At 37.7% G+C, this 59,022-nt stretch overlaps 1 protein-coding gene across 1 annotated transcript; it reads left to right on the top strand.

Moving 5' to 3' along the window:
- The first annotated feature begins 3,961 nt into the window (after positions 1 to 3,961).
- VWA3B (von Willebrand factor A domain containing 3B) lies at positions 3,962 to 58,745 on the top strand. The gene is made up of 27 exons (XM_079316986.1): positions 3,962 to 4,100; positions 7,442 to 7,527; positions 9,159 to 9,377; positions 10,938 to 11,032; positions 13,359 to 13,609; positions 15,817 to 15,976; positions 21,457 to 21,626; positions 23,467 to 23,591; positions 30,098 to 30,214; positions 31,682 to 31,878; positions 32,487 to 32,641; positions 34,374 to 34,512; positions 35,210 to 35,341; positions 38,361 to 38,459; positions 39,443 to 39,625; positions 41,016 to 41,143; positions 42,229 to 42,335; positions 43,002 to 43,139; positions 43,957 to 43,993; positions 44,115 to 44,271; positions 48,461 to 48,579; positions 51,359 to 51,409; positions 52,586 to 52,805; positions 55,803 to 55,923; positions 56,637 to 56,761; positions 57,906 to 58,043; positions 58,592 to 58,745. The coding sequence occupies exons 2-27, from the start codon at positions 7,488 to 7,490 to the stop codon at positions 58,691 to 58,693; spliced, it is 3,525 nt and encodes a 1,174-aa protein (XP_079173112.1). The 5' UTR covers positions 3,962 to 4,100; positions 7,442 to 7,487; the 3' UTR covers positions 58,694 to 58,745.
- Positions 58,746 to 59,022: the final 277 nt, after the last annotated feature.

The raw sequence follows: 59,022 nt of genomic DNA, 5'->3' as shown, positions 1-59,022 counted from the left end.
AAACACAACTCTCTTTCCTCAAGGCCTGAAACTAGATTTTTAAACATAGGCAGTAGGCATTCACAAGTGGTGCCCAGCTTTTCATGATCACTCTATGGCTAACAGTTTAGTCCTATAGCCATTATAGTTTGTTAGATCTTTGTGAAGTGATATTAGCTTTCTACTTCTGTGCTTTCCTTCTCCAGTTCAGTGCTCCTGCAGTATGGGACTGTTTATTTGGTGCATCCCATTTTCTATGGAGATGGTGGGGCAAGAGGTAAAAAGCCTCTCTATACACATCACTTCTACCACGACAGTCCAGCCCTCCTCTATTTTCCTATCAAGTGTCTTTAATGTGGATCCCACTTTTACAGCTGGAATTCTTTATTCTCCCTGCTGCTGCACATCAGTCACATTATTCTTAGCTCCCTTCCTGTCTCTCACTTTCCTACCTAAAATTTTAGTGCATCCCCATTTGCCTCCCTTCATCCCCAGGACATAGTGTGTATTTCTTTCATTTCACGCTACTTTCCCAAAATGTCCTCACCCAAAACAGTGATTACTTCTAAGTTCACAACAGATAAACTAAGGTACCCATGGACTACAAGCCAGTCCCAAGCTGTAGGCTCCACAGTTCTGATATGCAAAACTCAAGGACTTACCTTAAAAGGTGAAAGAATAATTTTAAGGAATGTTTGGAAACTTAAAGTGCTTTTCTTCAGGTAAATGCACAGTGCTATGTATAGGTGGGATTGAGTTTGCTTTGTCCAGCTCTTCTACCCAATGCTCTGCCCTGCCTTGACTGCTTGACTTTTAGGCAGGAAGAGGTGAAATCCCACACTGTTGCCAGTATGCTGTTGCTGATAGCAGGGGCAGCTCTTCTATGGCTAACTCATTTACCTCTGGCTTTTAGATTCTCTGAAATTTTTTTTTTTTTAGAAAGTTTTTAGGAGGCACTTGATGGGTGAGAACAACATACACTTCAATGGAGTACTCTACTTATTTAATGATACTTTTATGATATGTTCTGTACTGATCGACTGTTTTAAGGTATATGCAGGTTTTAAGACAATCACAGTAGAGAGTGTGTAAGAACAGCATTAACCCAGGTCCAGATCAGCTTGTTTTTGTCTTTTTCCTTACCCCTTGCAACTGATTCCTGTTTCTCTTTGAAAGGGAGTCAACAGGAAGCATGACACTCTAGGGAAGGATGTGTGACAGCATTAAACTTCCTGGTGAAGCTTCATTCTTTGTACTATCATAGCCATAAGCATCAGTATCCTTACCTACTGATCCTGCCTACCATGAGAGAAAGTCTCCTTTTTAATACATGAGCAGTTAGATTAGAAGCATCATGTACACTGCTTTGTAAGTTTGTAAGTAAGTTTATTTTGTAAGTTTATGTTAAATGTGGCTTTAGTTATCTAAAAGAAATAAGATACTATGTTAATGACTATGTTAAGGTTTTTTTAAAATGAAAGACAGAAGAAGAGTGGATTATGTCTTTAATTTGGTTAAAAAAGAATCATCATAAAACACAAGCCAACAGTTTCCTATTCTAAGCACCACTACAAAGAAAATGCTGAGAATGCTGTTTTTATCCATAAGAAAAACTGATCAAATATATTTACTGATAGGTAAAGTACTCGAGTCAGAATGACGTCATGCTTGCTTATGCAATCTCAGGATGCATGTTACAATGACATAATAGCATGTTTCCACCCATCAAAATCACTTTGTCATTCAGCCTAAAGGTCAGATGACAGAATGGCTCCAGATTTAATTTTATTATCCCAATTGACAAGGAGTCAATTCCCACTTCCAAGTTACTTGGATCCCCTACCTCTATTATTCAGCCTTGTCTCATTCAGCAGGCAGCATCTGGAGAATACATTCCTTATTTCACAAGTTGCAGAGCTGGAAATGGCCAAGGCAGTGCTTCCACATGAACAGTGTTTATGAGATGTGCAGAGGGCATTTTATTTTCCTAAGAATTTTACCTAAGACACAACAGCCAGTTGATTACAAAGCCCGTGGGAGCCAGGAGTACTTTTGCATTTGTCAGCCTTTGCCCCTGGGCTTGTCAGGCAGTTCTATAGGCCCTGAAGTTCAAAGCATTTTAAGGAATGTTTTCTTGCAACATATTTTGTTTAATGCAGCCAAGCCTTAAGTGAAGGTTTCTGGCACTACTCTAAGCAGAGAAAGTTTCAGCACATATAATCACTTTAAAAAAAAACTTGTAACTACTACATTTACAGACATTTATGCATAACAATGGATGGAGCTTTTCTGTATAGTGCATAAAAATTACCTGAGTGAGGAATATTGAGTGTTGGTTAAAAAATTTCACTGGAAGCAGCATAACAAATCAAGAGATTGACTAGTTTGATTTTTGGGCTCCCACTTATAAATCCATTATGCGTAAACTTCCAAAAGAGATTTTTTAAGCCTTCCCCCCAAAAATATGGGTCTCTACAGAAGCTTGTGCTATGGCAGTCAGGGTGTCTGAAAGGATCCTGAGAACATTCAGCACCTACAATTTTTAATGATATGATGGGAAACTGTTTCATGCCTGAGAAATAAATGCCTTTTCTATACCTCGGGGGCAGAGTTGTGCAAGCCCGAATCATTTGCCATGCCTAGGCTAGTCTTTAAACACTTGGTTCCAACTGTATGAGAAACTGGAGCTGCACAGAGTCATGTTCCCATCCCATCCACATGCCTTATAAGGAGCTTCTCTTGCCTGTCACTGTTTACCAAGCCCGGAGAGTTGAAGCCAATGCTTTGGCATCCTGCAGGATGGCCTGTGGGTGCATGTTTCCATCTGAACATCAATATGTAGATAAGGCTGATCCATTGATCCTATAAAGTGGTAGATCTTTTATTGCACTGTGATTGCATAGTAATTCAGAGCAAAACAGGTAAAGTGCAAATCTCAGCCCTATCTGTCTCTCAGCTCACAGACATTTACAAAGCATTTACCAAATGCTGCAAATAAAGAACTGGGGTTCTGGTTATCTTACATCATCAGGAGCTTTTTAATACCAAGCTCAGGTTTATGATGCAAGTATTTTTGCATATTTTACAAATAGTTTTCTTTTTGGCTTCTCCAGGAGAAGAGAGAAGGAGCTGGGCCTGTTCAGCCTGGAAAAGACATGACTAAAGAGGGACCTCATTAGTGCATATCTAAAAGGAGGATGCCAAGAGGAGGGAGCCAGGCTCTTCTCAGTGATGCCAATCACCAGGACACGAGGCAAGGGGCAGAAACTGATGCACAGGAAGTTATACCTGAATATGAAGAAGACCTTCTTTACTGTGGGGGTGACTGAGCATCGGAACAGCTTGTCCAGAAAGGTTGTGGAGTCTGCCCCACTGGAGATACTCCAGAACCGTCTGGACACAATCCTGTGCAATGTGCTGACCCTGCTTGAGGAGGTTGGACCAGATGACCCACTGTGATCCTTCCAACCTGACTGATTCTGTGACTGTGTGAGCACAGCAACTCCCCAGCCAGTGTACACTGTTCCTCTCACTTAAATAAAGGACACGCGTGGCTGCTCTTGTTATAAATATTGTCAACGGCTTATCCTAAATTAAGAATTAACGAGACCAGAAGGCTCGAATCCTCTATATATAGATTTCTGTAACTCTCCAAGTTGGCCCGTGTATTTCTGGCTCCCCAGGGAATCAATGTACAGCGTTGTGCCGGCGCCTGCTGAGGATGAATTTATTGCGCACTGGTCTGCCCGCGGCAGCAATGGCAGGGGCAGGGGCAGTAGCAGGGGCTAGGACAGCGGCAGGGGCAGTGCCAGGGTCAGGGGCAGTGCCAGGGTCAGGGACAGTGCCAGGGTCAGGGACAGGGGCAGTGCCAGGGTCAGGGGCAGTGCCAGGGTCAGGGACAGCGGCCCCAGAGCCGCCTGTGCCATGCCCGTCCCGTCGGGCCTCGGGCAGCCCGGCCCTCGCTCCGTCCCTCGCTCCGTCCCTCGCTCCGTCCCTCCTGCCGCTCGCTGCGCGGGGTGAGGCCGGGCCGGGCCGTAGCAACCGGGCGGTCTCGGTCTCCAGGCTCCCAGCGGCAGCGAGGGCGGCCGGGCGGGCGGCGGTGAGGCCGCGGCTGCCGGCAGGTGAGGGCGGAGGGCGGCCGGGCGGGCGGCGGTGAGGCCGCGGCTGCAGGCAGGTGAGGGCGGAGGGCGGCCGGGCGGGCGGCGGTGAGGCCGCGGCTGCAGGCAGGTGAGGGCGGAGGGCGGCCGGGCGGGCGGCGGTGAGGCCGCGGCTGCAGGCAGGTGAGGGCGGCCGGGCGGGCGCCACCGCGCTGGGGGAGGAGAGGGGGCGGCGCAGGCGGCGGCCCCGGTCCCGCCGCAGGGCAGCGGCGGGCGAGCCCCGGCGCTGGCGCAGGGATATACCATCGCCGAGCCGCGGTCCTTCACCCCGGAGCCCCGGCTTCCCTTCCCGCCCGTTGCCATGCAGTGTATATGGGGACGCGGCCTCAGGTGGCCGCTGCCAGGGCGCAGCGCCGGTGCTGTCGTGGCCGGGGCTTGCCCTGGCCCTAGTCCCCCACTTCCCCTTTTCCTCAGGCTCCGCTGTGGTTTTGCTTTGTGGTTTCGCCTGTTTGAGAAGGGTCCCCCATCAGTGTATGAATATCTAAAGGAGGTTGGGCAAGGGGGGATGTGTGCCAGGAGGAGGGAGCCAAGCTCTTCTCAGTGTTGCCAATCACCAGGACGCGAGGCAAGGGACAGAAACTGATGTTTCACCTGAAGTTCCACCTGAATAATGGAATGATTTCTTTACTGTGAGGGTGACCGAGCACTGAAACAGATTGTCCAGAAAGACTGTGGAGTCTCCCTCCCTGGAGATATTAAAGAACATCCTGGGCACAATCCTGTGCCTGGGGTGACCTCGCTTGAGCGGAGATTGGACCACATGACCCACTGTGCTCTCTTCTAACCTGACTGTTATAAATAAAAACGAGATTAAGCCGAATTAAGTATAATAAAAAAATAAACGATAATTTATTTCGTGACCGGGATACCGTCCACGACAGCCACAATCGTAAGGGACAACGCCGAGCCTGGGGTCGGCATCGGGTGAACACACAGTGATCCGAACCGTACCGCTTCGAATCCCCAAATGTTCACGAACCCGCTTTGGTTAGCCCAGTTTTTTATACAGTCTTTCCTTGCCCGGAACGGAGGTCTTTGTCTTCTTTCGTCGTTCCGCATATTCATATGGTTTTTTTTCACCGCGTTGGGCTGGACAAAACCATACTCCGGGAGACGATGAATTCTGATGAAGGCATGTCCTGGCTTTCGGGAAAGTGACATTGAGATGTAACTTGCTGATCTTAGTTTACGGGAAACAGGGCATTCAGATGTATTTTTCCCCATGGCTCTGATTATCTTAATCGAGGGTGCTTATCAGGTTCTCATCGTTTGGGTGTCTCCCTGGACAGAGCCATTAAGCTGTTAATCTGGGCTGCCTTGCTTTTGTTGGATGTTACGATGATGCGATGAAGCAATCTGTGTCCTTATTGTCTGCGGTCCGTTTTTTTGGTTTCTGAACTTTCTTATTTTGTTCCTACAAACATTGTTTATTCTACATTGTTGTATAATTTTACACGAATTACATTATATCATATATCACATGACCCATTCTGTGATTCAGTTTCCTCAGTGGACAGCCACCAACCTCAGCACTCTGCACTCCCTTTATCTGGGGTTTGGCACTTCAGGTGCTGTGGGGCAGCTTCTTGTGCTGTAAGGAGCGTGGGCTTTCCCAAGGCATTCCTACCTGTCGAGGCCAGCCTCCACAAAACTTGTTTTCAACACTAGTATTTAGGACTGTTTTTCAACCTCCACTAAAGCTTGCTGATCTGTGAGAAACTCAGAAAGGCCTCTGTTTTCAGACTCCAACAGAGCGGCCTCAGCAAACATTGCCACCTGCACGTTACACACTCCAAGCCAGTGGTGGGTTATGGCTTTAGGTTTTTTGCACTGGCCAGAGCGGAAAGGGTAGAGGTGCCCAGATGAACTCTGGTTCACCTTTTGAAAATAACCTGCTTGGATTCAGATCTTGGGCTGAAGGTTATCCCAGCTATTGTTTTTGAGCTCGCTGTTTCCAAGACTTGATGTAGAACTCACTGTTTCCATTGTAAGATGCTTTATCTGCTCTCAAATGCTCCTTTTCATACAGAGCTAGCATTTCATGTCCTGGTGTTGTTCAAGCAACTGAGAGGCTAAGGCAAGGGAAAATCTTAATGTTGCCATACCTCTGGGCATCTGGAAAATGAGACAGCACCTGGGATTCATTCTCTGATGGACACTGCTGACTGAAATGTGTCCTAGCTATTACCATAAGAGTACTGTGGTGCTTTTTCTGCGTTCTGAGAGAAAAATGGCACAAGCCTTGTGGCTTGCTGTGGTCTTCCACTATAGGCATTGTTTGCCACAGTTCCCCCGTGGCAAGGGCTTTCCATTTAATGTCCTGATGCCAAGGCTAGTCAGGGGTTGTGCTGCAGAGCACCTGGGGTGGGTGTTAGGGTGCAGAACAGAGTCCTGCTTTTTTTAAGTCCTCCCTGCCCTTCACACTATTCACCTCTTTCTTTGTGAGCAGGACAAAGACTGGAATGGTCTATATGTTTCTATATGGCTATTTAAACCAATATAGGAGGAATAAATAGCATGTTCCATTCTGCTGTGAGAAAGAGGGAGAAGGCTAAGTCTTTGGGTTAAATATTTTGTCCTGTTTTTGCTTTTACAGTGGGAAAACCTGCTTGATGACACTGGCTAACAGCTGGGACTGCTAGTGATTCGTAAATATCCCTCATTCATTCATCTTACTTATTATTAAAAGAAAAACCAAAGCATCAGTGTCTCGAAGCAATACACTTAGTCACTGTATGCTACCTTGCTTTGTCTAACATTTTGTCTTCTCTTTGTCTGCTGTGTCTTAGTCACACTTGGGCCTTATACTATATTCACACACATAATTCCTTTTCTTTGTGACTCATCTTGTAGTCTTATAGGCAAAGTTATGAATCTCTGCACAAAGTCACATCTCCAGATACTCCCAGGTTTAGTCACAGATTGGATTATAGCAAAGATAAGGTATACTACAAAGCAATAATAGAATATGATACAGCTGGCTGACAGCATGCCAAAGCACCATGCTCATTTTTCTAGCATATTGGCTCTTTTTAATGATAATTTGGGGTAAAGAAAGGGAAACAACATTACCAATTTCCTGATTTCCCTTTTTTGAGCTTGTGGATCCCTGTCAGATCTAACTTCAGCCTTTCTTGAGATAGGGAGTAGCTATAATTTTTACTTTATAATATTTTGTTGCTTGCAGAAAATCCTGATCTCACCCTTCTGCAGTTTATTAATGACTGGGCATGTGGAGCTTGTCTCCAGTTCATATTGACCTGTGCATGGCAATATTTTGATTTTTTTAAACAATGATTCCTCAGGGTTTCAGAATAAAGTGAAGAGGAGCTGCCAGTCCAGAGATCTATCATGACTGCTAATCCATCTAAGAGACTTGCCTGGAGTGACTGTGAGTATTTCATCAATATTTTTGCATAGATTCCGTGTTCTCCTAGATAGCTTCCAGTTTCCTTTGGAGCACTGTGGTGTGCATGCTGGCTGTGTACAAGCCATTCTGAAGCTGTGCCACTCTCACCTGGACTGTATATGGGGTGCTATGCTGGCCTTTATGTATTTTTGAGGAAGGAAGCTGAGAATGATTGTTCAAGTGACTATAAACAACGCCTGACTGTATTCAAAGCTTGAGCAGCTGCAAACGTTCACTTGCCTTTCTTTAGAGTTAACATCTGTCACTGCTGCTTCTGCACAGAGCAAAGGAGGGCTGGTAAAATGCCAGCCTGTACAGGCATGCCAGCCCAGCATCCTGCTTGTAGGACTGATGACTGTGAAAGAACCCAGGCCAGTCTACACTTTACAGAAGCCCTCTGTCACTGAAAGATGGTTTCTGAAGATAAGAGTCTCATTTCCTGTATGTAGCGTTAACTGCGGAAGTGTCTATCTAATGAACCTTTGGAACCAGGCAGGTTGTTATAATACTTGAATTTATTGGGGAGTTCTGATCATATTCCATACTAGACTGAGGCATCAAAGACAGAAGTACCTTCCTTTGTATTTTGGACCAGTCTGATACATGCAGTACTGCATTTATGAGCAGTTTACAGTATATGGGCAATGGAGCACTGGGACACAGCAGATGATGTTGGTTCTGGGGAAAATGTATAGAAATTTCCAAAGTCCACAGAAAGTAAACTTGGATACAGCAAGGGTATTTAATCAACTAGAGCCAGCTTAGCTCACGCAGAGTGTTTTGGGAATGAATAGGAAATACCAAAGTCCTCCTAGAACCTCTGTGCTCAGGAACAGAGGCATTATTGTTGTCATTGCTTCCATTTCTGCCTCAGCACTCTGGACTCTGAGCTGCTGCCAAATGCAAGTGGAAGCTAGCCTAGCAAACCATGCTGCCATTCTAAGGCGTATTCCATGTTGTGTAGAACTTAAAAGGAACCTGGATATTCATGTCCATGATTACTTGTGCAGGATTTCTGTGTGCATGATCCATCACAGCCCAGAACAGAAACTTGAGGCAAGTGATGTGACAAGAGGGAATTTCACTTGCCTTGCAATAAAGTCAGGTTCTTTTGGGGACAGTACTATTGATTATGATAGGAGTTCAACATACAATTTTTAGGAAATACTTGTTTATTGCATAATGCTTCTAATATGTATGTAGTGATGGTCTGACAATCTTTGAATGCCTATTATGTGTTCTGATTTCCTAGACTTAGGAGAGATGTCTTAGGAGTTGGAAGAAGTGCCATTTGGCAAACTGGACTTATATTTCAGGGCTTGAATTTCAGCATACAAGAGACATTTTCTATCATGAATTGAAGGTGAATGTATATGGATGAACAAAAAGATGTAACAGCAAGTGGATGTATAGGACTGAGAGTAGCTTTCCAGATTAAGGACATTATTCAGTATAAAATAAAGAAAACAAGAGGTGAGCTATACATATATACAAGACCGTGGTGAAGAAAGGAGGGAATGCAGGTAAAGAAAGAATAAATTAATCTCATTTGGTTTTGAAATTGTTTAGTTAAAATGTAAATGTAGTGTTTCCCTCATTTCTCTTTACAGCAGATGCCTTTGATTCAAAGCACAGACAAGATACTGAAGATTCCCACAGGGTCCACAAGAAGAAATTGAAGGAGAAGACAAGGGGAGTGGTGGTTGGTCAGTGGAGAACAGATGTACAGTCCCTTGTTTCATCTTCTAAATGGCTTCAGCGTTATGGTCTCAAAAGAAACAAATTATCCCTGTCCCAGATTTTGTCCCAAATTGGATTCCAGCTCAGGAAAGGTATAAGACATATCAATAATAGGATAATAAATCCCCTACCTTTGAATAGTCTGGAGAGTCACACTCATGCTGCACCCCAATGTACACAGTAGAGATTCCCACATTGTCTCTTATAATAATGGCAGAAATGGAAGCTGTATCCACAGTTGCTGACATTGCCAGTTCAGAGAACTGAGAATCTCCTTCTCTCTCTGATGTAAGAAGGACTAGGGGTCTGAGAATGGCTTTCCTTACTCAGCTGTACTGTTTCTTTACCTTAGGTGCAGTTCACATCCTCACCAGTATAGCTGTAGCTGGGAAATAGCTGGTGCTGCTGAGACTATTACAAATAACACACGATAAGATCTCTGTCTCCTTTCAGATGGCAAACATAATGCATGCCATGCCATAATCTGTGACCTACTATTGATAATGAGAGTCAGTAAACGTGATTTGGAATAGTATATTATTTCCAGGTATCCAGCTTTAAGGAAAAAGTTAAATTTAATTAGAATTCAGTCTGCTTTTCATGCAAAGTTGGACTATAGAAAAATGTTCCTTTGCAGTTATCTGACAGCTGGAGGGGAAGAGTTTGCTAATAATTATTAACCACTGCCATAATGGTGCTTTTCTGAGCATGGTAATATATTCTTTTCTTTGAACAGCTTGCTGCCTGAGAAGTAGGAATTGTGATGTACTGCAATAGTTCTAAGTTGCATAATTTAAGGTTTTGGCTGGCTTGTGTCCATGGGGCATTCAAAAATCACCAGTGCAATTCCTGATATTTTGTATGCTGCAGATGAAGAAGAAGCTGTTAAGCAGGGTTAAAGTTGTTACAGTGTTAGGAGCAGAATGTACTAGCTTGGAAGGGCAGCATGGTGTACAGATAGCTGCTTTATGACGTTAACTCTTCCCACCCCTAATGTTTTCCTATCAGTGGAGATCCTGGAGAAGATTTCTAGCTACTGAAATTGCAGAGTGCAGCCTTTTCCTTAGATGCACTCACTTCTGCACCCACTGAGTTGTGTAAGAGAACAGCATTATCTGTACCAGATTTTGTATTTGGTTAGACAGACAAATATTTGCAAGTCCTGTTGTGAAGTTGCCCAAACCTCACAATAATTAAAGTCCCATGTAGCTTTTTAGCCTAAAAGTAATTAGATGTGGGATTTTTCCTCACTTCTGACTAAACTGGGAAGAAGCAGCAAAGCAGAGTGACTCTATGGGAGGAAAATGAACCAGGAGCCAAAAGGGACTGCAGCCCAGGCAGTGCCCTCACTGAACAGCACACAGTCCTGCAGCAGGGCGAGGTAATTAACCATGTCTAGGATCCAGCCAGGGAATGCAGCCAAGGACAACAGGAGATGCAGCCAGAGGTTGAGAGCTTCAGGGCCCCATCATAGATATAACCAGAAAATAAAACAAAAACAGAATTAGAATTTCTCTCAAGTTTATTGATGTCAAGAACTCAATACTGATGCATGTGCCTTGCACATGAATGACATATACATCAGCCTGAAAAATACCTGTTTGAAGTAGTCCCAAAGATTAGCAACTTGATCTTTTGTAAATTTTATGTAGATTATGTGACCACGTTGGGGAAACCTGTGGCTTCTCGATATGCAGATGGTCTGTTTCCTCAATACAAGAGAGCACAAGATGGCAGCGTGTATAATGTAAGTGTGGCTGACATGCCAACTTCCCTGTCTGCTTAGAAGTTACCACTGAAACAGAATGATGAGACTAAAATGTCTTCTATGGCATAAAATACTTACATTCTTTGTGAGAACTTTATCTTTTGATATTTTTTTCTTCTGTTTTGTCAAACTGTTAATGCTAACTGTCAGTGGTAGAAAAGCTAGATACCTTCTTTCCTTTCTAAGTCTTAGTCTCTTGCCTTGGTGCAGCATTACAGTAAATCTTTTCCAGACGACATTGCAGTTTCTAAGCAACATCTACCCTGTCTTGAAAAAGGGAACCCTTAAAGAGAAGATGTTCAGAACCAGTTAAAAAAAAAATTGTAATCAATAAAACAAATGGGGATGCTGAAATAAGAAGACATAATGCGCTGTCATTGCCAATGCAAAGCAGTGCTTTGCTTAGTGCCAGCAGGTCACAAAAGGCTCAGCCTATTCTATAGAGACAGCTAGCTGGATCTCTGCCCAGGCTCATGTTCTAAGGAATGTCTTAGCAGCAGCTGCTGGCAGCCCCATTGTTAAGAGGATGGATTCGGATTGAAGAGATGTGCATGTGAGTGTGGAAGGGAGAGAGTTAATTTATAAAGGATTTTACAAAAACAAATGGCTTGTCATTTTTTCTGATGACTAGAGTCACTTCTGATGGCACAAAGCTTAAAAATGGGTAAAGAACCATTTCAGGGAGGCTTTCCCCCTCATTTTATTCCCATTGATTCAATATGAAATATCTACTTAATGTCTTTTAATCTTAGGACATGGGAGCAGCAGGAAAGGCATTTTTGCTACTATACAAAATCTGGTCATATGTCCTTTAGGATATTGAACACCATATTGTATACAGTTACTACAGGCTTAGAAGAAGCCATTCAAACCAGAGCAGGTACTGAGAAGAGCTGGTAGGATGAGCTGCAGTGGAGTGATGATCTTGTAAGAGGGCTTGGTTGATGCTGAAATGTAAGCCTGAAAGAAGACAGAAGAAGAGTAGTATTATTGCCCTTGAATGCTCCATAAAGGCAAATTACAGGGATAGGGAGAAGCTGTAGTTTTCTCTGCTAAAAGGCATTCTAGTTCAAAAATAAATGGGTATGAGCTGAATGAGTAAAATTAGGCTGGACAGTCAGAAGTTTTCTGGCCCTCAGAGAAATGGGAATCTGCACTTGCTTACTACACGTGAGGGAGTATTCTAAGAAAAGTGCTTTATTTTAAGATGGAGTTCGGTCAGTGTAGTGCAATAAACTTCTCTGTATGAATCTGACTGTCATAGGAGGAAACTGAATTTCTAAGTGCTCCTTCCCAGGCTGACGTTCCTTTGGCAGACTGCCTGAGACTCTGTATGTGGGAGGCACGTTACAGGGCCTGAGCTGATATTAAAGAACACAGAAAAATACAAATGAGAAGGAGAAGTGTGCAGACTGACACACAAAATATCTTATCCCTGAGGAATGTTCTTGTTTAAAAACATATCTATTTCCAAGGTTTTGTACTTAGTGCTGGAAAGGACATTAGAGGTAGAAGGCAACCAGTAAATCAGCTTACATAGGCCAGAGATATTGGGAGAATCTGTGGTGCATTTTTAGATCCACAGGTCATAGTGAATGTGTACACACTTATTCATAGGGAGGATGTGCTGGTTTTAATTTTAATACTGCATCTAGATTTTACTTTACTGAAAAGATATGGGAAGTTTTAGTTATTGATTGCAGTTATCTGAACTAAATTTGTCTAAGCACCTACCCACAAATAGTTAATCTGCAATGCTGGGCATTGTTAGTGAAATAATAATACAAACAAGAAACATTTTATGTTTTCCTTTCAAATGCTAAAGACAAGGTGGAGATTGAAGTGCTGTAGAACCAAACCGTATGCTGCCCTGTATTGCTGTAAATTCTTTTTTTACAGCCAGTCATAGTTCTAGTCTGAGAAGGTACAAAGTTTCTGTGTCCTTGTTTGTTCACCCATCTGCTCTGCAGCCCTTTCTACATCCTAGCTTGTGTTCAGCTCATTCTAATTGCTCCAGTTTTGAGATAGACAAGTCAGACAACCCACTGGCACTGTCCCATGCTCACATAAAAAAGATTATGAAAAGCAATTAGGACAAAATGCAGTGCCTTTTCTTTATAGCTTGGATGCATTTGTCAAGTATTTGCTCTTGAAACAGTGGAGGGAAAATTGGTTGTTTTCACTGCTACCTTAGCTGGCATATCTGACACTTACAAACTAGCTATGCAGCTGTGCTAAGCTTGGGGCTGCATTTGTATTATTTGTTTTGATATTCAATTTCCTTCTCTCCCTTATTTGAATAAAGCTGACAGCCAAAAAAGAACTGATTCTTCATTTTGTGGATTGTCTAATTGGAGCTATTGAGCTATATGAGCAGCGAATGGAATGGTTAACCAGTGAGAGCCGGCAGATATTTGGAGTGATTCAAGAACAGTGCATTGTCATTGTGTTGGATTTTGGCACTGCAGCTCCAACTGAATTTGATCTATGTCGGGATGCACTTTCTATGGTACTTGTGGAACAGGTGATACAAATTTCCAGATTCAACCTCATTTGGTAAGCAGAAAGAATCAGAATCGTCAAATGGTTTGGGTTGGAAGGCACTTTTAAAGGTGGTCTGGTTCAACATGCCTGCAAATGGGCAGAGACATCTTCCACTACACCAAATTGCTCAAAGCCACATCCAGCCTGACCTTGAATGTTTCCAAGGGTGATGCATCTCCTACCTGCCTGGGAAATCTGCTGATGTGTGCTCAGGGTGTTTCAGCATCCTGGTGGTAAAAAAAATTTCTTCCTTTTGTCTAGTCTGAGTATAGGTTCTTTTAGTTTAAAACCATTACCTCTTGTTGTATTGCTACAGGCCCGACTAAAAAGACTCTCCATTTTTCTTCTAAGTCTCTTAGTCTGAAAGGCCACAGTCAGGTCTCTCCAGGCTGGACAAAGAAGTCCATGTCAGCCCATTGCTTGGGAATAAAAAGGAATTCCATCTTATACGTGTTTGGATAAGGTGCTTTCTGTACTGCAAATTGTCATGGTTCATGTCATGCTGATATCTGTAGATTTCCCACCAATTTTCACCCATAGACTTGCTGAACAGGCCACTTCCATTTAACAGAAGGCCACTGTTACCCTGAAGAGCAGATAAAGGGTAACAGAACCCAAATACCAACAGATGTCTTCTACAAAATCAGAAGGATTTACAACAGCATTAATGCCCTTCAGATGTTGCAATATTAGTGAAACAGTGAGATTCTATCTGACCACCTATTCCATTCTTGTATCTTTAGACATTAGAGGTTTCTGCCTTGCAGCTAAATGTGCACGCCCCCAAGTAGCATAGGCACAGGCATAGCCATTTGTATTTCTATAGATTTCCGTGGTCACAGAACTCAGTAGCAGCACTAGGAAACAATAGTTGATTTCCATAACAAAAGATTTCCAAGCGCTTGTTCCCTAAGAGGAATAAATTAATTTGCTTTTAGTTAGAAGAATAGAAGCAGCTATTCAAATTTTACTTATCTGCAAAAATTCTCATGCATGAGAATTTGAATGCGTAAGCTTGGGTTGGGATAGATGAGTGGGAAAAAAACAATGCACAAATTAAGTTATATAATTTTAAAATGGGTTCCACAATGTTAACTTGCAATGTTATTTTACCCAGGCGTTGTCTTACAGATTTGATTCAGGTACCCTATCTTAGTTCTCTAGCTTGTGGTACTGGTGCTACTGAGATTTGGAAGGGAGAGTAATAAAGTCACAGAATGGTTTGGGTTGGAAGGGACATTATAGACCATCTATTTTCTGCCATGGGTAGGAACAACTTCCACTAGACGAGGTTGTTCAAAGCCCCATCCATCCTGGCCTTGAACACTTCCAGGGATGGGGAATCCACAGCTTCTCTCTGTTGCAATGGTAGATATTTTCAAAAGTATGCATTTTCCAAAGCAGATAACTTCCATAGATTTTGAGAACAGAGAACTTTTTCTTTAAAAACGAGCTGCAAAGCCAAGTCAAAATTAAAACAATAATTATGTTCATCAATTTGTTTGCTTTTGAAGGAGAGGAAACAAAAGACACTATAGCATATAAATTAATACTCTAAAAGAATCTTGGGAAATAAATTTTAGATTTGCAGGAAACTCTTCAAAATAGTTCTTGATGGAAATGTCACAAATACTAGAACCAGTTGTTTTTATACTTCCTTTCTATGTACAAGTGCACAGTCAAAAGTGGTCATTGGCTTTGTACTTCTGTTCTTCCATTAAGACTATGGTCTTTTGTCAATGAAAATACCAAAAAGCCTAGCATGACTTATTTTTGATGGCTAGCTAAAGATCAGCTGTACTACCAAAAAAAAAGTGACAGTTAAACTGTTCTGACACAAAGGTCATGGAGAAAGTTGTGGAACAAGACCTATGGAAGACACTTTTCTTTTTAATGCACGTATTTTAAAAACCTGATTGAGTTTTTATGATAAGGAGAGTTACGAATCAGGAACTCTTTTTAAAGATATTTTGTCTCTCCTGACCCTACTTTGGAAACAGTTGTCCCAAAAAAAACCCGACCTTATAAAATTACAGTATTTTTTTAATGATTTCATTTTTTCTCTGTTTCGTTTATTGCAAGTCTAAATTTAGTAACTGTGGTGAATTGTAATTCTTGTTTAATAATATAAAAGAACTGTAACAATAGCAGAGCTCCACTCTCTTGTTCTGCCAGCATGATTCTCACTGCTTCTGATTTATAGTTGATCTCATTTTCAGGGCTGCTGAGGATCTTATGAAGTGGCAGCAGAAATGTACTGCTGTGTGTGAGCGTACTGTGAAGTCTGCAGTTACATGGCTCTGGAAGCTGGACCATATGACAGCTGTCAGCCATACCAGCTCTGCTGAAGCACTGCTGGAAGCCATGGGTGATGAAGCGGTAAGCTCATGCATCTTTTCAGAAGCCCAAGTAAATCCAAGAGTATTCAGTGCTAGGCTGGCTGCTGCGATTTGCCCTGTTCAGTGTTGCAAAGATAAATATTAATGACAGCATTTGGAAGGGATTTTTTTTCCCCTCAAGTGTAGCTGCATACTGTGCTTAATGATTGTCATTTTATGTAAATGCACTGTATTTTGAATGCAGAAACTTGTTTATTTTCTCTCTTAGAGTACCCAGAATAAATAACATTCAGTCATTAACGGAAAAAGAAAACATATTCCCCTCCACTTTCTTTGCCACAAAAGTTTCTCAGGGCTTCAGGTTTAAGATGAAGTTTCTAGTACTGAAATTATTGAAGGCAGGGAAACCATTTTTATTTTGTTACGTAGAAACTTGCTCATGAGAAGTTATATTTAAAATTTGACGTAATACAGAGATTTATGGAAGTATTGGCTTATGGTAGGGCTACACAAATCCTTTTTCATCAGCCAGGTGATAGCTAGACTTTCTTCCAGGACAGAGACAAAGCATGCACAGTTATTCCTACAATTAAGTGCTGTTCATTTTTAAAAGTACCCTATTACTTTATTCATTAGAGTCACAAGAAATGAAACATATATGCCATCATTTGAGCTAGTCACTTAAAACTTGTGTTATTAAAGAGAAATTTTATGACATTTACTTATGATGTATATTCTTTCAGTTCTCTAACACCTGAATTTAAAAGAAAATTTGACCTACTGTCTGTGGAGTAGAATCGTTGCTTTTTACTGCTATTAACATCCATCCCTGTGCACAGATCCAATCCTAACTCCTTTGTAAATCTCTTTCTGGGACTTTGTGTGAAAGAGAAGGTAAATTTTGCTTGAGTTACTTTCTGGTTCCTTATGCTGCTGGACTCTCATCCAGATGAGCCTTGATGTTTGGAAACTAATATTGAAAAGGAGCTGAATAAGGAAAAACTTGTTCACCATTGAGATTTTTTTCTATGAATACTTTTTAAAATGGCCCTTCCATAAATTTTATTAGCATTTTCAATTTGCAGTGTAATACTGATTTCCTGATGAATAACTATAAAATTGTACTTAGATTTCAGCATTGTCTAGATGAAAAAAGTCTTGTTGGACCTGGTGGGTCTCTCTCTAATATTTGTTTGAATAAACAAATATTAAAATCTGTCAGACAGTGAAACATCTATTATTATTTTTCCAGATACTGGTGGGCCAGTAGGCAATCTGGGGGAGTCAATTGTGGCAGGTGCTCAACATGAAACAAACTTCAATTTCTCCTAACCAGAGTCATTATCATTCATAACTGACAGTTCAATGAAGAGCAATATTCACTGTAATGCAGACTGGGGATACCCCATTCAGTCCTAGGCAAAACTTGTCTACTTCCTGAACAGTCATGAATAACTCATTCCTAAGAACTGACTTCATCCACAGAGGTTGCCCCAAAACAACAGGTTTTTTTTTTTTTTCTCCTTGTTTTTTCTCCTAGACATGGCTCTTCTTGTCATTCCTTCAGCGGGTCTTTTCTTCCCATCTGTGGTGATTTCTTAGATTTCCTTTCCTTATGGCCTGTAAATCCCAAATTCAAGATCAGTCTGCTGTAATGTTGCAATCCTACCTGGCACAAATGCATCCACAGTGTCTAGCCTCCAGTTCTGTACAGGTGCCACTCCATGAAGTGTGGATCATTCATCCAAAACACCTCCCCACCAAGATCAAGACTGTGAAGAACTCTTCATATATGAAGTTTTTTCCTTGTTTAAATTTTTAAATTATAATTTTCAAAATATGATGGACTCATTTGAAAGGTTTTAACCTTTCCCCACTAGCCTATGAGGAACATTTCCTTTGTGGTATGTCATTGCTGGGTTTATAGTTAAGTAGAGTGAATTATTGGTGGTTCATAATTTTTTAAAATTTTCTTGTGCGGGGTTAGTTCTATATAAGCTCTGCCCAATAAATGTCAGGATTTTAACAGTTGCATAGGCAGGCAGTGAATCCCTTGAAAAAAGTGTGAAAATTTCTATTCTTGTTGAATATCAAGTTTATGAATTAAAGTCTCTCTTAGAGGGGAAGGGGAAAATGGCTGTGAATCTGAAGGAACATAGGGAAAATGGCTGTATAACATGCATTCATTCCTCTGGGCTAGGGGCTTCTTCAACAAAAACAATAGGAATATGGTGTTGTTCAAGGACTGGGTCTCATCTGGGAGACCTATGTGCAGGCTCAGATAGCTTTTTAGCTGAAGAAGGCAGACAGGGAACTTTGTAAAACTGAACTAAAACACAGCTTGGTGTAAGAGTTAGTTCATTTTGTTTCTATGTACCTTTTTCTAAATTTTTCTTTTATTATTTTGTTAATCTTGCACTTTAGTAAAAAACATAAATTTTTCTCTTTACCTTTAGTATTTGTCCAGAGCTATCAGTGTTGCTGGGACACCTGGTCCTGCTTGCTCCCAAATAAGTGGAGTCTAAAACTATGGCCCCTGCCTTGCACATGGAGTGTCTTGCTCCTCCTCAAAATTCAAGAGAAATTCAAGATGGCAAGGTGCTGCTTCGATAGTTTGCCTGATCCAGCCTGAAATTGGGTTGCTGCTTGGAAGGTGCTTTGGCACCTTCCATTGTTGAGGAAGGTGCTAAAAAGTACATGAGGGAGGAAGCTTGAAATGCAGAAATTATTCAGGGAGCTGGAATGCAAATCAGTATCCAAGGCAGTAGTGGAAATGTATGAGCAGACTTGTAGGTGATACTGAATTTGCTTTACTACTGCATGAAATTATGTGAGTGCAGAAACATTTCCTCAGTGCCATCCCAGACTCAAACAGTTGTATTTTGTGGTGCACGTCCTGGGAATCCTAGTCATATTCACAGAATCATAGAGTCACAGGATGGATTTGGTTGGAAGGGATCTTAAAGACCATTTAGTTCCAGCAGCTCTGCCATGGGCATGGACACCTTTCACTTGACCAGGTAGCTCAAAGCCCCATAACCTGGCCTTGAACTTCTAACTTCTCTGGACAATTGTTCCTGGTGCCTTACACCCTCATAGGGAAGAATTTCTTCCTTGCATCTAATCTAAGTCTACCATCCTTCAGTTTAAGGCTGTTTTCTCTTGTCCTTAAAAGTCCCTCTCCAGCTTTCATGTAGGCCTCTTTAGGTGCTGGAAGGCTATAAGGTCTCCCCAGAGCCTTCTCTGGCTGAACAGACACAACTCTCTCAGTCTGTCTTCACAGGAAAGGTGCTCCAGCCCTGTGATCATCTTTGTGGCTCTCCTCTGGACTCCTCCAGAAAATCCATGGCTTCTTATGTTGAGGGTCCCAAAGCTGGACACAATGCTCCAGGAAAGATCACCTGGGTGTAGAGTAGAGGGACAGACACACCTCCCTTGCCTTGCTGGCCATGCTGATTTTGATGCAGCCTTGGATACAGTTGGATTTCTGGGATGTGAGTGCACATTGCTGGGTCATGTTGAACTTCTCATCAGCCAACACACCCAAGTCCTTCTCCTTAGAGCTGTTCCCAATCCATTCTTCACCCAGCCTGTGCTTGAGCTTGGGATTGCCCTTACCCAGAAGCAGGACCTTACATTTGGCCTTGTATTTCATGAGGTTCCCTTGGTTCCATGTCTCAAGGCTGCCCAGGTCCCTCTGGATGGCATCTCTTCCCTCCAAGGCATCAGACAGCACACAGCTTGGTGGTGTTGGCAAACTTGCTGAAGGCACAGTCAGTCCCACTGCCCTTATCACCAACAAAGATGTCAAAAAGTGCCAGTCCCCATACTGACCCCTCAGGAGCACCATGGACATTCCACTTCAACATCAAGCTGTTCACCCTAATTCTTGAAGTGCAACATCCAGTCAATTCCTTATCCACTGAGTGGTCCATCCACCAAATCCACATTTCTTCAATTTAGAGACAAGGATGTCATGCAGAACAGTGTCAAATGCTTGATGCATGTCAAGGTAGATGAGGTCAGTAGCCACGGTGTAGAAGGTTGCCAAATTTATCAGCCATGGTTTGATCTTAGTGAAGCCATGTTGGCTTCTTGCTTTCCATGTGCCTTAGCATAATTTCCAGGATGGTCCATGCTGGGCACAGAGGTGAGTGTATTCAAATATATTTTTTCCATTAAACAATGATTTGTCAGGTATTTATCAGCTGGTATGTACCATGATATAGAACTGATATACTGCACATTTTGTCTTGAAAGTCATCATGGAATAGTTGTTTGTTATATTTGTTTTAATGATGGTGAAAATTCAAGAAACGTACTTACCATGAGGATGGTTACATGGATATATGCAGGTAACATAAAATCCTTCATAAGATAATATTCAAGCAATAACTAAAGGACATTTTTTCGGCTTCTCTCTCTTGTAATAACATTTTCAGAATATAAGTGTGTGTGGTTATAGTAAATATGCCAAGCTCCCTCTGCCTTGGGAATTACAAAAAATACAAATCATTTGTAAATATCAGAAATAGCACTCAAAAAATCACAGAATCACAGAGTATGCTAGGTTGGAAAGGACCCACCCACAGGATCATTGAACCCAACTCCTGGCCCTGCACAGGACCATCCCCAAGAGTCACACCATGTGCCTGACAGTGTTGCCCAAATGCTTCTTGAAGTCTGTCAGTCTTGGTGCTGTGACCACTTCCCTGAGGAGCTATTCCAATGCCCAACCACCCTCTGGGTGAAGAATTTTTTAGATATCCAACCTAAAACATGCCTCACACAGCTTCGTACCATTCCCACACTGGTCACCACAGAGAAGAGACCAATGCCTAGCCCTCCTCTTCCCCTCAGGAAGAAGTTGTAGACTGCCATTAGGTCTCCCCTCAGTCTTGTCCAGGCTGAACAGGCCAAGTGACCTCAGACACTTCCTGTCAAGGCCCATCTTTGTTGCTCTCTTGGACACTCTCCAATAGTTTAGTGTCTTTCTTATGTTACAGTGATCAAAACTGCACACAATATTCAAGATGAGGTTGCACTAGTGCAGAGGAGAACAGGAAAATCACCTCCCTTGACTGCTGTCTTTCCTAGTTTTAGAATACATGCTGCCAATATAATATGTCTGGTATAAAGCTCCTACATAGAATGTCTCTTGATAAAAATGGCATATGGCACAGAGCCTTTTTCTGACCAATGATGCAATTGTCCTTCCTTACACCTCTCTTTGACTTCAGTTAACTTCTGTGGAAAGAGGCTTGCATTGGGCAGAATCAGACCCAGGGACTGTGGGATAGGTTCTTGTCTCACTTGAGGAACTTAAGTGTGTCCTTCCTTTGAATTACTAGAAATAAATGAGAAGAAGAACCAAAGGTCTGAAAAACTTATAGTTAAGCAATGCATATGTTTTACCAAATTTTCCTACCAGTACTGAGCACAGGACAGTGCTTGAATAAATATCAGGCATTTATGCAAAACAATGTCTTCCAGTTAACTTTTTTTCCTGTTTAATGACAGGTCGAAGCTGTTTATTACTTTGCTGTGGGGGATGTTCCAGTAGACACAAAGCAGCTACTCCTCGAAATGGTTTCAGATGGCTCCTGTCCAGTCAACACAGTGTCTTTCAATGCTAGGGAAGATGAAACTATTATTTTTCTGAAGGAGTTGAGCCATTTGGCGTCTGGCAGGTATGACAAAGAAGAACAGTAAAGATTTCAGTACTCATGAAAGTTCTTTGCTGATAGGGATGGTATTGGGGCATACTTGAGTGTAATCCATGAAGTCAGTGATCTGGGCATGGGGAAATAATCTTAAGAGATATAACTAGAATGAAGGCCCTATTTAATGCAGCTTTTTTCTGCATATTTTCTCACTGGCTTGCAGAAAGGCTATTCCCTTTTCTGCCCAAAATTGTCTGCCACCTGCCTCTCTCTTGAAGTCCAGAAAACTGTTCAGGGGAAATAGTCACACATAAACTAAGTGGGGTTTTTTTGTGTTGCTTTGTACATTAGTAATATCCACAAGCACCAGAAAAAGATCTAAGGTTTTGTTGAGTCAAGTGCCATAGAGACATGTACTAAAAACGAAGTGCCTGTCCTAAATGAGCAGCTCATAGAACAATAGAAAATTTATGTTATTAATGGTTGTTGCTCTTCAGGCCTGGTTGTGTGGAAAAGCAGTTCTTAACTTGCTCTCTAGCATCCTTTTAGTATGGTTGGTGGAAATTAATATATTCCACATGGCTTGTTGACTGCTTTATCCTCTGAATCAGCCATGTGGTGAGAATCAGCCTTCACTAGAAGTGGATAAGATGACTTAAATCTTGATTCCATTATCAAAATAAGGAAAACAAATGAACAAATACAAAACCCACAAGACCAAACTCATCCTCAACAGCAGGAAGGCAGTAGGAGTCAGTAGGTGTTTCTCTGCTTAACAGAAGTCACCATACAGTTACAGACTTGTGAAATGGCTGCTAGCTTTTTCTGTTTCACTGTTGTTTGTGCAAGAGTGGGAAGCCCTCCAACAGTAGAAATCTCCCAAATGACAGCAGAGCAATTGGTAAGATGGCAGCTGCTTAGCTCTTTTATAGCCATCTGTGTTTAGAAATAGCTTTTAGGAGATGGGAGCGTCTGCCAAAAACAAGACCGTGGGAAAGTGTTATGTTTGCTCTGGTCTGATGTGTGTTTAAAATGATTGTGGTCATTTGGAAACATGGTACCTCTATGGTACCAGGTATATTGCCAGTCACTATCCCTCATTTTCTTTTGTGGTTATACCTTCTTTATTAAAGGAAAGTGAATGTTTCTTGTATGCTGGAGACAGAGGCAAAAAGGGTTGTGGCAGGGAGCTGAGAGGAATTGTTTTGTTTGATATTATTCTCACTGTCATCTTTTTGCATGAGTCTAGCTTTTGTGCAGAGATATACAGGGTCAGTTAGTAACTTGCTGGTGGATATTTGCCCAATAACTGTATATAAGTTTAAGTCAGCTTTCCCATAGGAGTGGCCAAGTTCATGGGCTTTTCATGCCTTGAACCTGTTTCTAGTGTAATTCTGTTTTGGAAATGCATCTTTTTCCTGCTCTGAGAGCTTCTCTGTTTTGACAATGAGGGTAAATGAAGTCTGCTTGTCATCCTGATTTGTATGTCCGTAATGAAATAAATGTTCCTGTTAGGCTTTCAACTGGGAGGATAATCTGATAAAAAGGTGTTAGTGTCATCTCAGACATCTCAAATTGCATGCCTACTCAGCCTCTTAAAAGCATTAATTAAAAATAGATTTCCAGGAAATTGAAGAGTGAGGTGCCTTGCAGTAAGTAATACCAAAAAAAAAAAAAAGAATATTCTACATGAGATGACTTCAGAAAGTGCATAAATGTATATAAAAAGTTTGTTAATGTTAATAATCTTATTGTAGTTGAAGATTTAGATATAATTCTGTAGCTGTATGTGTGAAAAACATCTCTTTAAAATTTGAAAATTATTTATGTATTTTGTGTACTGATGAAAACTCATTTTGTATTACAGATTCCATGCTTTTTCTGGGAAGAATGACTGTAGAGACACTACTGGAGCTGCACTAATGTATGAAGAGGATGGAAGAGGATCAATTGCCCTGAACTCTGGAAAAGTGAAAGGGCGAGTGCCATTAGGTAGACAATATAAACCCTAAGGTTATACTGATATTTTCAGTGAGATGTCAGAATAGAAATGTAGTTTAGGAACTTGATGAGTGTAAAATCAAAATAAACCTGTAGGTGTGGGTGGGCTGATGACAGGACTGGTCTGGAAATGGAAATTCTCTGGGTGAGAAGGAGAGGGCGAGGAAAAGAGAAAAATGAAAGACAGTAGAGGATGTGCACATGAGAATGAAGTGAAAAAAAAAGGGAGAAGATAATTTGTTTAGGAATATGAAGTATAGTACTTGCGTGCTTATGCCAGTGACCTTGTGGAAATGTATGGAGGAATGGTAAAAAGGAAGAGGAATAGTGTGGCAGACCATATGATACAACAGCTAACCTCAATATAGGCCAAGTTCATGGGTAATATAAGGTGTTTAAATCACCAAGAGGTTTACTTGCTTGTCCCAAGAATTTGTCACAAAGACAGGCAAAAAGCACAGTAAAGTGACCATAAAGAAGGCAATGTAAAGTGGTGGTGGGAGGATTTAAAGAAAATATACCAGGAGGAAACAACCAAAATAAACAGTTTCACTGGTGGGTGGAGCTGGGCAGAAAGCTCAGTGTGTTTCATATTAGTCACAGTGCTACTTCCTCTGGGTAAGTGTTCAGTGGAATTGGACTGTGCTTTCAGCCAGGATGGGAGGAGAGGGGCTTGTGATGTGAAGTGAGGCTTTGTGTGTCAAATCTGATGTCTTTCTCAGCAGGAAAATAAAACAAAAATATTTATTTTAGACATCAGGAATCATCTAAAGATGTCTTCAGTCCAGTGGCTCAACACACCTATCCCTACTCTCCCTTTGTGCTGGTGCATTAGTGTTGCTCCAAAGGTAGAACAGTGTTATCCTCATCTCACTGTTAGGGAATGTATGGCATAAGGTGGATTTGGTGTCTCATGTAAGGCTGTTTGTCAATCTTGGACTGACTGGCCCGTATCTGGGTTGTAATGAAGTTTCTTGCATATTAACTTATCCTTCACTAGGACTGTGATTATAACAGCACAAGAAAAAGAATGATTGTGGGGAGCAAAAAATACAGGAGTGAGATATCACCTGCTTTTTTGAGTTGTGAAAGGGCTCTCAAGCCTCAGCCTTGCAGAGTTTACAAACCAACAGCAGAGTCTGCTTCAAAACGCTATCGTTTCATACTAATGCAGAGCAGTGTAATGATTGCCTTCAGTCTGCTGTGAGTACTTGCTTGCTGTACCACATTTGGGGGTATGCATGGGGGGAGCTGCCTCCCTCTTCCCCTGGGGCAGTTAGCCTGTTTCAATAGATGAGCCTAGAGCTCCTATATGACTGAAATTACTTCCTCACCACTGTTTCTAAAGCTGAAAGCTGAATAGCTTTAATCGGTCAAAAGGGCAGTAATCCCCTTGAAGTGCATTGTCTGTTGTGTCTTACAGCTATTATGAAGTAAAATTTACACATTAAAAAGGAACACAATTAGCTTTCTGCATTTACTGGGTATTACAAGCACAGTCGTGACATCACTAGCAGCCAATTGGAGTGTTTCAGTCATATGTAGAATCTTAAGTCCTTTCAGAAAAGCAAACACATTGAAGACATTATTCTGGTCTGTGTCTGATTTCTCTTGGTTCAGAGACTCCTTCAAGGATGTAGTAATAAGGCAATAAAAATAAAAGTGTCGATTACTCACTAATGGGCTCTGAAACTGGTTTGTGGATGTATGGCATAAACTATATGAGGAAATAAATAGAGAATGAGATGGAAATTTAATCCTTCAAACGTGGTGTTTCTGAAAACTAAAGGGAGGCACAGGAATATTTTGATTATATTCCTTTTTGTACCACAAATCCAACAGCTGAAAGCTGAAACTCATAACCATGTTATATGGACTGGAAAAGCTGTTTTAACGACATCTCATTCTTTCTGGGTACCCACTGAATATCAGCATTTTGCAAATGCTGGATATCTTTGTGTTCACTCTTTTTGATCTGCTTAACCAAAACAAGTCAGAAGTGAACTATTTAAAAATTTTGATAAGAGCTCAATTCTCCCCTGTTTTGCATCTTGAGCAGACATTTAGAAAGCAAGTGTGAGAAACTGAGAATTTTGAATTTCTTTACACTCATTTTGAGTGGGTGCTCGAGATTGAAACAGGTGTAACTCATTAAAGAATTGGGGTCCTTATGCTGGCAGCCTTAGATTTATTTATGGCAGAGAAATGCTTTTACATAAAGCCTAATTTCACCAATGTGATAATATCTCCTCATCCAGCACTAATTTTCCTGTTATCACTCTGCCTACATTCTTTGTGCAGTTTATTCATCTGTGAAAAGCTGTAGAATTAAGCAATCTTGTTATGCAGTTAAAATTATAAGTGGGAAGGAGGTGACAAGTAGGAACTTCAAGACATAGAGGGCAAGGAATGGCAGAAGCTGTGGAGAAAATATGTCTTTCTGGAAAAAGGCACATTTGTGTCATCTGCTTGGAGTAGCAGGGCAAAAAGTGCTACATAGGGCTTGAAAAGAAATGGTGCTTTGAAATACATCCTGAAATGAATAAAGAGTTCTCCCTGGCTGACATAGAAACATAGAAAATTTCTGTGTAGTGGTTTCTGTGTGGTGGAATAGATGCGCTGGCATGTGTAGAGAAACTGGAAATGGACTGAAATCAGGATTTTACTGATGTGATAAATCCAAACCGGGAAGCATCTGACCTCCTTGTGAACAGTATAAGGTTCTGTTCTTAGGTGTGCTTGATTTTTCACATTAAGGGAGATTTGATAGGGAATATTTCAGGTTGTTGTGTGCAAAAAAGGGAAGCATAACAATGTCATTCTCCTGTATGACACTGAAGTCAATGAACTCTGCACTGTTTATGTACACTGACATGGGAAAAATTGAACCCTCCCTTTGGAGAGCCAGGATAATGACTGAAGAGTAGCTACTTTACCTAGAAGCTCTAGCAAAAATCATTGCCTCTGCTTTTTTCTTGTGTGCTTTATCTAGTCTCAGCAGCCTAACCTTGGCCTGGCAAATCTCTTTGCTAATGTGTAGAGAGTGATGCAGATAGCTGTTCTGTGATACCACATTGGTTACAAAGTTCATTTGCTTTGTCCATTTGCCCAGTGAAAAAGGGGAAGGATTGGGCTACAGTGAGTTTCAATGCTGTTTGACCTGGCAGGTATGCAGGTAAAAGCTGTGGACTACCCTCTTATGCTTCTTTGTGCCTTCATTCATTCCCCTCTAAGTGGAGATTTTAAAAATCAGCTCTTAAGGGTATATTGCTGTGTTCTGCTGCCACGTGGAGGCTGAGAAAGGGACTGGCAGTGAAGAAAATCAACTTCCCCATCTTCCCTTGCCAGCAAATTCATTTTCAAATAGATATTTCATTGTATTTGGATTTACTTGCTTCCACAGTTTAAGTCAGATATTCATACAAGTAAGAAATGCATCTGTTTTCCATGATTTGCTTTTGTATTGGTATTTGCTTCCTGTTTCAAAGATATTATAGATATTTTGGATATGTTGTAGGCTGTTTTAATATTATACAGGATTTTTTTCACTAGCATTATGGAAATCAAATAGGTTACAGTGACTTGTCAAACAGGATGAGTTTGTTTATGGGGAGGTACATGTGGAAAAGCTGCTTATTTTGAGACTGTCTGCCAGTTAAATAACTGGGAAATGGAAATGAGTTTCCGTGTACATGTGCAAATGTGGTTGTGTTTTTGCTTAGGTCTGCCATCCTGCTTCTCAATTCACAGCTGTCAGCAAAATGCTTGTGGCCTTTGCCACAGGCTCTCCCCACAACCTTCCTCATCCTCATCCTCCTCCTCTTTTCTAGGGCCTCCCTTCTCCAGAGCAGAAAGGCCTTTACCTGCAGGCAGGGCACTCCTGGAACATTACCCAGGTGAGGGGCTCTGCAGGGTCAGGATGGCTGCAGGGAGAGCCCAGGGCAGCTGGTGGTGCTTGGCTCAGGCTGGACACGGGCAGCAGGGTGTTCAGGCTGATCCCCTCGAGTGCGACTGGTGGCCACCCTCCTGCCATTGCAGTGGGGTGGGTTTGGAATCAGAACCAGTGAGGTCCCCAGAGGTCTGGCTGTTACAGTGCCACCCAGAGTGGCTGGGAAGGTACTTTATGGCTGGAGAAACCAGGAGAGCAGCCCTTTGTCTCCCTGGAAAAAGTAATTTTTTAAGACAAGATTGTTCCTGGGACTTGGGTGCCTGAATGTGTACAAGAGACAGTGGCTTGGAGTTGTTGTGAGCTACACCCTCCAGAGGGGTGACTTTCTTTGCTTGGTGGTCCCCAAAAAATGGCACATCTGAGGTGTGAGCAGAGGGAGTTTAAACCAAAGTGAGATTCATGCTTTCTTGGTCATTTACAAGAGATGTTCTTTGAGGGATAGGCCACAGCTGAGAGCCACATCTGGCTTGCATGTGTATGTATGTTTTGATTTTGGGGGTTTAGTTTTGAAAGACACAGGGGTTTTTTGCCACTTCTCCTTAGCTGTAAGGGCAAAGGGACCAAGGTAAAGGTGCAGCTCAGTTATCCTGTACAGAGAGAAAGCTGTTGTGGATATCACTGCTTGCAAGTTTCTCTCCCAGTTGAATCCAGGAAAAATGGATGGAAAAAAAGGTTATAATCATCTGGAATTTCACAATGTGCAGTTCTTGGTGCTTGTAGTTGTCCTGTGTAGCAAGTGACATAAAACATACTTGCTTTGTAAAGGCATGAAGTTTTATTTTGCTGTGCTGCAAGCATAAATGAGGAAAAAATACCTTCTCATGTAATCCCAATTAATTCCATCTACCTTAATGGAGACATAAATAATAATCCTTTTAAACTGATGAGTTCATAGCATCAATTTTAGGGGAAATGAAGCAACACAATGATATAATTGTTATTGTTTTAGAGGTAGTTGAACTGTTCATATTTCTTTCAATATTTTCAAACATTATATTAAAAGTATTAATAAAATTAAATTTTGGATGACAGCAATTGACAGCTTTTGGAGGATATCCAGATTTAGTTGAAGACAGCATCACTGGAATTGCATTCTGAACAGCCTTAAACTTAAGACTACATTGATGGGTGGTGTGAACACATGTGATTGCATTTCTAGGGAGAGATTGCTTAAAAAATAAAAGTTGAATTCTTTCCAAAATATTTGAAGAGAATATTTTTCTTAATCGGTCTTAACAGTTTGAGATTACAGACTGAGGGGTTTTTTTCTCCCTTTTGTGTTTTATGTTGTGGAATGATCTGCCTTACTTCTGAAGCTTTTTGTGATTTAGGAAATCTTGATCTTTGTCCTAATGGCTGCAACAGATGTTTTGAAATGCAGGAAGGTCCCAGGAGATGGCAGTGTACAATAACACAATTCAAAATATTTCTTGGAAACTGAAAGCATTTCACAATTAAAACTGAGTTCTTATTTGTATAACATTATTACTAAGAATAATAATAGTAATCATTTTGCAGAAAGTTTATTGAAGAACTGGCAGCCTACTTTAGTAGACAATTTTGCATATCTTATCTTTCATACAGTGAACCATCATTGCATATTAGCTGAACCACTGGATGATAAGATAGTTTGCCTTGTTCAGCATTTTTACGTGCAATTCATAAAGAGGTTGTGATCTGCAATAGTTTGTAACCTATATTTGTGGTTAGGATAGCTGATGATTCAATTTCTTTTACATCTTTCCTGTAACACTGCACACGGTTTCTCTGCATTGTCCTATATTGTAATTTAAACTCTGAGAGTAACCTAATTTAACACATTTTTAATAGTAATCCTGCTGCTTAGGTATACAAGATGTCTCAATTTTTGTAGTTTCTTTTATTAAATAAATAAATATATTTATTGTTTTCATCAAGAAAGACCTATCTGTTGAAATTAAGGAAACCTTGTCTCAGTTCCAGCTTTCTATCTTTCTAATTTTTTTTTAAAATATAGCCTGGTAATATTTTTTTCTTTTTGTAGTATTTGTTTATGACTGTTTAAAATTGTTAGGATAAAAATAAATTTGTCTTTAGCAAAATTTCATCAGATAGTCATCAGGGAAAGAAGATTTATATGAAATTAATTATGAACTTTAGGAAATGGAAAGAGTCAAAAATGTCTTCTCTTTAAAATGTCAAAACTAGGTTTCCTATTTGTACCCAAGTTTTGCAATGAGGTCAAGGGGGAAACAAGTTAATTTCATTGTGGATTTTCCTTATTATTTTCTGAGGGTGCTAAAGTTTGTTTGCTTCCATTGTGGGAACAGTCTGTGGCCAGCTTTGGAGGTTAGTTCCAACATAATAAGCACCTCTCACATCCTGGAGCCAGGTTAGAGCCCTTTTTTAAGTCTGTCAGAAAACAGCTCTTGTCATTGCAATGGAACCTCAAGAAAACTATGTTATATGGCAAGATCTGGGTATACCAAGGAATTTGTTGTGATTGAGGAGTTACAAAAAATGGGAATTGTATAAAAATGTAAAATTCTATGTATTATTTCTCTTGCAGTAGCTGGTGTCCGTGAAGATGTGTTTTTGATCTGGAAGGAGCTGGAAGAAGCCAAGAGTACAGTGAGACAAGTTCAGAAAATCTTAACAGAATCTGACCAGTCTCCTTCTCAAGATGGTATCATTTCTGTTTCTTTCAAGACAGCATTATATTAATGATCAACATCTTTTTGTGAGCAGTTTTGATTGCACATCACTTGGTCATGATTTTCTCAAAGATGTCTGTATGCCAGGTGCAGCACCTATATGTCTATATAGCACATATAATTGTTATCTAAACTTAGGATTGCTTAAAACTTTCCAATACAAATCTCTGTTTACTATGGCTTAAACTTGCTAAACTTTAACAGCTCAGGCTGAAACACACTATTTTTAGTTTACCAGTGACAAGGTCTGGAAGTTACCTGGATTTTAGGATATGGGGATTTTTTTGTTATCTCTTCCTGTCTTCCTCAACCAGTAAATCATCCATTTTTTTCTGCACAACTGGGGAAATACCTCATCCCTCTCCTATCACAGTCTTCTTGGGATAGCCTCCAACCTGGTAGTTAGTTCATTACACATAAAAAGAAGAAGCAGAGGGGTTGCATTTTTGTCAAGGGTGGAAGTCTGAAAACAGTTCAGAATAAGCACTCTGGAGACAGAAACATGGCTGGTTTCTGAAGATCTGTTCTGAAAGGCTTTAACAAGGGACAGTGAGAAGCTACTTAGTCCTGCAAAAATGGAGATGCTCTATGTAAAGCGTGTGGAAGAAAGAAAACAATAATTTTCTTTTCAAAATTGTGCGAGCACATTTGTAACACTTGTTCTAAGGACCACAGGCAATCATAAAGCAAAGGTTTCCACATGAACAGACTGATCTCTGTGTGTGTAAGGGCAGTAGATGCCTCCACAGGTTTATTTACAAGCTCAGGGTCTCACTACTGTGGTCATTGTAGCTGCATCTAAACTGAGTAGACATTTGTACCACCTTGGTCCACCAAAATTGAAGTGTTATGATACCCAGTTAGGGGACCCACTGCCTTGTCATTTGGTTTAGGTGTGGTTTATTGGGATAGTGATGAGAGAGTCCTGTATCCTATTATTTTGTCTGTATTATCTGTACTGGTGCAGTGCCCTACCTTAAGATAGTTCTTAGAAACTTTGTAAAACAATATGACATTGTAGTTTGCCTTTTACTTTAAATAGCTGTCTCTAAAAAGATTAATGTTAACCAGTGGTCTTGACTGTATTTTTAATTGTATATTTTGTTGTTTCATTTTCTCAAATGATTCTCCTTGATGTTAGACATCTTATTCAGGAATGCTTTCTGGCATTTTTGAAATTCAACTGTTAAGAAAGTTCCTTTTGTATGTTGATCTTCCCATTATTTATTGTCTTTGCTCCCCGTCTTCAGTTGGTTTTTTTTTTTTTTCCAGTTACAAAAGAATTCACTATTAAAAGTCACTCAGAAATATCTTTTCACTCCAGTGCTGTCAGAGCAAGTTTGAAAATTTTGATTCCAAGATCAGAGTCTGTTTTTGAAAACAGCTTATCCAAAATGAACCATGTTATACAGGTGATGTTTGTTTATTTTCTTTATTAGCAAATAAAGATGATCATCCATTACCAAAACATATATCTGACAACTATTTGACTTCTGAGAAGTGGTTGCAGAAGTATGGCTTGAAAGCTCAGAAGCTCACACTGTACGATGCACTTGCTGATTGTGTTTTTCGCCATGTTGATGGGCTTGTTGACATAAAAACTAAACCAGAGAATGAATGTTCACAAACTGATGCTGTGAGTATTGTTAATGTTCTCTCATGTTCTGAGTTGTTTGCTTTCTTTTAAAGCTTGAAAAGTTGTTTGATAGATAAATTTATCATATGGTGTGATAGGCGTTGTTTTATAGTTTTCGTTAAAATCAGATTATTCGTTATTGAGACATAGAAGAAGAATGTCTCAAAGAGCTTTTTGAGAATAACTACTTTAAGGACTCCTTGATGGTTCACACAAAATGTAAAAGGAAGAATCAGGTCTGGCTTAAGCACTACCTTGGTTTTCTTTGTATTTCTGTAGGGTGGGGCAAAGATTTCTTGTTATCTTTGGAGGATATGTTAGTCTCAGCTGCTGCAGTGTCTTCCAGTTCCTTAAGAAAATTTGGATTAATTTGTCTTCTATTTTTTTTTCTCAAGCTTTACCATTGCACTGTTTGGTAAGCTTCTGTTTGTTACTAGCTGCAAGAACAAAATCAATTTCTATTGAATCTTTCTAGGAGCAAATTCTGTGACCACCATATCCCATGTTCATGTGTGACAAGCATGTACCTTTGAAGTTTGTTCCCCAAATATGAAAGACATTGCAAAATAATATGTTTTCCACATGAAATGTGCTTTTCTTTGCTATAGGAGACAAAGAGGAAGGTAATTCATGCAAGATACTGTGACAAGTTTGTACGTACCCTCTGGAAAGATGGATCTGTAGTTCATGTGTATGTTACTACAGAGAAGTATAAGCAGTATGAAGAGAAAATGAGGACAGCTCTCAGACAAGTGGAAGGAAGGTTTGTGTTCTTTCACATAAAATCAGTTTGATCACTTTGCATGAGCGTTGAAAAGTTTGACATTTACTGTCACAATAAGTTGAAGTGGTTGGTAAACTGACAGCAGCAGTACTAAGCCAGAAGTCTATTTAAAATCAGAATCTTGTATGTTGGATTTCTTAATAGCCATAGAAGAAAACTTATGAAGGTTTTGAACTTTTGTTCTCCTGAAACACAGGTGTGAAAGTCAGGCTGCACATTTTTGAATTACTGCTAAAAGTACCGAAAAGTATTGGGACTACAAGGTGCCAGATAACTTCAAGAATCATCAATGAATCTTAGTAAACATTCTTCCTATGTACCTAGGATCCCTTTTGACACCAAGAAGTACAGCTTGGCTCATGCCTGTACTGATAGTTGTTATCTGCCCTTTTTGCAATTTTGTGTTGAAGACAAGTTTGAACAGTCTAGATCAGAGTCAGGGTGTGAGCTATTAAGTAATGCACACAAACAGAAGTTCACTGCTCAAACTAGCTGCCTAATTTACATTTCTGCAGCCATATGGACACTTGGGTTTTGTATGACATCTACATGATAATAGGCAGTCTAAGGAAAACATAGTAGAACAGAAAAAATAAATGTTGCCCTCTGGTTTGTATATTAGGACAGCAAGATGCCTCACTAAAAAGGGGATGTGAACTTTCATTTATTGGCGAATTTTTCTTTTTGTTGCTCCTTTCCTATCAAAAATATAACAGCCTGATTATATTTAGCAAGGTCAAACAGAATTTTGTTATTCCTTCAAGTTCATCTTACTGTATTTAGGATAACATTTACATGCTGTCAAGGGAAAAATTGAGATAAGCAGTTTTGGTTAGTATGTATTTTTGAAACCTAAGTCAAGATTAAGGGCTTGCTGTTTTGAATGTTTCATCTAAATGTTAAAAAGTCTTGGTAGACCTCATCAAACACTTTGGGTGAAATAAATAATGACAAAATAGCTACCAGTAGCTACTGTAGCAGTATCCTTACATTTCCATTATGTACTTTTTTCTGAAACCTTTTGTGGAGATGGATATTTTTCCCAGGGCTATGATGTTCCATGTGTTAAATGTCTCTGTTTCAGTGTAGATGAGTATTTTATGACTCTCAAGGGAAATCAGATTTGGACTTGTTGCAGTCATTACTGAGGAAATGTTCTTGTGCAGAGCAGTATGTATGAATGTATTTAACTGGCAGGCACACTACAGTCCTGTTTAAAATGTAAATCTAACTCTCTATTTAAGGTTCAAGATCCACAAACCATTGAAGCATCTGTGTTATATTAAGTTCTTTGGAGAAGAGGTACTCAAGTGGTTTCCTGAGAAGGGAGGCATAGTAGAATAGGCTTAAATGATTTACTGAGATGAGTCTGCAAAACAGATACAGAGGCCATAGTTATAGTTCATTCCACATTGGATTTCCCAGCCCAAACTCCCTGCTAACTGACTTAATAAAGGTGCTGTATTGCTTTGTCTTTTTTTTTTTTTTTGTCTGTCTTCAGATTTCTATTGAAATAAAACTAAAAATGTCTTGTGATCTTGTGTAGGGACAGAAGGCTGATTCATAAAGGGCTTCTGACAATAGTTACTAACAGGTGTTAAGGGAAAGAGAATGAGAAGTACAGCAGTGACAAGATCTTACCTTTCAATTCTGATACACAGGGCTCCAAAGATGTTACAAGAATAGGTTTTGATCTTTTTTCCTTCCCCAGAATTAAGTGGCTTCAACAAGGAAGCACAGGGCTTTTTGGGAATGTGCTTGAAGATGATATCTATATTCTTATTGATACATCCCAGTCCATGAACAACAAGCTGCCACTAGTGAAGGAAAAAATATTTCAGCTGATGCAGGTATGATAAAGGGATGACTCTGAAGGCTGAGGAGCATTTTAGAGTAAACTGATATTTTCAGGATGGTTGTTACTGTACTTTTTATTTTTTAAAAGTTTTTTAAAAACAGCAACTTCATAAAAATATTTAGATTTTTCTTCATGTACTCATTTTTTAGTTAAGAATTTATATTTTCCCTCATCTATGCAACTATTTGAAAAAAACTAGAGAAAATATTAAAAATTAAAAAGGCTTAAGTAGTTCTTTCCCTCAAGCCACCTCCCTTCAAAAAAAACAAAAGAAACAAACAAAGCAAACAAAACAAAACAAAACAAACTACAAAAAATCCCAAACTAAAAACAAACTATGCAATGAAATACCTCTTGGCATTTTCATTTTTACTTTTAAGCAGTGTCATCCAATTCCATTGGCTTGTGATTTGCAATGTGTGTTCTAGATTGACTTTTATACTTCTACAATAGAGAGTGTAGAACATTTTGAACTTTTTGCATCTTGGAGTGACTCAGAACTTTGCAAAGGGACTGGCAAAGTGCAGGAGTACCTCAAAAGCTGTGAGTACTGGGAGACACACCTATGACAGGATTTTTCTTGTCTTAGAAATCTACAATGGTGCCACCTAAACTTGTGTAAATATTTAGGAGACATGATTAACTCTTTCTTTTAATAGCAGCTAAAATTCAGATGCTGTCTCTTGCAGGAACAACTGAGGCACAAGAAGAGATTTAACTTTGTGAAATTTAGTGCCCAAGCAGTGGCATGGCAAGAGAAACTTGCTGAAGTTAATGAGGAAAATTTGCAAGATGCTTGGCTTTGGATAAAAGGGCTTGAGGTAATATGGCAGCTAATTATTACAAAGGGTGCGAGTTCAAAGTTGAGTGTGTTTCTCCACTTTCTGTATGACTGGGGTGATTTTGCATAGATGAGTATTTGGCTTGAATAAGCTGACAATATAGATGATGAATAAAATTAAGTAGATCTGAATACTATATGTTTGTCAGGTATAATTATCTTTAACAATGGATCTGTAAATAAAATCATATTAATTCAACTTACAGCCTTGGTAGCCACAATGTGAGCATTTGCCAATTTGAATTCCATGGGAATCATGTCATTGCTCAGACCCTGTGTTTAAATTTGTCATTCTTGCTGCAGGGCTGCTGCATGGATGAGAGATGTTGCTGGCTAACTCACAGCTCAGAGGTGGTGCAGGAGACCAAAGCCAGAAAACTGGAGAACCATTTCTAGTTCCTTTTGATGGATAGAGAGCTAACTTTAGGTGCCATGGAAACATGAGAACATACTCAGATCAAACTTCTATCTATTCAGTATTCTTTCTCTGACAGTGCCCAAAATCTGAGTGTTTTTCCCTGAAACAAAGCAGAACTCCTTGTAGTCAGTCACAGCTATCCACCAAATTGTAATTATCAGCTTTAGGACCCCTTAATATGCAAAATATGGACAACAATGAACACAGGACTAAAAATCAGTCATGCAAGGGTATAGATACATCCCACATTGTATTTTCTAGAACAAACTCACATGTTCATGTAATAAAACTCCTCAGCATTATGACAGCTTTCCCTCAAATTTAATACAAAATTCATGGGGATGAGGGAATTGGGTAACCTACATAATACCTCTGCAACTACAAAGCAAGATCAATAACTTGGTATTCTCAGAAAACACCAACAGTCCAATACACAGAGAAGAGGAAGTATTAGTGTGCCTCTCTGAGTATCTGAACACTTTTAGCTGAGATTCTTTAGCATTATTTTGCTGCCCTTCTTGAGGCTTGAAAACTTGTCGCTGTTTAAGTAATGTATGTTGTACAGCATCATGCAAGATCAATAATACTTTGAACTACCATATTTTGATCTGGTATATGCATTAGTGAATGGCCTTTCCAATCATCCATAAAAGTTTGAATTTTTGATAATAAATTTCATTCAAAGTTCAGATCTAGATGGCTAAAATGGAATAGAAAGGTACAAGAACAGTGTTTTCTTTCAGGGATGATATCTGCTGCTGACCTTGTAGCCTCTTTTAAGCATTGCACACATAAGTCTGAGATCAAAAAGCTAGCTTTACAGTGAACCTGAAATGAACAGAGGGTTCCTCTGGGATATTATTCAGAGTAGATCCTCTGATCCCATTTTATGCTGTTTGGTCCTAAGATTATGAATAAGTAAGCTGAGCTATAAACAGTAACTAACTGCTCTTTAAAAAATCTTATAACATTTAAAATTCTGGTGGTAGTACTGTCATATAGTTTAAATATGTCATTGTTTAAACACTGATAAAACTGGTGTTTATTTGTAACAGTAGCAACTGAGAAACCTAAAATTAACAGCTTTTACCATAAGATACAGGGTTATTTTCTGCACATCGTTGCATTCACCCTATGTTCCCATGATGTGAAAAGATGTGAAAAAAGCTGTTATGTTTTAAATCAGTTTGGCCAATTTACACATGATAATGAGCGATGTGTCTAAAACTTTTTAATTACTGAATCCTCAGGAGTGTTAGATAAATTTAACAGCTTAGGCTGGTTATTTCTTATGAGTGGGTACTGGTAAGGATTGCTTGTGAGTTAGAAGATAATTAAGTAGATGAGCTATTGTGTTGCCTGGCCCATCCACTCTTATGTAGCCAGAGTAACTCTCAGGATGTACCTTCTATTCCATTTCACCTGATTTCCTATGTCCTTTTTAATAGAATGGATTGCTGATGGGAAGAACTGGAAGAAATTTTAACATAGTTCATAGGTCTGAAGGAAGAATGCTATATCTTAGCATATTTTTGCATGTATGAGTCAATGTTAGATATTTGCATTTATCTTTTGTAAAGCATTATATACATGGATCCTGAATCTCTGCTTACACCACTGCAATCTTCACTGCCCTCCAGAGCAGTACTCAGATGTTATACAAGCATAAAATAGACTCTTATATTTTTTTTGAGGTTTTGCTTTGTTTCCATTAAAAGATTAAGACTTGATAAAATAGTTTTTCATACTGTTTTTCATACATCTTACATGTACCTTTAGTTTGGAAGGTTTTGTACACAATGTTCAAAAGGTGGACAGTTGAAGACATAAAATGTAGGGCTTAGGTTCCTAAGCCATGAAATGTGTTTCACTGAATGTAGTGTAAAGAGAAGAAAGACAGATCATAATCACTAAGTATGTGAATGACATAGGAAAGGTACTAGTATTACTCCAGTGAAAATTTTTAGTGAGCAAAGCAGTATTTTGCTTGGCATGTTTTGTTAGCTATATTTTGTTAGCTATAGCTAACCTTCCTGTGCTAAAATATAAATTATACTTACATTAATGTGTGAAGGGGTAGATGGGAGAGAATCTGGAAAAATATGTTTGGAAAACCAAGAACTCCTTTACCAGTTTTGGAGAAATAAAATTGTGCAACTCTTCTGAACAATTTTTGAACTCTTTGGTTAAGTAAAATATATGTTTCAAGGGAGTGTGATGAGTTAGCAGCAGATGCATCAGTGGTAAAAATGAAGAGAATGCATCTTTTGTCTTACATCTTCCTGTCTGTTTACAGTCTCTTAGTGATTGCTTTTTCTTGTACAACTCAGATTGCTGCTACCAGCATTTTGCTTCTGTGTGTTTGCATAAGCACTGAATACCAATCTGATATCAGTTTATGTTACTTTGACACTTGCTTAGTTTTTGTTAGCTACATAACAAATGTTTTCACCATTTTTAGTCATTTTGCTTCTGTATTATCCCTTGAATCAGTACACTGTCATTATGAATTTAAGAACAAAGGCAAAGAACTATTAGTATTTATAGCTGTTTCTTTGCTTTTTTCTCTTTGGTTTCTTAGGCTGGAAGTTCCACAAATACACTCAAAGCTCTCCAGATTGCTCTTGCTGATACTGACACTCAGGCTATTTATCTCTTGACTGATGGGAGACCTGACCAGGTATTTCAAAATGAGAAAACAGAAAATGCAGAAAAGAGGTGTCAGCTGTTGGAATTATGAGATGAATGTCATGCCTGCAGTGCTGAATCTTGTAGAGTCTCTTGGATGTTTATTGGTGTTTTTTCACAGTTTCTCTAGCTAAGAGCATAAATTAATATTTCACCAAAGAGTAATTTGGCTTCATGTACACTTACTAATATTTGTATTTTAAATACTTTTAAGTTCAAAATTACTGAATAAGTAATTTATTTTTACCTTGTTAATAATGTCTTTTATGCCTTTTTAACAGTTGAAGAAAAGAAATTACTGATATTGCCTTTAACTATTAAAGTTCAACCAATACAACAATTATATTACAATGATTGTTTCACTTTCAAGATTTTTGAGTATTTTGAAAAACTGAAATGTTATCCAAATATAGAGAACAGAGTCAATAATTTTTTTTATGAGATCCTTCATCAATTTTGGCAATGGTAGATCTATGTTTTTATCTAATTTTTATTTCTTTATGGGAGGAGGAAACTAACTTTCCTATTTTTTTGACCTCTACTTTGTTTCCTGGTATTGAATCAACATTTCTTTGAACTAATTTAGTTTTTTAGAAAGATCCACACTTGTATACTTCCAAAAATATTTTTATATATATATCCAGTGATACTAAACACTAGTGTAGTAGTTTAATTTCCTAAACATAAGTAATTTCCTTTTAAAACTTCAGAAACAAAGAGTACTGATTATATTACAATTTATATCAAATGCCTTAATGCATTTATCAGTCTTTCAAAATCAGTTTTAAATTAGCTCATTTAGGTGATTTCTAATTGAAATGGCAATCTATATAACATAGACATAATATATAATATCTTATCTATATCCATCTCTGAGCAATGGAATGACTGTTTAGATTTTTGCAAGTTCTCCATGTTTTAATAAATATGTTTCTAGATGTCACAATTTTAACATAAGGGTTTTTTAATTTTCAGCCTCCCCATATAATTTTGGCTGAAATCCAACTTCACTGTAAAATTCCCATCCATACTGTATCCTTCAACTGTGATGATATAGAAGCCAATAAATTTTTGTATGAACTATCTACTAAAACAGAGGGACGGTTTCATTATTACAACATTTACTGGAGTGATCCTGATACTACAGAATTTCTTATTGTGAGTATCTGAAAATAAATATATTTGCTGCTTCATGCTATTTTGAACAGCCACATGACTTACATTATTGTGATTTCATATTACAATAGATTACTAAAAAAGAGAAGGCTAATCCTAGTTAGATTTGATGTGATATAAGGCAATGATTATGATTATTTTGCTTGTGAAATTTTTCTAGACCACAACAAAAAAAGCTAAATATAATGCAAAGTAGATTTATAGTGCTGTTGTTGCAAATACGTTCTCCCTCTCCTGGTGCCCTCCCACTTGCAAACTAAAACCTAAAAGTACATGTAGACCAAATCAGCTCTGGAAGAAACACATGATCTCTGCTGTTTCAGAAATAAGTTACTGTTTAAAATTAAAATATGGTTTGCATCCTATTAATAAATAAGACAATGCAGAGCTGAATTTGAATGATAATGATTCTATGGATTTTGTTACAAGTTTGTTCTACAGTAGCTGCTTGGGAGAGATCTGTAAGGAGTAAAATGTCCAGAATAGCAGTCATCTATCAAGTGTGACCATGCAGCTCAACAATCCCCAACAGGAAATTCCTGAATAGATTAACAGAAACACATGTTTGAAATGTATTCTTGCTTTTAATTAAAATTACCAATCAGTGAATTGGTTGCATAGATTTCAGAAATGGTGGTAGCTGCACCATGAGAACAAGCAGTAACAAGATAGTACAGTACTGGGAAATTTGAACTTTTTAGATACCAATTAGAAGGAAGATGCAAAATAATCCAGCTCTTGAAAAATGTCAGAGTACTGGGGAATTTCAGTGATTCTGCTCATGTGGACTGTGTGACACTGCTCATATTGGAAAAATGAGGGCCAGAGTCTGTGTTGTACTGCTCCAGATTTGGAGATGGGAGCCTGTGTCCCTGTGGGAGCTGTAAAGGGAACATCATTGGAATTTCCTTCCTGTTTCCTCCTCTATCCTAAACGATTCCTAGTCAGTTCCAGTGTTTGCTTGAAGAGTATGTTTGTTGCTTCCCTGGGCCTGGGATAGTATGTGATACAGTTGAGATCTGTAGAATGACAGGCTGTCCCTTTGAATTACGTTATCTTGTATTGTATCTTATTTATTTCTGTACTTATTTTCTTGCTTGAGATGAGTGGAGCTAGTGACCTTATTACCTTATTCAGAAATGCAGCTGTTCATATCTCAGGGGGTAACTGGCTAGTTAGGCAATGCTTGCCATTTTCCTAGAAAGGAAGAATAATCTGAAAGGCTATAATGCCAAACACAAGAGCCTACCTGAAAAAGTATACAAAATTTGGAAGCTAAGTCAGTTCCTGTCACAACATGCATCATTTCCGTTCAGAAATGAAACATATTTTGGAGTAACTGTACTAAAATATTTGATTTTCTTTTTGTTAGAATAAAGACATACATCTTTTGAAAAGAGAAATTGATCAAGGAGAGAAGGATCTAGAGAAAGCGAAGACCTTTCTTGAGAAAAGTCTGATGATGAACTCTTATAATAAAGAAAATTATCCTGAGAATAAGTATGTCTTCATTCTGTTATTATGTTAATAATAGATGGGAACTATCTCTTACATTTCTCCTTTTTAAAAGAAGAGTTGTTGCTTTCTTACTCTTGAGGTTTTTTTAACAGCCAAGGTAATGGAAAGGAAAAATCTAGAAAAATTTACTAAAGCTGCAATGCCTGAAACAAAATTAATGCAAATATACCAATAGTCTCACATATTATGAATAATTAAAGCAAAGAGGGGAAATTATTTTTTTGCCTCCAACACATGGAAAAATTGGTCACTCTGACCTAGAGAATTCATGAAAAATTATTGTCATCTAAGTAGAGATGGCTTGATACCTCATGACTAAATGGCCACTCATTGGGATATGCTGATTAAAACATAAATTGTGTACAAGTATACTTGTGTATTTATTTGTGCAGTGATAATAAAAATGTTAAAAATACATTAAAAGGAATCAGATTTTTAAGACACAAATCTATTTAAAAGTGCAAAGGGATGAAAATAAAGTAAAAATTATTAAAAGTGGACAGTGACATGTTATGATTTCATGTGTGAAAGGGCAGGTAGGATATCCAGTATGAAAAAATTTCAAGTGTTTATTTCAGAATTTGCATATTTTATTTTTTATTAATGCTGGGACATAGATATATATGTGTGTGTATATATGTGCAGATATATGTATGTAGCAGATATTTTCATTGCTGATGCTAACAACTTCTCCCTGGGATTTGAAGTAGCTATTACAGAACATTCTGTTTTTACTAAAAGTATATGAGGGTGTTACCTTCAAAGTAATTAACATCTTTTAAATAGACTAAGAAATTGCATTTAAATAATTAAAAAACCTAAGAATATTTTAACCTCCTTTGAACTCCCCTTTGAAATGCATATTGGTATAACAAAAAATATTCTGTACTGTTCAAAGCATTTGAAATCAGTGTTTAAATTGCCAGAAAACTTTAGCTTAGCATTTTTTAAGCTGGTGTTATATATTTGCAGTCATTTCTTCTTGTCACTTACAAACTGTAATCACAAGCAGACACACACTATGTCCCTATATCCAAACACATGTAAGAGCTGAGTAATTCTCTTAGGAGTAGGCCATGCTGTGCTTCAGAAGAACCATCAGTGCCATCACATGAGCAAACTGGGCAAAGCACTGCTGCCAGTCCAGTCCAAAGAAAGAAGGCATTATATGCAGGTAAGACTCAAATGAACTGTAATTGTCAGCAGAATTCATTCACTAACTTGAAATTATTCTGTTGCAAATAGCAAAAATCATCCCTCGCTTTGGGAACAAATTAAGTGTTTGCTGATTTAAGTAATCATTATTTTGAAAATTTAAACTTCTTTTCATCTCTACTTTTCAGCCATCCTACTCATTTGACCCAACCAGACAAATAAATGTCTGCTCATTCGTGCTTTGTCACAGGCCCTGCCATGAAAATGTATTTTAGTGCAATGTTATGAAAGCTCTGTAAACAGTTTTTTAACAGTAGATATTAAACCCTAACTCTTTTTATTCTAAGTAAGTACCTAATTGGCAAGAATGAAGAGATTATCTATATTGTACCAATTACAGCATTACTTACACTAATGATTTCCTTTACTACACCCATAATACTACATTTCTCCTGGAAGTGTCCTTTGTATGCAGTCTGAAACTAAATTTACCCAGCTGAAGTAAAATAAACCCTAATCTTTAGGGAAAATACAAAGTACAACTTAGTGCTGAAGTAGTTTTCTGTTTGAGGTATTGTATAGGCAGTACCTTAGATACTGAATACCAAAGAGGAACTCAAAAATCCCAGGCATGTATTTGAGCAGTAAATTAGCTCTTCCTTTCTTTCCCTTTCAACAACTACAGATCAGACAAAGACAAGTCTGCTGAGAATCCTGAGCCATGGTGTGAAAGCTAGGGAAGAAAGCCCAGATGAAGGAGTGTCTCCAGAGGAAAAGGGTTTTTCTGTCAAGAAGGGTGTGAAAAGTACAACAGTTTTCAAAGGCAAGTTGACAGAATGAGCTCCAAGTTGGGCAGATGATAAAGTTTCTCCCTGATGGTGACTCCTTTGAGGCAAAACTGTGCAGAGCTGCAGTACAAAGGACTGAAACTCAGCAGAGATGCAGAGTTGGACATGAAGTTGGGTATTGTGACAGTGATCTTATAGCTGTGGCCAGATTCCTGCCAGTTCCCAAACTAGAAGTTTACAGTTGGGTTTTTAGTGGGGCTTAGAAATACATCCAGGTAGTATTAATTTCTTTCAATAATTAGTCCAACTCAGAACTTTATGATACATCCTCTAAGTCATTCTAAAACCTTACCTATGACAGTTCAAGGTGTTTGACTTTTTTACATTTCAGCATTTTGTGTTTAGTTTTTTATATATCTTTTATAGAGATTTTCATGGTGGTGTACCTTGAATTAGCTATCCCCTGGCCACCTCATTAGTGGTAGTACTTGGTATCACATTTTGACTGGGAAATAAGCTGGTTAATCTTTTGTCCTGGTCAAAAATAAATAAACTGAAAGAAATTCCAGTTTAAAAACCAGAATTGCCTTTTTGTGTTATGAATTTCCTGGCTGGCTGATTAGGGCTCCTGAGGCATATGGTAACACTGTTAGTATTGATCAAGCACAATGAAGGTGAGGAAAGGTAATTCTCACTGATTAACTAGCAATTGAAATGTTGTATAGTCCTTGTGCATGATGCTGCTTGTATGCTCAAATAAAAAAATTGGTGCTATTATATGGCAACTCATTTAGTCATACTTTGGTGTGCAAAAAATCTCTGAGATAACAAAATGCAAATGTTTTCTCTTAGATCTGAAAATGCAGAATGTGAAAAGGGCATCTAAAAGGTATGTGTGTGCATACATAAATGCATAACAGAACTTATAGTTTACATATTTTCTTCACTCATTTCAGACCTTTCAAATGTATTTCTACCTTGTGCTACATCTCACAGTCTCTCTTTTCTAGCTCTCTAGATATCTCTTCAGCTCTTTGGTTAAAGACCCATGGCTTGGCTGCTAGGCGACTCACCATCTTGGATGCCTTAGCTCCTACAACTGTCCCTCACAGTACAAAAGACATCCCAGTTCTGGACAAGCATGTAGTTTCTAAAGTATTTGATAAGGTAAAAATTCTGTGTTGTTTGAAAGATAGAACAAAACTTGATTGTGTTTTCTAAAGGATTTTTAAAATTAATATCTATGACTGTCATAATAGCATTTTCTGGTATTGTAGCTTGTTGATGTGCACTGAATGTATCATGCATATCTGAATGTTCATTCATGCATCAATAAGAAGATAAAACTGATAGTTAATAGGATGTCTTGCATACTTTAAGTTCTTTCAGAGTTACCAGCTGATGGCAGTGTGCAGCCATCGGGTGTTAGGCAATTTCTTGAGCACCACAGCCTCCACTGATACTTATTAATTCACTGGAGGATGTCTTTTATATTTTAAAGTCACCTGGGAAAGGGTGCTGGTGGACATTTCCTGGATTTGTACATTCTCCACTTTTACATGTGACTGTGAACTAAGATATTTTAAAAAGTATTGTCATTCAGTAATTAAAATTAATGTTTGAAAAGTTTTAAATTAAATTTTAAGGCAGTTGTAAGATTTTGTAAAATTTAGGAAGAATTTTGCATCATAATGTTTGAATTGTCATTCCACTTATAGGAAATCCATTTCATGGGAAGTTCCTCTAATTTTTCTTGTGCGATGTATCCTACAAAAGTCCTATGAATATGCTGCAGCTCATCTCAATTAATAGAAACTGTTTCTTTAAATTATGCTCAAAGAAAAAGCTAAACCACTTTTTAAATAATAAAGAAAGAACAAGGGATATGTAATAGAATGTGGTATAGATCTAAGTAGAAGATTTATAGCAAATGTGCACAGATTCATATTTTAAAGTACTGTTGTTTTTAAAGTATGCTTGTTTTTGAAATTTAGGAATGAGAATTTTTGCAAAAGCATGCAGACTGTAGAAGAAAAACCAATTTCTCTCTTTGGTAAAAGCAGTTCCTCTCTCATTTGGTAAAACCAAGTCAAAACCAAGATCTGTAAGAATTTTTTTATAAGTGGAATTTTAAAAAAATAGAATTAAAATATGTCTTTTTATATGAGACCACTTTAAAACATTTTAACATTTCAGATGTAATAGCCATTTTTCAAAAAAGTTCCAACATCCAATAGTTACAAAACTGTGCAAAACAATCTACTGTAAATGTCAAACAAAAGGCATTGTGAATTTCACAAAACTCTTACATCTCATTTGTGAGCAGTTGCTTCTTTTTCCATCTTCTTCTGAATATACCAAAGAGGTCTTTTTACTTCCATGTTTCTTAATGAACAGCTCTTTGAATCCATTCCAGACAGTCCTTGCTAAAAACAAAGCAGTCTGTAAAACATACTGTCTTTGGAAATAGTCTAAACTATGATTCAGCAAGTACTGTGTACAAGTAGCAATTCATAGGAACTCCTGGCAGTCTAGTTCAGGACTTAATTAAGTTCAGTGTTTTTTGAATTAACAGGTGCTGTACAGAATCCAGACCGTGATCCATGGGCTTTCTTTAGATTCAGTGATGTTAAGGCAAAATAAAAATTTTTGTAATTTCTTCATATCTACTAGTCTCCATTAGTTGTAATCAGACAGTTTCTCAGGCAGTGGAGAATTACTGTTCTATATGTAGAGGAATGGATTTTTCTGGATCTGAAGCTGAAGATAGAAAACAAGAAGAAGGTTGAGGGTTGCACACAAGGTGAAAGCAGTAGAATTTCTGAGTTACAAAACCCTCTTCACCTCAAGCTTCACACCAACTTATCAAGAAAATAGACACTAGACAGTGAGCTTGAATGGAGACTTTAAGAATCTTGACTATTCCAGTACTGCAGAAGATTTCATTGAAGATAATAAATGTACAGATAACTTTGCATTGTTCCTTCTGAGATCTTAGTTTTCTTGGTGTGAAATTAAAACATCCCTTAGTATGATAGTATGGGACAATATGATTTTTATTTTTGGCCTTTGCCAGCAATGATGATAGAATAAGTATGAACAGTTTTCTTACCTTGGAGATGCAGCAAGAAAAAGGTTTCCATGACAACTGTTCATTAATAAAAGGCTGACCTGTTGTTTTCAGTTCTGTGCTATCTGTCAGTTTCACCTCTGTTGCTTCAAAAAGTTTAATTTATTAAACTACCCATCCAGGTTCATATTCAGAAAAGAGATAATGGCTTGGGAATTTGTCTGAATTATGTCGTGGTAATTCTGAGGGAAAGCTTCCCTGTAGAATTATGTAAAAATATGTTGCAAGTTGTGGCATCTAAGTACAGGTTTGCAAGTCATGGAGTTTTGACTCAGTGCTTTGCTCAAAAGAATCAGATTCAGCCAACAAAACCATCTTTCTTTGGTCTAAAATAAGAAAATTTTTATAGGCTTATTGTGCTTTGGTTTTGTCTTTAAGACTTTGAAAGTTGGGGTTTGAAATAAAAGCCATTTTGAAACAAGTGAATTCGTACTGTGTGAAAGTTAAAATATTTAATTTAGAAAATGAAAAAGATATTTTGGCAATAAAAATTTTTCTCTGTGATTTCTATCAGCTGAATATGTCAAATTTCACTTGATTTGTGAGCAGTTTTCATTGTTCTCAAAGTATGCATAGTATTTGTTAAGAATTCATTCTGGTTTTTGTCTTCAAAAGTATAATAATATGTTTATGCTTGTCTGCCCCTTCAATTCTATACAAAGTGTTTTATAAACTATATTAAACAGTCACTTTTTAAATTATGCTGTTTGTACTTGAAATTACTCTGGGAATTTGTGAGGCATTCTACATGGTGAGGCCCTGCTGAACTTCTGTTACCTTAGTTTGAGTAGCATTGTAGACAACAAACATTGCAGAACATGAAGAAGGGTCATCACTTCCCTGCTTGCCAGCTTTCAAATTTTACCTGGAAATGACAAGTAGCCAGATATCACTGTTTAGAGTTATGGGCAGAGATTTGCCTCATCTGTCTGGGGCAAGATACTTTCACTGACATGTTCCCATTGTCTTTAGCTTCTAAGTGATTATAAGATTAATATCATATTTGGAGCTTTGGTGTGGTCTGGCACTGATGTGACACAGATTTATTAATCAGAGAGAAGATGTCCTTGGAAAGAGAGGGTGATATGAAGTCACACCACTGCTCCTAAAAGAATGATTTATACTGTTGGGATTTGGAATCCAGCTATGCTGAGATGATTCAAACACAAATAAAGCATCACTGAAAAATTTTCTCCATTAAATAATTATCTTTATTGCTGTATTTTCTGATTGCTTGTCTTATTCCCCCACCAAGGGTTTTAGTTTAATGTAAATTGAACCTCATCCATGTTTTTCTTATCTATATCCTGATCTTAGATAGGCACTTGGGGAAGATTCCCACTCAATCATATGTGTTGAAGACAGTTTTGGGGCGATTAATATTCTCTTTCTTCTCCAGCTCCTCCTTGGATTTTTTTATTTTTTTATTCAGCATCAGGACACTGATATGTAAAACAGCTTTCTTTTATGAACTGGTCAATAATTTAATAGGCTGAAAGATGATGGGACTTTGGACTGAGAGTTTGGAAGTCATCTTTCCTTCTCTTGTCATCCATTTCTATCCTTTTCTCTGCCTTTTGAAGATCTACTCACAGTTGTATTCATTTTTATTTTATGAAGAAGTTGACTTATGTAAGTGTTGTATTGGGAGATTTGAAAAATGTTGAAGTTCTGATCCTGATGAACCTGATTAGGTTCCTAAGTAATAAATACAAGTTTTGGTGACCAATGTCCACCTTGTTCACTCTTTGGTGATCAGTGTGATGGTGAAAAATATCTGTCTGCAACTTTACTACTCTCATTCCTTACAAAATAAAGTCCTCCAGAATAAGAGCATTAAATACATTTAAATATCTACTCTCACACCTGTATACCAGAATTAGATGCTAGAAAATATGAGAGTGTTTAAGGCAATAAAACCTGGAATATGGTCATGCACTAGATTTATTTTTTCCTTCTGACTTACATTTTTAGAGTGAGTTGTTTGACAGTACTGCTTTAGTTAGAATTACTTAGTGGTTAGGAATCTTAATTTGTAACTTCTGCATAACAGGGTTGTATAATTTTAGAAGTGTCTGGAAGCTGTGCCTTAATTCTGACATTTGTGGTGCTTAGATTTTTCTTTGAGCAGCTTCCAGTGTTCCTTCTGGCTGTTCTGAGCCTTGGCATTCAGTCATTTGAAAATGTGTATGATAAATTATATCTGTGTCTTTTATTGCACAATAGATGTCACCATTGGGCCATGTTAGCAGTGACAAGAAGGAGATTGCACCAATTAATCCTTGGGCAGTGAATCTTGATGTCTATAAAGAGAAGCTGGAAGAAGCAATTAAATCCTATGAGAGGCAAGTCTACTCACCAGAAATTTATCATGGTTGCAATCATGTTTCAGTTTTTTCCTCGGGTACTCGGTATTTCCTCACACATGTTTTGCTCTATACTGATAGTTCTGCGTGTTGACACACTTTAATCCACCATCAACATGTAGGAGAAATTTTATTCTTAAAACAAAACAAAACCTCAAAAAACTGAATGCAAAACCAGATAAAAACAGGTAATAGGCAAGGAGATAAATATCAACATGTTGCTCATATTATGTTTGCCCAGTGACAAAAGCAAAATTATTTTACTTTTTGGGAGCAAACCTGAAACCAGTCATCCCTCAAGAGGAATTTCACTTAAACATATAATGCTAGCCAGAGTTTTAACTTAAAATTAAGGTCCTATATCCATAGACTGACATTTAAATTAAGGACCTGTTTTTTGCTGTCAGCTTTCTATAATCTTCTATGCATGCAATATAACTGAGACACCAATAAGAAACTGACAATTTAAATTTGGTGTGGGTTTTTTTTTGAGAAGCATATGTGTTGTACTTTTTGATTAAATGTTAGTAAAAGCACAACAGAAATAAAGAGAACAAAGGCATTAGATCTCTAAACTACTTCCTAACATGGTCCAACTTCATGCATTTTTTTGAAGTAATGCAATTATTTGACTATGGTGTAATTCAGTAATCACATGAGAGCTTTGACTAGAATTATTTTAATAAATGTTTTGAGGCTGTTTTCTAATAATATTTACAAATGTAATTATTTTAAATGGCCAAAACCCCCTTGATGACAAATGTTTAGTTCTTGTTTATTAATTAATTTCACAGGGAATCTTTAAAGTTTGAGGGGGTCTTGTTTTCCTTAGTAGTTCTATGGTCATACCAGTTCTTTCTAATGCATGCTATAGCTTTTTTTTATAAGCCTATTGTCCTATATAGGTCTTCTGTGGTAAAATCAAGTATTTTGATTTGAAAATGCTGCTTGCTATGTCTAGTATTAATGGAGTTCAGTGAGTAAGAGTCTCTTGTTTTGTTTGTTCTGTCACTGAGACAAAATTGTTATCACTGATGTTATCAAAAGATATCATAGAAATTGATTTGTCACTCATTTTAATAGAAGGTTCAAGTGCTGTATTTGTGATAGCGAACTCTGAAAAAAATTCAAGTTTTTCACTGCTGTGTCATACCATTGAATATTTTACATTTACTGACTTTAATTTTAAGGGAATGAAAATTATTCTCTGGTTAAACTCTGGACAGCATTTCCCCAGTCTCCCTAAAACTTTGGTGATAATGATTACTGTTTACATCTGTTTACCAACAGAGATCAATGAATCAGTGTACTTACAATAGTAGGATTGAGTTCCTACTTCCATGAAAAAGAGGTATAGAAGACAAATCTGCCTGCAGATCCTATAATTGACAGTACAAAAAAGAGATCTCTTTTCCTCTATATGTGAAACAGCAAGCCAGTCAATTTTTTTTTGCTGTAGATGTCACAGCCCTTTTCTAGTAAATGAATTTCCAAAAGCTGCAGTTCAACTTTTTAATTAGTGGCTGGTCACAAATTTATTCTGATATAAGCAGATGAAACAATGGATTGGGATGCAGGTTTCAAGCACAGAAGCAAACATGCCAGTATTTTCTCCATATGCAGATTGAGTTTAGCATCAGATTTAGAGGGAGAAAAATGGGGGCAGAATTTTTATGGTCTGACAGAAAGAATATATAGCATTAAAGGAGAAGGACACTGAAAGCTTCATATTATGTATGATTTTGTATAGCCAGAAGCTTTTATTACCAACTTAGCTATGAGTTTGCAGATTTAGAAGGCTGAAATAAGCATTGGAGCATGCTGAGACTGTATATTGAGAATAAGCTAAGTAGTTTGTATTCTAAAAATGCTGGGAATTAGTTTCTGGTAGATAAAATGAATCATCAAAATTTAGTATTCAGAATCCGTTGTTAATGTGCTTTTTTTTTGTACATGCACTAGTAAATCTGGCAAGTCTACTTGTAGCCAATCAGGTTACAATCTGAATTTTTTCCTTGCAATGAATTTGTTCTTGTATCTAAAGGAAATTTGGAAAATTTATTTAGAATTAGAGTAATTAGGATCTATAGCTGAAATGAAGTAATTGAGTGATGGCTTGGTTAGGATGTTAATAGAGAAAAACATAAGGTAGATGATCTTATAAGAATTTAAAATTTATGTCTTAAAAAGTAAAAACAAAAAGTTTAGTGGAGCTTTAAAAAAATCTCAGAACTGCATTTCTTTGGAATAATCACTTCTATTTTCCTGTCAGTAGTTTTTTTTCATAGCCAGAGTTTAATGAATTAGAAACCTGAATGACACAACTGAGGGGTAATCTTAGCAGGGAAGGAAATGGAAATTAGCGTTACTACATTCAGATTACATTTTCTGAAAACGTTTAATTGGAGGAACTGTGCAGCTTAACTGGCATTTAATCAATTTTGTTATTTGATTTAACTTGCTGGTGCTGAAGACAACCATCCATAGAAAATCCTGGCAGGAAGCAGCAGTGCCATTAAACCTTCTATGACCCTGAAATAGTCATTCTGTTATTTGATGGAAGATACTGTTTTCCCATCTTCTTTTGCAGTTGATAATTTCATAGCTGAACCATAAGGATACAATTTGATGATACAGTGTGCTTGGAATACAAATCAGTGCAGATATCTTAAGAAACTGTGTTTATTTGCTAGTTTTGAGATGATCAGCTGCACAAGGAATTGCATTCCCTCAAAAACTGCTTTGCTTTCTTTAATAGGCGCCTGAACCTAGTTATTTGGAGAGCACTATCTCAGGAGGAAAGAGACAAGTAAGCTATCACTTTTGGTTTTCTAATGTACTTCTGAAGGACTGATCATAAATACTTGGAAGTTTTTTATCACTATTTCTATAACCAAATGGTTTAATTTTCAAATATTTCATAAGTGTATCTTGCTTTCAAAAATGTATATATGATATGGAGTAATATTAAATTCTGGACCTCCTTTTTGTGGTGCTGATTACTTTTAAAGGAAAGGACTTGTGTTCCATTTGAACATTGATTCTCTATCCTTAATCAGTGTCAAATGCAGGGCCTTGGGAGGGCAGCATGTCATTGCTTTCGACATCCAAGTAAATCTCTTCTCATCCCATAAAGAGCTCTCTAGTGGCTGGTTTGTTAAGGTGTAATAAGCACCTTAAAAGCATGTGCTGAAACTGTAGATCACTCTGGAAGTTATGTTAACTAGCCTATTTTTTTATATTGATTTAGAAAATTAATTGCTGTATAAACATCAGTGAAGTTAGCATCTGTTTATGCCAGAGAATAAAGTGAAGATCAGTTAATGAAAACTGAATGGGCATGGAATAGTTCTTCACAGAAAAATGAGAATGAAAACTAGGATGCTTTTAAGAAGACATAAGCTAATGAGTAGAAAACCTACAGTTCTATCATTAATAAGGAGAACTAAAACCTCATTCTGGTGCACAGAGGAAATGAAGACTCTTGAATAAAGCAGCATGTAATGAAATTAAAAAAGAAATAGATATCTCTTGATAGACAATGAACTGCAGATTATAGAAATTTGACAGGGTGTCATCCAAACTGTTTAATTATTGATGACATATGACAAATTATGCTTGTGATGAAAAAAAAGTTGTAGCAGTTGCACAGTCTATGCACAGAGGAGCATATTAATTATTAATATTAGTGCATAGATATTAAAAAAATTGATTTATTTTTCAGAAATTATGGCCTAGCCACTTGAATTTCTCTGTAGCTGTCTTTATACAAGGTGTAGTTACACTGGACATGATTGTTCAACTGAATACAGCAGTATCTGGATGAAATGCAAGAACTTGTACCATCCAGAAGATAAATTGGACAAATCTGATTCTTTATTCTGCCTTCACAGTTTGTGACTGTATCTGTAAAGCACTGATATAATTAAAATTTTTTCTACTTGTGATTATTAATTTCTTAAAATATATATATATATATTTTAAGATTTAAAGAGGATGGACCAGTCCAATATATACAGCATAAAGAAGCTTTGCTGGAGGCTTTAGAGAATTTGGGATGGCCAGTTTCCTATGAAGATGTAAAATTGTTAGAAGATGAGATATTGACAGCATTAACATATATACAGCAAGCCTCTGATCTTCAGGAAGCTGTCAAAAAGGAAACGGAGAAAAACTCAGAATCACACATAAGAAACAATAAAAAGGTAATACATGGGAAGGGTTTTTCCCCCCAAGGTTCCTCCTCACTATTTACCTCTGGAATACTTTTTTCCATGATCACAGATTATAAAGTAGACATGTAGCATGATGCTAAATAAAATGGATAGAGGAAAGAAGGTAGTTAAAAAGAGAACAAACTTTCAGTTACTTTTTTTTAAACATTGGGGAAGTAGAAGTTCTGAAGCTTCAGAGAGAGTCATAGAAATCAAGCCTCTTAGAAATAAATTGCAGCAAAGTATCTTTATCTCCACTGCAATGAATAGCAGGAAAGAAAAAGAACAGATATATTAATGGCAATTTAGATACAAGATTTGTGGTTTGATTAATATCTGATAAACTGGACTAAAAGATTTTGTAATATTGCAGTAGTTCACTGTAATCTTCCATGGTACATTTCTTGTAAAAGAAGATATAGAGAGAAGAGGTGGGATTCAACTTCATTTTTGTACACTAAAATTTAACTGTCCCTAAAATGTGGATATACATGAACTGGTGCAATATCATAGCATTGTGAACTGAGTCAGTGGCATCTGGAGCTCATTCTGAAGTGGACACCCACTTTTGGCTAGGAAGAGAAGCTTTTTTTCTCTCTCCGTTTCAATTACTGCATGAGTCTAGCATTAATACATTAGTCTAGCTACTCTGAAACTATGATTGAAGTTAGTGTTTTTGTGTATGTATGTCTGTGTGTTTCCTGTAGTTTTAGAGTTTTTAAAGTCCATTAAGACTGCACATTTGGAAAATTTGAATGTCTTCAAAAAGCAGATGATCTCAATTCATTTCACATTAGTTTGAAAATACTGCATTGCTGTTACAGCTATTTTGATTATTGATTTACCTATGCTGTATAATGTCCCCATACAGGAGCAGCAGAAACATGTTTATGTTTCATTTATTGAGTGTAATTTTACTGTTGCCTTGGAACAACCAGTGTGTGCTTTCAGACATGATGTGATTAACATTGTGCAATCACTTATCCTGAGTCAACCCGCTTTAGGAGTTTAATCAGAGTAGCATCTTCAGTAATTGCTAATCTGCAACTGAAAGGCTTCAAGAGTGAGAGGCAGAAATGCAGATGTAATTAGAATTCTGTTTATGTGGTAGAAAAACAGTGGGATAAAATGAAGAGAAATGGGAAGCCTTTTAAAAGTGTAGTTGAAGGTTTTGTGATGTCCGCCCACAAAATGGGTACAGAGAAATAAACTGCCAACTGAAATACATTACAGCAAGGAAATAGCTGATATGGCTCTGAATGGAAATTGTCATTGTGATATAGAAAAATCACAATTATACTGAAACTCTACTCAGCAAATCAGACTTTTAAATTTTCTGATGTTTTTTTCACTGAATTTTGAATAAAACACCTTAGTTCTTAGCTCTTTCTTTTTAGGCTGTCCTATAAAAATGGGCTAGGTTCATGCAGAATGCGCTTGTTCCCACTGGCACCCAGGGAAGAGTGGTGGTTGCTTGACTCTGAAGGTGTCAGGATTATGAAAACCAAAAGTTTGAGCCAAGATACATGGAGATCTGTACATATTCTTCATGTCTGTTCTCACTTATAGTAGGAAAGTGCAAAGACTATTCTTTTTGAAAGGAAATTTAAAAATTTAGCAGCGACTGGAGGAAGTAAACAAAGTCTCCTTCACCCATTGTGGTTTAATGCATTGCCTTCAACAGAAGCAGAGTGAAACATGATAAAAATCCCTGAGAATCAGATGGGGCATTTTTGTAATAAAAATACTGAATGCCAGAAATGGCCACTCCTACAGTGGCTGGGTCAATCCTGCTGAACACCTAAAAACTGTATGAGATTAAAAAAAGATGGATTTGAATTTAGACAGTGTTTCTGAGCCACCTGAATTCTGCTCGACTCAGAATCCTCATTGTGGATGCTTGTGTTGTCTTCAGTATTTGGATTAATGTGAAGTGCTGGAAGTTGCCCAAGCTATTAGTCAAGCATTACAAATTAGTTGGTAATAAATATTCAGCAGCAGCTGTCCTTTTGGAGCCTGAGGAATTAAGTAAATGCTTTATCCAAATACCTTTTTGTGTCTGTGGAACTGTAGGTCTGCTCTCAGATCAGCCATTGTTGAGTCATATTTCAAGCAGTCAGTTAAGCACTGTGAAGAGCCTCTGGTTTAGTCTGAGTTTGAAAATGCAAACTGTTGATATAATTAATATTCTCTAGGGGTAGAGAACAAGCTAGAAAAATCCCATATATCTCCAATTTAAAATATCTCCTTGCCTCTTTTGTGTATTTTGCTTATTTTTAGGACTTTTCTTGGGTTGTTTGTGATTTTTAAGGGGGAGTTTGAGAAAAAGAGATTGTGATAATTGTAGTGAAACTGAGAACAAACAATTTAGTCAGTTATTATCTTTTCCATCATTGTTTACTATTAGGGAAAATAAAGTATCAAATCAAATATATTTTTTTCAAAAAGAAATGTTGTCAGAAAAAGAAGCAAGTCATGTACATCTTAGCAAGCAGAGGTTTTATTAAGTCTGTGAGTTTTTTTAAAATGAATCGTCCTGTAAAATGAGGTCCTTCTAGTGCAAATCAGATTACTGTGAAAACTCTCTAATCTGGACAAAATAGATGTGTAGAGCAAATTTTCTTATTCTGAAAAAAGAGTTGATTTTCCCTTTCTCATCCTTTAATATGAATTGTGCAGCTTTGTAAAATTTTTTTGTAGGAAAATGGTGGCCAGAGCTATAATTCATCAAGGTAAATTTCTACCTGAACACATGAAAATATAAGTATTGTTATGACCATACAGAACAGGATTTTATAGTGAAAACTCTTACATGAGTACTTCCTGTACTTTGCACTATTCTGAAAGTTTAAAGTGTATTTCCAATTTACAGTGTATTCTTTACAGATCTGATAGCATTACATTGCCTCAATTTTTAAATAATTCCAAAGAATAGATTAAGGCTGACTGCATTAGCTGTTGTAGAGAAATAATTGTGTCAAATTACAGAGACTTGAAGAAGAAAGTGGGAAGCTGAGGTCTAAGACAAGACAAAAATGTCAAATATTTGTGACTCACAAAAGCCAAAAGATAATTGCAAGATCAGATGTCACAGGATTTTATTATCCAGGTATATATTTTTGTCCATATTTTCAGTATTATTTAGTGTTTCTTAATACTGATAAAACATAAGTTATGGTCATAACTACTTCTTTCTTAATGACATTTAATATTAGATGGGCATATTAATGAAAACTGAATATATATTTTGTCTGTGCATGTATATATACATTTATAAGAAGGCATTAAAGTTGGAGAGCAATTATATGTTTGTTTTTGAAAAGTGTGGAAAGAAATCATCAGCCAAACTTCTGCATGTGTCCAAAAAGATCACTAAATGCTTCTGTCTTTTTGTTGAATTTTAAGCCAGAATGGATACTAAGTAAAACTCAGTTCTGTAATTTCTTAAGAAGAATATTCTCTTATGTATATGTTTATCTTTGTTACCTTTACTTGTTTGGTTAGGATTTTTTCAATTACATATTTTCAACTGTGGTAAAAGTTTAATTATGTTAACTGTCAGTTTTATTATGTTAACCTGATTAATTTACAAATTTCAGACCTGTGCTTCAAAAATATTTCATTTTCTTTTTATAGCAGTATTAAGAATGGTTAGTAAAGCAGCCCTAGCACAGCTCACAGTAGCTAAATGAAAATGAAGAATGTACAGTATAGACATGTCTGACCTCAGTGATGTGTGACAGCCTATAGGACTTAAAAAAATAATTACCACAAGGTGTGAGAGAAAAATAATTTGAATATTTTATGCTTTTTTTTTTTCAGGAACTGTGATAAGGAATATCAGTTCTACATCAGTACTTGTTGACTTCAGCAATGGGGAGAGCTATGATGTCCCTGTGAAGTTCATTATACCTGTGGGAGGTGCTATGCCATGCCCACATCTGCAGGTAAAAAAACATATTTTTTCATGATTGCAAATATGCGTTTTGTATTTTATTTGCTCAGACCTATAATAAATTATAAATTATAAAAAAATCCTTTGAATACATTTATTTATTTTAAAGAAGAGTTTTTAATTCTCTTCATGTGCTATTTCAACATGAAGTTTTTCATTTATTTCAAGCTTGTTTTCATTGTAATTCTATTACTTTGTGTATTAAACTTATGTGTTCTAAACTAATCTATATTGTTTTCTTTATAAAACATTAATATTTTCCCATCATAGAAGAAAGGTGAGCTATTTATTACAAGAGTTATTGTTTGCTAGCACACAGATTATAAATGTAAGAGAACCTTTTATACAGTGTGACTTACAGCAGGTTTTAACCATTTAGTTTCCACAGCATATTTTAAATCCAGCAAATAACCATATAATAAGGCAAATAACACTAATTTAAAAAAAATAATAATACCTGTTCCATTTTGCTTTTCTTTAAAATTTATCAGCTGATTATCTGTAATCACTGCTGTTTCTTTTTTTTTGGTGATCCTTATTCTACACACCAGAAAGGTGATGGTTGCAGCATTGATCCATCTGTTTTGAATAAAAGGAATGTTTATAATTGCATTACTATATATAAAACTAGAAATGCACCTTTTTTTATTAGTTTGAGATAAAGGCAAATCCTGATATTTCTGTAAATTCTGTACCCAATTCTAGAGACTTGCAGAATTTGATATAAAATAGTGACTTCTGTGTTAATTGTAAAAACAATTTTGGATAAATCAGTTACATCTGGAATTATCTAAAATTCTCAAGGCTGGTTTAAAAGCTTGTTGAAAGCTTTACAATTCTCATAGAATCAAAGGGAATATAGAGTTTATAAGAGTTTCCTCATTCAGTTCATCTTGCTAGCTAAGCCCAGGTACATTTTGAGCTCAGTCCTTTGTTTTGTGTTCTCTCCCTGATTCAGTGGAAATTGCATGATCAGAAATGCAAGGACCAAGTTATTATCTTTCAATGGTCTATATTAAATCATGGGAACATAATAGAATGATAATTCACATAAAAATACCTTAGCAGTTGCATTTTATATCTTGTAAACCTCACAAGTTACATTGTTCTTGCATTGATGCTTTCCTGGTGTGCAGGTTGGAGACTATGTGTTTGCCAGAACTGGGAGAAAGGCTGAAAATGCATATTATGTACCTGCCATTGTCATAGGAACACCAGAGAGAGTGGAAACAGGTGGCAAACTCTACACAGTACTGAAGTTCAACAACAGAGAGGTAAGTAAACCTAGGAGATTATACCAGTCTGGCAATTTTACCATTATTCTGTTTTTGAAGAGGCAGAATTTTTCAAGCTAATGAGCTCCCTGTCCCAATCTCAGTCTCCAGCTAACCAGAGTAAATCAAATTTCAGAGTGCAATGAAGAGCTCATGTAATAAACCTGAACAAAGAAATTCTGTAGGATAATTTATTCTTAAATCATACTCTGTTCTTCCTTCTTTAATACATTTGGTGGCTTTTACAAGTTCCATGTTTCTAAAATAATAAACACAAGGAGTTTTAACACAGTCAGTGCAGTCTGAAATTAATTCCATTATGCTTGTTTGGTTTGGTTTTTGTTTGTAAGCCATTATGTTAATTTTACTGCATTTTTCATAGCATACATTACAGAAAATTTACTTTGTGGTTGAAATTTTTATATTAATTATCTTTATTAGAGTCTGATTACAGTTTCATTTAAACAGTTGACTTTTTATGCATATGTATCTTCATTCCTTTTGAGGTATCAGTTTAAATTAGATGAATGTTGATTGTGTTATTGCAGGAACACTGTCTAAGAAGCGAGCTCATTAAAATCAGCCAAGCCAACTATGCCCATTCATGTCAGTACATAAGAAAGGTGCAGATGGTGAATTATGAGATGTGAGTATGTGTCTCTGTTTGTTAAGAAAGGCAGGAGCCTGTCTTGAAATGGACAATGTAAACCCCCTACCTCCAAATTATTATAATTTTGAAATTAAGGACCTCTCAGGCAAAGATATGGGAATAGGAATAGCAGGTTTTTACTAGGAAAATTTAATTAGAAGTACAGTATTACAAAAAACAAACCTAAAACACTGACAGAGTCAGAATACAACCTGACACCCTGTCAGTCAGGGTGTTGGTAGCAGTCCCATTAAATGGTGGCTGCAGTTCTCCTGGAGTGACAGATGGGGTTCAGTTGAAGCAGTGGTTCTGTAGAAGGTGCAGTTTTCC

This window comes from Erithacus rubecula (genome assembly GCF_903797595.1).
Source record: "Erithacus rubecula genome assembly, chromosome: 1".
NCBI lineage: Eukaryota > Metazoa > Chordata > Aves > Passeriformes > Muscicapidae > Erithacus > Erithacus rubecula.
The sequence above is the reverse complement of the archived record's forward strand: the minus strand, read 5'-3'. Positions and strand labels throughout refer to the sequence as shown.

Coding starts and splice junctions, on each gene's coding strand:
- VWA3B (XM_079316986.1), top strand. CDS start 7,488: ATGACTGCTAATCCATCTAAGAGACTTGCCTGGAGTGACT. Junction 21,627..23,466: donor AGCCATTTGGCGTCTGGCAG/GTATGACAAAGA, acceptor TTTGTATTACAG/ATTCCATGCTTTTTCTGGGA. Junction 44,272..48,460: donor TTTCTAAAGTATTTGATAAG/GTAAAAATTCTG, acceptor ATTGCACAATAG/ATGTCACCATTGGGCCATGT.